The sequence below is a fragment of the Nicotiana tomentosiformis genome, chromosome 9 (genome assembly GCF_000390325.3).
Source record: "Nicotiana tomentosiformis chromosome 9, ASM39032v3, whole genome shotgun sequence".
Lineage (NCBI taxonomy): Eukaryota > Viridiplantae > Streptophyta > Magnoliopsida > Solanales > Solanaceae > Nicotiana > Nicotiana tomentosiformis.
Genome location: NC_090820.1, coordinates 73,560,486 through 73,626,954, shown reverse-complemented (window position 1 = coordinate 73,626,954; position 66,469 = coordinate 73,560,486). Strand labels below are relative to the sequence as shown.

The 66,469-nt window shown below is 37.9% G+C and overlaps 1 protein-coding gene and 1 long non-coding RNA gene across 5 annotated transcripts; one reads left to right on the top strand and one right to left on the bottom strand.

Annotated features, from left to right (window-relative positions):
• The first annotated feature begins 17,241 nt into the window (after positions 1 to 17,241).
• LOC138898979 (uncharacterized) lies at positions 17,242 to 20,629 on the top strand. The gene is made up of 3 exons (XM_070185089.1): positions 17,242 to 17,701; positions 18,164 to 18,595; positions 19,992 to 20,629. The coding sequence occupies exons 1-3, from the start codon at positions 17,242 to 17,244 to the stop codon at positions 20,627 to 20,629; spliced, it is 1,530 nt and encodes a 509-aa protein (XP_070041190.1).
• A 31,333-nt stretch (positions 20,630 to 51,962) lies between these two features.
• LOC104097399 (uncharacterized) lies at positions 51,963 to 55,219 on the bottom strand. Of its 4 annotated transcripts, none has more exons than XR_011410920.1 (5): positions 54,777 to 55,219; positions 54,537 to 54,641; positions 53,235 to 53,837; positions 52,717 to 52,938; positions 51,963 to 52,377 (listed from the first exon to the last, which is right to left on the bottom strand). It is a non-coding gene; the product is annotated as an uncharacterized lncRNA (long non-coding RNA). The 4 variants fall into 4 exon arrangements; XR_011410919.1 differs by having other exon boundaries at positions 51,963 to 52,938; positions 53,235 to 53,345; positions 53,783 to 53,837; XR_011410921.1 differs by having other exon boundaries at positions 51,963 to 52,938; positions 54,537 to 54,665.
• Positions 55,220 to 66,469: the final 11,250 nt, after the last annotated feature.

Below are 66,469 nucleotides of genomic sequence, written 5' to 3'. Positions count from 1 at the left end.
GGATGAACATAAAAACACGAAGTAGCGGAACATAAAAACAGTAATGGAAGATTTTTTATGGTAATTAGTTTCACTTTACAAGTATAGCTCTATATAAGTAGAAATGGCGTGGGATAGTCACTTTTTAACATGGTATTTAGTTTTTATCCAGTATTTTTAATGCTGAGCAAAAATAGTCACTAAAGACGTTTTTACCCTTTCTTCATGAGTGCTGTGTAAATATTTAGGACATAGTGTCCTTAACATTTACACTGTACACATGAAGTTAAGGACGCCATGTCCTTAACATTTATACTGAACATATGAAGTTAAGGACATGATGTCCTAAAGTTTAACAACAGAAGGTGCAAATACAAGACACTTTGTCCTTAATATTTACACAACATTCATGAAGTTAAGGATACCATGTCCTTAATATTTACACCACTCATAAAGTTAAGGACATTATGTCTTTAACATTTACACTGCACACATAAAGTTAAGGACACCATGTCCTTAACATTTACACTGAGACATGAGGTCCTAAAGTTTAATAACAGAAGGTGCAAATACAAGTTAAGGACATTATGTCCTTAACATTTACACTGCACATATGAAGTTAAGGACATGATGTCCTAAAGTTTAGCAACGGAAAGTGCAAATACAGGACACTTTTTCCTTAATATTTACACAGCATTCATGAAGTTAAGGACACCATGTCCTTAATATTAGCACAGGGGTATTTTCGTCCGGACGGGTAAAAAATTATTAAGTACTGGCTAAAAAGTAAATACATTTTAAACAGTAGCTAAAGAGTAAAGACATCTCTAATTAGTGATTAACCGTGCACTTCCCCCTCTATATCATCATAATTGGTGATCAACACACTGAAATTTAAGAAAAAAAAAGAAATATTTTTAAAATTTGTAACCTAAAATAGTTAACGGATACTTGCATGGTTATAAATTAAGGAAAATGAGAATTTTTAAAGTAAAATCGTTTTTAAATATAAAAAATTATCATTCTTTTTTGTATACCAAAAAAAGTAAAATAATTGAAATGGAATAACTGTTATTACATATTAAGTTACACTTATAATATAAATATTAATTTAATTTGTTTTAATAACATCATAGGAAGAATGGGCTCACAAGTCACAAGTGACAGCTCAGTCTTTCGTTGTCAAATAACTTTTGTGACTTAAAACACATATCATTCAAATGAATAGCTTTCCTGAGTAGTAGAGTATTTATATTTGATTAATAGTAAGATTTCTGTGGTCATCTTTTGCATTCTTTCACTTGCTTTATGATCAGTTTATAAGTATTTTAGCATCACAGTGTTTTTATGAGGTTGAAGGCATATTCATCGAACAATTGAACAAGTTACTCTAACGAAGAATCCGTTACCATCCCTGCACGACTGAGTTTTGACTTTTGACATACCCCTTTTTCAGTGAATAGCCCAGAAATGTTAGAGATCGATATTTAAAATGTTGAAATTGGTACTCCTTAATTAAATATCCCTGACAATTCTTTTGTATGTTAAATTCAGCTTTGCGATATGTTTACCCTTAAAATTGGATAACAATTAAACTTATAATGTGGTTCTTAGGACACGTGATTTCACTTAATACCAATTGATAAGTATGAAAATTAATAACAGAAATGAACTATAAAGTAAAGCAAACCAGTGTTAGAATGGAACTCAACCCTCGAGTTTGGATACCCTCGAACTGGTTGATGTAAGAACAATTAAAATAGAACAAGCTCATGAATATTAGTATAAACAAGAAAGAGAATTATATTGTTTTGATATCTGTGAACAATGTGTGTTACAAATGATTAGAACCCCCTTTAAATACTAGAAGAATTTCACTTATGGTATAATTCTAATTACAGTAGGAAATCTCTTGATTAGCTAATTAACCATTTCTAATTTGATCCGTTCCGAGATTTACGCCATGATCCTCGACCAGTTACGGATATCTCGCCTTTCTGTTATTGTGCTATCTTCGATCTTGCTCGATATCTGTCTCATTTGGCCTCGATCTCTACTAGCCTCGATCTCGACATGTACCTCGATTCTGAACTCGGTACCTTATTGTCGTGATTTAGTTTGTTCCGTTATGAGGCCATCCTTCGATGCAACCTCCCGGTCTCGGTCAAATAGTAAAATCGGGTGGGCCCGGTTTTAACCGTATACAGATAGTCCCCTCATTTTTTGGAGTGAAATGACAAGAAACGAATCGAGCCTTCGATTTTCTACCTCGACCTGTCATGACGTCATCCTCGTGACGTAAGCGACATGAGTGACCGAAACGTCCTGTCGGTACAACTCCCAAAGTCATTAATGAGTGTCAGTTGGTGGTCGGCCACTAGTGCCTTTGAACCGTCGCCGTGAATCCAATAAATAGACCCCTTCCTCATTGATTCAAACTTTACTTTCACTTCCTTCTAATCTCTAAAGCTTTTACATCTCTTAAGTTCTTCTCTTTTACAAATTTTCAGGTTTTGCTGTTAATCCTTTCTCAAGCGTCAAGTCCTATTATCTTCATTTTCTTCAAACTTACACAAAATGGCAAAAACATCGAAAACGGTACCACAAAAAGAAGTTGCTTCATCTTCTCAACCGGCCGGCGGAAAAACGCCGGTGGAACCCCGTCTTGAGGAATGCATTCCTAGGGTGCGCGCGCTAAACTCCGATTTCAAGAGCGATAAAGACTCGTCGATTCCTGGTCAATGCGAGCCAATGTCAAGGTATACATGCTCGATAACTGAGGGATACCTTAAGCAGGTAAAGAAAGACTGCAACTGGGAGGGAAAAGATGTGGTAATCCCGACCCCCGAAGAAGACATCACCACCCATATGGAAGGGTTTCTAAGTGTTTACACTTACCCTTTCACACTGGGCCCCCTCGACCCCGTCATCGTTGATTTTTGCCGTCAATATTAAATAACCCTAGGCCAAATCCATCCTTCCTTTTGGCGAATTGTTATTCTGCTCTGATTCTTCGTGAGCAAAGTCGAGGGGCTCCCTTTCACCCTTGATTACCTTATCAGATTGTATAGCCCCCGCCTCTATCGAGGCGGGTTAATAAAACCCCAACATCGGGCTACCAAAGTGCTTTTATCTAGCATAGACGAGGACAATGATCAAGGCTGGATGAGCCGGTTCGTTCGAGTGAGGACTTCCGCCCTAATCCCAGCCGAGAATATGCCATTTCCTGAGAAATGTAACATGAATCGTAAGTACCGTCTCATTGTTAGCTTCCATGTATTATTTGTTCCTTTGTCTTTTTTCATTGATGTCTTTTTCCATGATGTAGCAGTCGCTTGGATGCCCCGTGCGATTCCCGACCTCGAGAGCTGGGTTCGGAACCTGGCCTCAACCTTTACCTACGCCGAGCGCTCATGGCGCGATTTAGCAAAGGGCCGATGGGAGGCCAAGAATCATGGTAAGCCCACTTTTTGTGTATTTGATGATTTGATTAAGATGCCCTTCTTTTACTTATTCAATTTTCTCGTGTACATGCCTGGGCAAGGATGCGGTCATGAGGCCCCCGTATGGTGAGGAGGAGACTTTGACCCCGGTTCTGAAACCGGCGAAGGATAAGAAGAGGAAAAGGACCTCAACTTCCGAGGATCCAAAGCGTAAGAAGAATCCGGATCGTAAGCCGAATAAAGACACAGTTGCCCTGCTTGCGGATGTGATTCAACGGCTAAGGGAGGAAGAAGAAGAAGATGAAGACGATGGCTCGGAACTGGTGGCCCGAGTGAAGAAAACTATCGAGGCCCCAAAGGCCGTTGAGTCGGTGGTGGTTGAGGAGATTCCGCCTCGAGTCGAGGGGGTCTTGGAAAAGGACTCGGGAAAAGTCCCCGAGTCGTCGAAGATCGAAGATGTCTCCCGCCGAGATGAGCAAAAGGCGGGTATGTCTGAAGGGGCCGGCTCCGAGTCCCTTTGCATCGAGGAGAACGCCCCAAGTGGCTTTAGTAAAGACCGGTGATTACCAAGTTGATCTCTCATCTGATTTCTGAGTCGCATTAATTAATTTAATTCATATCCTTTCCTATTTTTAATTTATTAACTTCTGAGGCATTCAAAGAAGATAGAGTCCATTACTAATGAGATATCCTATGAAAGATACTGCCAATTAGATGTACCGCATTGAGTGAACCCATTCAAAAACAGGACCAACATAGAATGAAATCTGAAATCTCGTAAATAAAAGAGATAAGTTTTAGACCAGGCCAATAAGTACAAAGATCAACTTGCATCCTTATACAACAGTTTAAGAAATTATAGGAAGATAACAAAACTGGCAGACTAATTTGAAATTCCCTTGCTCACAATACTTGTCCCAAGCTCGAATAAAGATGAAGAATTCCGGTAGATTGAAAGCCAACATAACTTTAGTTCATTTATAATGAATTCTTACTCCCGACTAGTCTGGAATTGAGGTTTAGTAGTTGTTGTTGTTGATTCCCGACTTCTTGTCGAGAGAGTAGTCTCAAGTCTCGCGCGAGATACTGTTAATTCCTCCTTGACATTGAGTCTCGAAAAATATGAACTATCCAAACATATTGACGTCATGAGATACTTGGAATCTTTGGATATATCAGCTACTGTAACAAATTGTTTTCGTTTAGGATAATAGATGAAAAGTTGAAGATTCCACTGCCCATGAAAAGTTTATCCTGTACAAATTTTATACATATAACGGGCAAGTTGCAAATGTTCATTTGCCATTTCCAACCATCCTGTTCCATAATCCATATACCCAATTATTTACTGTGGTATATGCCACCATATAAACTAAGACGACTTTTCAAAGTAGTCAAACCAAAGAAATATGGCCAAATTTTCATGATATTTGTCATGACATAATATCCACTATAATAAAATTTGTGGATCATGACATTTGTCATGACATATGATCCACTATTAGGCCAAAGATTTCTTGCTATAAATAGAGGAACTTCTCCTCATTTGCAAACACACCAATTCAAGAGTTTTTCACTCTTGTCTTTCTTTCTCCTCCTTTATTTCATTATAGAGTATTTTGTAAGAGAGTGAATAACCCTTTCTTTGGAGTGATCTTGTGAGGTTATTCTCTTGGGGTATTTGGGACTAATTAGAGTATTTAATCTAATTTTGTACTCTCTTTTGTACCCTTGTTGGTATAGTAAAATTGCTCCTCTCCGCTTGTGGACGTAGGTCACCTTGACCGAACCACGTTAAATTTGTGTCTTTTTTATCTTCTTTAATTGCCGTTATTATCAACTTGCACTGTCTTTGTTATTTTCATTATAACATTGTTTGGCTAAATTCTGCACTACGGTAACCCGATCCTAATAAATTGGTATCAGAGCCAGATCTAACCGGGTTAGTTTAAATAGCCAAAATGACTCTAACAAAGTCTTATGTTGAGAAATTTGACCGAAGTGCAAACTTCGGAATGTGACAATTAAAGATGGAAGCTATCCTAATTCAGGATGGCTTAGATTTGGCACTGCAAGAAAATGAGAAGATACCGGATAAAATGACGGGCGAGGAGCTTGCCGTCATAGACAAAAAGGCAAAAACATGTATTATTTTAAATCTTTCAAATGAGGTTTTGCATGAAGTTGCAGCAGAAAGCTCAGCCAAAGGCATATGAAAAAAGCTTAAAACCCTATATATGAAAAGAACAATAGAAAACAGGCTTTACCTAAAGCAAAAACTCTACACTTTTCGTATGGCTGAAGGTACCTCTATACTTACACATCTTGATACTTTTGATTCTCTTCTTATAGATTTAAGTAACATAGATGCTGAAATCAAAGATGAGGATCAGGCTGTGTTATTGCTTGTTTTCTTACCCCAGTCGTTTAAACATATAAGAGATACTATGCTTTATGGAAAGGATAATATCTCTTATAAAGATATCAAATTTATTTTGAAATAAAAAGAACAAATAGATAGATATATTATTGGGAAAACTAGTGGGAACCAAGGGGAAGGCTTATTCATAAGAGGTAGATCCAATAAGAAAGATTCAAGTAGTGAGAAACCTAAATCAAGGTCAAAATCCAGATACAGAAATGTCATGTGCAAATATCGTCATAAGAAAGGTCACATTATTTCTGAATGCTTTAAATTGAAAAATAAAGAAAAGTATACAGAAAAGAAAAATGAGCACAAAAATACTGACACTGCCGAAGCAAGTGTAGCTGCTGATGAGACCGAGGGAACTATTTTTTTAGCAACTAATAATAGTTTCAAATCTAATAATGAGTGAATTTTAGAGTCGGGTTGTTCTTATCATATGTGTCCCAGTCAAGATTTATTTACCATATATGAATCTACTGGAGGTGGAGTTATCTTGATGGGCAACAATACTGCCTGCAAAGTTATTGGAAAAGGTACAGTCCGAATCAAAATGCACGATGATGTGGTGAGAACTCTCGCTGATGTTAGGCATGTTCCTGACTTGAAGAAAAATCTCATCTCTTTGGGCACTCTAGAATCTCTTGGGTGCAAGTACACAGGTGAAGGTGAAGTTCTGAAAATTTCTTATGGTGCTCTTGTGATCATGAAAGCACGCAGATCTGGTACGTTGTATACTCTTTTGGGATCTACTGTTACGGGTGTTGTTGCTGTTTCAATATCAGATAAATCAGATTCTAACATCACCAAATTGTGGCATATGCGATTGGGACATATGAGTGAAAAAGGTCTTTCCATCCTCAGCAAAAGAGGTCTCTTATGTGGCCAAAGTACCGAAAATATGGAGTTCTGTGAACATTGTGTATTCGGGAAGCAGAAAAGAGTCAGCTTCAAATCTCCAGCGATTCATAGAACAAAAGGTACTTTGGATTACATTCATTTAGATCTTTGGGGTCCTTCACGTACCCCATCAAAAAGTGGTGCCAGGTATATGTTAACTTTCATTGATGATTATTTAAGGAAAGTTTGGATTTATTTCCTGAAAAATAAAAGTGATGTTTTCTTAAATTTCAAACAATGGAAAGTTTTGATTGAGAAACAAACAGGAAAACAGGTTAAGCGGCTTAGAACAAATAATGGCTTGGAGTTTTGCAATGATGAATTCAACGAATTTTACAAGAATGAAGGAATTGCTGGACATCGTACTGTAAGAATGATACCTCAGCAAAATGGTGTGGCAGAAAGGATGAATAGAACTCTTTTGGAAAGGGCTCATTGCATGATTTCAAATGTTGGGTTGAAAAATGCCTTTTGGGCAGAAGCTATCTCTACAGCTTGTTATATTGTCAACCGAGCTCCTTCTGCACCTTTAAACTTTAAGACTCCAGAGGAAATGTGGTCAGGTACTCCTGCTAGTTATTCTGATTTAAAGATATTTGGTTGCCCTGTATACATGCATGTAAATGATGAAAAATTAGAGCCAAGGGCTAAAAAATACATTTTCCTTGGGTATGCATCTGGGGTGAAAGGATACCGACTATGGTATCCTGATCCCACGGCACCAAAATTTATAATTAGTAGAGATGTAACCTTTGATGAATCCTCTATGTTACATTCTAGAAAAGAGTCTCCTAGTTCTTGTAATACAGATAAAGGAAAGAGTACACAGAACCAGGTGGAGATTGAGATTGGCATTCCTTTTGAGCCAAGCTCATCAACTTTGGAGCAAAATATAGTTGAAACTCTTGAATTTGAGACAAAAGCTGAAATTCCTGAAGTTGAGACTCCTAAAGTTGAACCAGAAGAAGAGGAGTATTCTATAGACAAACATAGACCAAGAAGAGAAGGTAAACAACCTTTAAGGTTTAGAGATTATGTTGCATTTGCTTTTTCAGTTGCACAGAAAACTGAAGAAATTGGAGAACCATCAAAATATTCAGAAGCAGTTTCTAATGCTGACTCAGCCAAGTGGCTGATTGCAATGAATGAAGAAATTGAGTCTCTCTACAAGAATAGTATTTGATCTCTTGTGAAGCTGCCATCAGAAAAAAGAATTGTTGGTTACAAATGGGTCTTCAAGAAAAAGGATGACATTCCAGGGGTTGAAGATGCGAGGTATAAGGCACGATTAGTTGCAAAGGGCTATAGTCATGTACAAGGAGTTAATTTTAATGATATTTTCTCACCTGTTTTTAAACATAGCTCTATTTGTGTCTTACTTGCCTTTGTTGCCATGTATGATTTGGAATTAGAACAACTTGATGTTAAGACAACTTTCTTATATGGAGAACTTGAGGAACAAATATACATGCATCAATCCGAAGGATTTGAAATTGAAGGAAAAGAAGATCATGTTTGCTTGTTGAAGAAATCCTTGTACGGATTAAAGCAGACTTCAAGACAATGGTATAAAAGGTTTGATTCAAATATGTTGGGTCATTGTTATTCGAGGAGCATGTATGATAGTTGTGTTTACTTTCGGAAGTTAAATGATGGTTCATTTGTGTACCTATTATTATATGTTGATGACATACTTATTGCTGCTAAGGATTTAACAGAAATTCACAATTTGAAAAGTCAGCTGAAAAGTGAATTTGAGATGATGCTAAGAAAATCCTTGGCATGGAGATCAAAAGAGATCGAAAAGCCAACAGGCTATTTCTGACCCAGAAGAAATACTTGGAGAAAGTTTTGGAGAGGTTTGGCATTAAAGATGCTAAACCAGTTAGTACCCCTCTTGCTGCTCATTTTAAGTTATCAGCTACTCAATCCCCGCAGTTAGAGGAAGAAGAGAGGTGCATGGAACATGTTCCTTATTCCAGTGCAGTCAGCAGTATTATGTATGCAATGGTTTGTACACGTCTAGACATTTCACAAGCAATGAGCGTGGTAAGTCGGCATATGGCTTGCCCTGGTAAAGTACACTGGCATGCTGTGAAATGGATTCTCAGATACTTGCGAGGTACTTCAAACACATGTTTGGAGTTTGAGAGAAATACTAACACTTTGGTTGGTTTTGTAGACTCAGATTATGCAGGTGATCTTGACAAAAGAAGATCACTGACATGCAATGTATTTTGCATCGGTGGTTGCGCTATTAGTTGGAAAGATACATTACAACATGTAGTAGCTTTATCTACTATCGAAGCAGAATATATGACAGTGACCGAGGCGATCAAAGAAGCTTTATAGTTGAAGGGTCTATTTGCGAAACTCAGTTTACACCAAGTTGGTATTACCATTTTCTGTGATAGTCAAAGTACCATTCACTTGACTAAAGATCAAATGTATCATGAGAAGACGAAGCACATTGATATAAATTATCATTTCATCTGAGAAACCATTGCTGAAGGAAAAGTCTCTGTTCAGAAGATCAACACTAGAGACAATCCCGCTGACATGTTTACAAAACCTCTTCCAGTGTCCAAGTTCAAGCTTTGCCAGAACTTGATTTGCATTTATGAAGAATGATTTTTCCCATTGGGGTTTTTGCAAAGAAGGTGGAGTAAATTTACTATATATAAGTCGAAATTAGGCCAAGATGGAGATTTGTAATATGGCCAAATTTTCATGATATTTGCCATGACAATTAATATCCATTATAACAAAACATTTGTGGATCATAACATTTGTGGATCATGACATTTGCCATGACATAATATCCACTATTAGGCCAAGAATTTCTTGCTCTAAATAGAGGAGCTTCTCCTTATTTGCAAACACACCAATTCAAGAGCTTTTTACTCTTGTCTTTATTTCTCCTCCTTTATTTCATTATAGAGTATTTTGTAAGAGAGTGAGTGTTGGGAAACACTAGTGTGAACCCTTTCTTTGGAGTGATCTTGTAAGGTTATTCTCTTGGGGTATTTGGGACTAATTAGAGTATTTACTCTAATTTGGTACTCTCTTTTGTACTCTTGTTGGTATAGTAAAATTGCTCCTCTCCGCTTGTGGACGTAGGTCACCTTGACCGAACCACGTTAAATTTGTGTCTTCTTTATCTTCTTTAATTTCCATTATTATCAACTTGCATTGTCTTTGTTATTGTCATTATAACGTTGTTTGGCTAAATTCTGCACTACCCGATAACTCGATCCTAACAGAAACCATTCATGAGACCTACAAATTCTGGTATTGAAATCTTTTTCACTTCATCTTACTCCACGTCAACGTCATAGTATATGATTGCAAAAGTTGTGCTATCTACATATTGGTTGATTAAATTCGGATTTAGAGACCAAAATACACAACCTTCAGTGCTAATTCCCTGAGAACAACAATTATTATACAGTTGTACTGGACAAGGGAAACTTGTTTTCTTTGTCCAACAACTCTTATTCAAAGAGTAGACAACATAAAACAAGTCACATATCAATATAACCTTATAGTCATCAAGTTTGGAATCATAGAACAACCCACAAGCTTTCGGGCATTGGTTCAAATAAGGACATGATTCAAGAATTCAAGAGTCTCTGGTAGATGGATTCCACAAAACATACTCTTTGTAGGACTTAGAGACCTTTAAAAGTACCAAGCCATCACATGAGCACAAGATTTCAGCACGTTGGAATCTTTTAAGAGGAAATAATTGCTTTTCCATTAAAATTATTTGGGGACTTTTCAAGTATCTAAACGTGAAATGTCGAGTGGTTGTTTGTAGTAGGAGCTTTTCGCAGCCCAATACTTTGGATTGATCATGCTGAGCTTGAATTTTTTGTCAGATATTATAACATTCTATGATTTAGAAACAGATTGAAAACGTAACAACGATTTAACTGGAAGCCTGGTAAATATGGAAAATATGATCTCAAATGGAAGAGTATCACCTTCTTGTGCTTTCTTCTTTGACATTATAATGTCTGCTGCTATGGTTTGCTGCAGTTGGAGAAGAGCGGCTAGGTGGTAAGTAGTAGTAGAGGGCAAAGGACTTTATATATATTAGGGTTTACTGTCATCTCAATAAGTAGGTTTTTTTCTATTTCTATTTGGAAAAGGGAAAACTTTAAGACTTTGTCTTTGTGAAGAAAACAGATTCTTTTAAAGATTTGTCAAATAACCTCTTTGTTTTGTATTATCTTGTTTTCTGTCACAGGGGTGCTTTATGTCACTCGAATTATGCCCGAGGTTCACCATCGTGCGGCACTTAAGCCCAGCCTTGACTTTAGCCTTTCCAAAACTTAGAATTATTTTAAGGACGTTTTGGGACTTAGAAAAATTAAGGCAGCAAGAAAAGTAAAGGCACACACAAAATTTACAGAAATTTCTTCCCAACTCGTATTAATATGTGAATACAAGAACACAAAGAAGCTAACCTTATCGCCAAGAACAAAGAACTACCTAGTTCTCTGCCCCAAAACAAATTTCCCACCATTAGAAATTACACTTAGATGTTTTTGGCTAACAATTTGCCATAAGACTAAGTTTTCTGCCCCTTTGGGACAGCCTTATGCACATATTTATAGTGTAGACTGCCCAATTACACTTGGCAGCATTTAAAGCAATCAGTTGACAAACCCCATGGGCAAACATGAAGAACATGCTAAAAATGTGTATCACTAAGCCATGCTAAAAACGTGTATCAACTGATGAGAAAACATGGAGAACATGTTAAAAAATGTGTATCACTAAGCCACACAATCAGCCATGATCTAAAAACGTGCCTCCACTTAGCCCCATGATCAGTCATGTTTTGATGGGGCAGTTGTAACCGCCCAACTACCCCGTCATGTGCACTGCATGCACTTGTTTTGGCCAGTTGTTGCAGGCCCAAGGCTGGCATTGCGCCCAATCTTTCCCTTTGACACTGCTCCGCCCCTAATGTCATGACCACAGCTTGCCACCCATTGACTTAGCCGCACACGTCAGTTGCCTCAGCTACCCGCTTATGTCAAGTCGCCCCCAACTTGATCAAATCTGCTCATGCCCTTGTCATTGCTTGTCTTGCCTTGCCTTGTCATGTATTTGCCCCTGCTTTGATATGGTTTTGCCTTGCCATTGTCATGCCATCCCGTACGTCCATGTGAAATATGCCTTGCCTCTATCAAGGTGCGTTTGTCAACTCCGCACAGTCCGTCATGCCGAGCTGCCCGTCATGTTGTTGCCCCAATTTTCATGTTATGTGCCAAGGCCATCATGAAAATCCTTGTCACAACCCACATCTGTCACGAAAATTTGTCAAGGGGCTAACAAACAACCCCCACCCGAAGAATTCGTCATCCTCGACGAAGCAGTTTCCGCATTTTTCAGTACCATCATAGGCCCTGAATATGCCATCTCCTGCTTATTTTATTCCTCGTTCGGCTCATCTTCACCGTTTTCATCAGCAAACAAAGTTGTAAGTCGTTCATATTTCGGACAGTCCCTCACCAGGTGTGGTCCTTTGCAAATAAAGCAGCCATCAAACATGATGTTTTGTCCCTTGTTTGTCGAATGTCCAACACATTGCTTTTCTTTCCCATTGCCATTGCCCACAATAGTATTTCCCTTGTCATCCCCATTTTTCCTCCACTCTTTTGCCTTGTCCTTGTTCTTGTTTTTGGACTATGAAGTAGTAGAGAAATCAGAACTATCTTGTCCCAGCCGGAAATCACCCAAAGCATCCGCAACAACGATGGCACTAGGAAGGTCTTTCACGTTCTGCCTTCAGAGTTCCATCTGCGCCCACTACTGCAACCCATACAAGAAATTGTGCAGCTTGTCTTCCTCAGACATGTTGCTTATATCCAACATCAAAGAACTGAAATCTTTGACATAATCCCTGACTGTTCCAGTTTGTTTCAAGTTCTTCAAACGATCTCTAGCAATCCAGCCCGCATTGCTAGGAAAGAATTGATCCTTTAACTTTTTTTTTCAGCCCTTCCCAAGAGTCAATCTTAGGTCTACCAACACTTATATCGTCTTCCAAGCGCATCCGCCACTAAAGCTTTGCATCATCCACCAAGTACATGGTCGTAATGGTGACCTTGTCTTTATCTCATACATGGGCAGCCTGAAAGTATTGCTCCATATCCCACAGGAAATTTTCTAGTTTCTTGGCACTTCTTGCACTATTAAACTATTTACGCCTAGGTATTTTGACTTTGGTATGATCTTCCCCACATTGTGCATCATCATGCCAACAGCACGAAGCAACAACCCATTTTCCGCTTTCAGATCTGTGTACTCCTGGCTCAGCCTGTTCATCTCGGCCTCAAGATAGGCGAGACGAGTCACAATTGTCACAAATTGATCACCATTAATAGTTCCGATGAGTGCCTCCAATGCAGCAACCTTTTCTCTCAGCTATGCATTGCCACCAGCCATCTTTCACGAAATTCAACCACTGAACGTCGTGTCTTCATCCCAATCTAGCCACGCTCTGATACCAGTTGTCACATGGGTGATTTATGTCACTCGAATTATGCCCGAGGTTCATCACCGTGCGGCAGTCAAGCCCGGCCTTGACTTCAGCCTTTCCAACACTTAGAATTATTTTAGGGACGTTTGGGACTTAGAAAAACTAAAGCAGCAAGAAAAGTAAAGGCACACACGAAATTTATAGGAATTTCTTCCCAGCTCATATTAATATGTGAATACAAGAACACAAATAAGACAACCCTATGGCCAAGAACAAATAACTCCCTAGTTCCCTACCCCAAGACGAATTTCCCATCTATAGGAATTACACTTAGACGTTATTGGCTAACAAATTTCCACAAGACTAAGTTTTCTGCCCCTTTGGGACAGCCTTATACACATAGTTATAGTGCAGGCTGCCCAACTACACTTGGTAGCATTTAAAGCAGTCAGTTGACAAGCCCCAACTGATGGGCAAACATGGAGAACATGCTAAACAACGTGTATCACTAAGCCACACAATCAACCATGATCTAAAAATGTGCCTCCACTTAGCCCCATGATCAGTCATATTTGGATGGGGCAGTTGTAACCGCCCAACTGCCTTGTAATCTGCACTGCATGTTCTTGTTTTGGCCAGTTGATGCACGCTCAAGGCCGGCATTGCGCCCAACCTTTCCCTTTGACACTGATCCGCCCCAATGTCATGACCACAGCTTTTCGCCCATTGACTTAGTCGCACATGTACGTTGCCTCAGCTACCCACTTATGTCAAGTCGCCCCCAACTTGATCAAATTTGCCCTTGTCATTGCGTGTCTTGCCTTACCTTACCATGTCTTTGCCCCTGATTTGACATGGTTTTGCCTTGCCATTGTTATGCCAACTTGTACGTCCATGTGAGATGCGCCTTGCCTCCGTCAAGGTGCGTTTTTCAACTCCGCACAGTCCGTCATGCCGAGCTGCTGATTAGTGGGGATTTAGACTAATTATTAGATCCCTTTAGCTTTCATTTTTGTCCAAAAGTGCTTAATTGTATTTCTGAAAACTGATGAAATATGCTTAGTTGCAGGAATATTGGAAGATGAGCTCCCAAGATGAAATCCAACTCAAGAAGGAGTAATCTGAATGCAAGGACAAAAACAGGCACAAAAGCTTAGAAGTATGGACCGCAGAATATCATTTGCGGCCGCAAGTTATGAATAAATTGCCATCAGAGAAATGTGCAAAGTGCGGTCCGCACATGAAATGTGCGGACGCAGAAGTTGGGTCAGAGCAAAAGTTCAGAGAACCTGCATCTCAAGTCCAACAAAAGTGTGGACCGCACAACAATTGTGCGGACCGTAGTTACAATTGTGTGGACCGCAGAAGAGCAACACTTACAATTGTGTGGACCGCAGAATGAGAGCAATGTGGCCGCAGATCAGAATTATGCGGTCGCATATTTCCAATCATGTCGACCTGAAGAAAAGTGCGAACCGCATATGGAATTGTGCGAACGCAGAACCTCTGAAAGGGCATTTTTGTTCGAAAATTCTAGCCCTGTATAAATAGAAGAGTTTCACTTTTAGGTCAATTTTTGACATCAGCTAATACAGTAGATGATTTCTTTTAATCTTTTTATTAGTTTTAGCTATTTTGAGCTTTTTGAACATAGAGTTTATCAATTTAATTGGCAATATGGGTTTAATTATCATTTCTTCCCCTATTTCTTCCAGTTTAAGCATGAATAGGTAGATTTTTACTAGGGTTGTGACCCAACCCTAATGTGTAAACTTAATGGGTGTTTGATTTATTACTTGTTTATGGTTAGGTGTTTATTATTTAGCCTTGTTCTTGCTTTTATTTGAAGAATTAATGGTTGCAAACATTAGTTCATGCCTATTTGACTTGGTCTCTACTTGAGAAAGAAGGACTTAGTCTAGGAAAATTTGGCTAACAAGAAATTGGGTCAATCGAGAAATTGATAAGCCCAATTAAAGGGTTGAACCTGGAGATAGTAAAACCTGACTTGAGCTTTTATTCAACCGTTTTGTTCAACACCCATTTGGATTTTAGAAAGCCAAATTGGGCAAAATCGTTCTCTGACCGAGAGGTATTGAGTAGGTAACCGAGTGTTGATAGCTATAATGCACCCCGACCAATAAAACAAGCTTTAAAATTTACAACCTATTGGGAAAACACCTAGGTGAAGATCAAAGCCCTAGGCCTTTTATATCATTTGAAAAACAACAAAACAATTTCCCAGTTTCAGTCTTTAAATTGCAATCGTAGTGTAATTTAGATTTTTAAACAAACCAAATATTGTGGAAGTAAAAATTTAGATATACAAACTCACGCGCTAAGATATATACTACTAACTCTCATTCATATAGCTCCCTACGGAATGCGACCCCGACTCTTGTTGGATATTACTATTGCATCGACCGTTTTCATAACCTCAAATAGAGGAGTAAAATTGAACGAGATCAATTTTTGGCGCCGTTGCCGAGGAGCTAAAAAAACGGTGTTAGCTATATATTTAGGTGTATTTTTGGGATATCTTCTTTTCCTTCCTTGTTACTAACGTGTGAGTATTATAGATGCAATCATGGCAAATAACGAGCTCGGAAACATAGATGTGGGGGATGTAGATGTTGAGGATGATCAAATGGATAAGGTCCCTCTTGAACCTCAAGCCAATAGACTAGGCCGACCACCTCAAGACAATGTACCCGCTCTACCCCCACCTCCATCACGAGAGACTCCACACCGGGTGTTGCCGAATGAAGGGTATGCAAGTGCTATAGTCCCTCCCCGTATTAAGGCAGAAAACTTCCAAATAACTAACGTGATGCTCACTTTTCTCGAGCAACAAGGGTTATTCACCGGTGCACTGGGTCAAAATGCATATAAACACTTGAAGGGGTTTGTAGATACGTGTTGGGGGAGCAAACAAACAAATGTCTTAGAGGATGATTTGAGGCTAAGGAGTTTTCCCTTCTCTCTATGAGGGAAAGCTTTAGATTGGTTGGAACGCTTACCAAATCATTCCATTCATACTTGGGATGAACTAGCGGAGAAATGTATTTCAAAGTACTTCTCTCCCGGGCACATGGCTATTCTTCGCGATGAAATTCTAGCATTCAAGCAAGATCCTAATAAACCACTGCACGAGATATGGGAAAGGTAACAATGGTGAAAAAGTGGCCCAACAATGATATGACAGAGAATATGATTCAACAAACTTTCTATAGGGGGATCAATACCACCAACCAATGTGTAGTGAACCAACTTGCTAGTGGGAACTTTATGACTACGCTCTATGCGGAGGCGTGTGATATTTTGGATGAGATAGCGGATACTTCATCGGCATGGCAATCTAGAGCCAATGTTCCTCAAGGTGATCCAAATGTGATTCTTCTTCACAAAGAGTTGCATGACCATGGAAAAGCCATAGCCGAGTTAACAACCACCATGAACCAATTGGCAAAGGCTCAACTTCAACAAGTGCAAAACCCGAGGCAAGTCAATGTAATTGAGGGAGTCAATATGATGGTGAACAAGAAATCCACAAGTGCAACAAAGAGTGGTCAATTTTGTGCAAGATGATAATGGATTTGATCAAGATGTTTCTTATGATAACCAAGAGGAAGAGGTACAATATGTGAAAATTTTTCAAGGGCAAAGAAACAACGTCCAAGGTCCTAGTCAACAATAATGGAGACCTTCAAATAACCAAGGTAATTGGAATAGTGGAAACAATTAAGGAAATTGGAATAACAACAATCAATGCAATTGGAGTGGAAGAAATAACCAAGGGAATTGGCATCACAATAATAACCAAGGCAATTGGGGAGGCAATAACTAAGGCGGGTGGAACAACAATCAAGAAAATCGGGGGTCGTATTTTCAAAGGCCCCCGATGTATCAACAACCAAGCAACCCACCTCCTTATCCTTCCCATGGTGCTAGTTCGTCCAACAATAATGGGCCATATTGAGAACATGTTCAAATAAATGATGGAGAAGAATGCCGATTCTGATGCCCAACTTACTTCACACAACATATCGATCTGTAATCTAGAAGTGCAAATATGTCAAATCTCCCAAGCTTTAAATTCTCGTCCAAAGGGGGCACTACCAAGTGATACGGTGGTGAACCCGAAGGGTGGGAATAATACGGGGCATGCCATGGCCGTTACTACAAGAAGTGGAAGAGGTGGGAATGCACCTACCTCAAGTCAAAGGCAGTTTGTGGATGTTGAGCTAGTGGTAGAAGAAGAGGAGATCTCGACCAATGTTGAGCAAGAAAATGATAAAGTGCGGATTGATATCGATGACATGGTGGAAGAGACTCAAGAGGATGTGAACCCATCTAGGGATCATGTGATTGACATACCAGAACCGGTAGTGCAAAAAGCTAAGGCACCATTGCCTAAGCCACCTCCTCCCTATCCTCTAAGGCTTACCAAGAAAAATGGCGAGAATCAATTCAAAAGGTTCATTGATATGATGAATATTCTCTCGATAAATATGCCATTAGTTGAAGCTTTGGAGCAAATGCCCGGATATGCAAAGTTTATGAAGGACTTGGTGATGAAGAAGCGGTCGATGAATTTTGAAACTATCAAAGTCACTCACCAAGTAAGTGCAATTGTGCATTCGATGGCTCCTAAGTTGGAAGATCCCGGTGCTTTCACAATTCCTTGTACCATTGGAAGTGCCGAGTTTGTAAAAGCTCTTTATGATCTTGGGGCGAGTATCAATTTGATGCCCTATTCGGTTTTCAAGACATTGGGAATTGGGCAACCAATACCCACATCTATGAGATTATAAATGGCCGATCGTACAATGAAGAGATCGTTGGGGGTGATTGAGGATGTATTGGTTCGAGTTGACAAGTTCATTCTCACGGTGAATTTTGTTATTCTTGATTGTGAAGTGGACTATGAGGTCCTGATTATTCTTGGTAGACCTTTCCTTACTACGGGGAAGGCTCTTGTTGATGCGGAAGACGGTGAACTCACTTTTCGGGTGGGTGATGAAAACGTAGTGTTCCACGTGTGCAATTCTATGAGGCAACCGAATAGCAATGGAGTGTGTTCGTTCATGGACTTGGTGACCAATGTGATTATTGATGATACAAGTGCCACAATTAATAAGGGTGACATGTTGGAGGCCCTCTTTCTAAATTTTGATGATGATGAGATGGATGGCTTCATGGAATGTGTTAATTCTTTGCAAGGAATGGGGTCGTACAACTATGCACCCCAGAAACTTTCCTTGGATCTTGATAATAGGAAAACTCCTCCTACAAAGCCTTCAATTGAAGATCCTCTTATCTTGGAGCTGAAGCCATGCCTCCACATCTCAGGTATGAATTCCTTGGCCCTTGTTCTACTTTTTCGGTTATTCTTTCCTCTTGTTTGACTAATGTGCAGGTTGATTCTACATTGGGTGGACTTTGGTGGATATTCAGGGAATAAGCCCAGCATTTTGCATGCACAAGATTAACTTGGAGGAATATGCCAAACCCTTCATTGAACATCAAAGGAGACTCAATGAAGCCATGCAAGACGTGATAAAAAAGGAGATCATAAAGTGTTTAAATGACGGGGTTGTCTACCGCATTTCTGACAGCTCATGGACTTCTTCGATGCAATGTGTTCCGAAGAAGGGGGGCATAACTTTGGTCACTAATGATAAGAACGAGTTGATTCCCACAAGAACGGTGACCGGGTGGAGAGTGTGTATGGACTATCGGAAGCTAAACAAAGTCACAAGGAAAGACCATTTTCCACTCTCCTTTCTTTACCAAATGCTTGATAGGTTGGCCGGACGTGCTTACTATTGCTTTCTAGATGGATATTCGGGATACAATCAAATCCTTATTGCCCCAGAAGATCAAGAGAAAATAACTTTCACTTGTCCTTATGGCACTTTCGCTTTCAAGCGGATGCTATTTGGCTTATGCAATGCACCGACAACTTTTCAACAGTGTATGATGACGATCTTTACGGACATGGTAGAGGACTACCTTGAAGTCTACATGGATGACTTTTTGGTAGTCGGGGATTCCTTTGATGATTGCTTGGAAAATTTGGATAAAGTATTAGCAAGGTGTGAAGAAACGAACTTGGTGTTAAATTGAGAGAAATGCCATTTCATGGTCGAGGAGGGCATTGTCCTTGGCCACAAAATTTCAAAGAAGGACATTGAGGCCGACAAGGCAAAGATAGAGGTAATTTCTAAACTTTCACCTCCAACATCACTGAAAGGCGTAAGAAGTTTCTTGGGTCACGCGGGGTTCTACCGGCGCTTCATAAAGGATTTTTCCAAAGTGGTAAACCCCCTGTGCAAGCTTTTAGACAAAGATTCTAAATTTCACTTCAATGATGATTGCATGAGAGCCTTTGAATTGCTAAAGTTTAAGTTGACAACAACTCCCATTATCACCGCTCCTAATTGGAGTATTCCTTTTGAGCTCATGTGCGATGCTAGTGATGTAGCGGTTGGAGCAATTTTGGAGCAACGCATCAACAAGATTTTTCATCCGATCTACTATGCTAGTAAGACCATGAATGATGCCCACGTAAATTACACCGTTACTGGAAAAGAGCTTCTTGCCATTATGTTTTTAATTGAAAAATTCTGCCCATACTTGATGGGTGCAAAGGTTATTGTTCATACGGATCATGCGACACTTTGCTATCTTATGAGCAAGAAAGATTCAAAAGCTAGGTTGATGAGATGGGTGCTATTGTTGCAAGAGTTTGATATTGACATTCAAGATCGAAAAGGGAGTGAAAATCAAGTGGCGGACCACTTGTCTCGTTTGGAGGGGAAGGGGAGGCCGCTTGATGGCATTGAAATCAATGACTCCTTCCCCGATGAGCAACTCTTGGCCATTTCAATGAAAGAGGTTCCATGGTTCATCGATCTAGCAAACTTCCTTGTATATGGAATCATTCCAGATGAGTTCTCTTCAAATAAAAGGAAAAAGCTCAAACGGGATTATCAAGATTATTATTGGGACGAACCTTACCTCTTCCGGATTTGCACGGATGGGGTAACTAGAAGATGTGTATCAGATGAAGAGCAACATGTTATTCTTGACGCTTGCCATTCTTCGCCTTATGGTGGTCACCATGGCGGAGCAAGAACGGAGATTAAAGTGCTAAGTTATGGTTTCTATTGGCCCACTCTCTACAAAAATGCAAGTAATATGGTGAAAAGATGTGATGAATGCCAACGGGCCGATAGAATCTCGAAAAAGAATGAAATACCTCTCACTACCATTTTAGAGATTGATATCTTTGAAGTGTGGGGTATTGACTTCATGGGTCCTTTTGTGAGTTCTTGTGGTAACACCTACATCTTAGTCGCGGTTGATTATGTGTCTAAATAGGTTGAGGTCGTTGCTCTACCCAACAATGAAGCAAGAAGTGTGGTGGCATTCTTGAAGAAGAATATTTTCACAAGATTTGGTACTCTGCGGGCTATCATAAGCGATGGGGGTCGCATTTTTGCAACAAGGTTTTTGACACTTTTCTTATCAAGTATGGTGTCACTCATAAAGTTACGAATCCCTTTCATCCTCAAGCTAGCGGTCAAGTGGAAATCTCTAACCAGGAGATAAAGAGTATCTTGTCCAAATAGTGAATGTTAACCGGACGGATTGGTCAAAGAAGTTTTATGATGCACTATGGGCTTATCGGAATGCTTTTAAAACTCCTATCGGGATGTCTCTATACCGGTTGGTGTTTGGAAAAGCTTGTCATCTTCCGGTGGAACTTGAGCACAAAGCTATGTGGGCTTTAAAGAAGTTGAATCTTGATTGGGAGGCAGCCGCCAACTTGCGAGTTGCACATTTGAATGAATTGGATGAGTTCCGGTATCATGCATATGCAAGTTCGTCCTTGTACAAAGAGAGAATGAAGTACCTTCATGACAAATACATCCGAAATAAGGAGTTCAAGGTGGGTGATCTTGTTTTGTTGTTCAACTCACGATTGAAGATGTTTCCCAGAAAGCTAAAATCCAAATGGAGTGGTCCCTTTGAAATTGTGGGTGTGACACCTTTTGGCGCATTGGACTTGAAGAACAAAAATGATGAGGTATTCCGAGTCAATGGTCACCGGGTGAAGCATTATTTGGGACAAACTGATGATGGCCATGTGGTGGCATTTATTCATTTGAAGTGATGGTAATCTGCATCGTACCGCGACGTTAAATCAGGCACTTCTTAGGAGGCAACCTATGTCCTCTTTTTATTTTTATTTTCTTCTTTTGTAGATAGGTGTTATTTTGTGCTAACTGTATTTGAAGTTTGTTGCAGGAATGAGTGTGCTTTATAGGAATTGTGCTCAGAAAAATTGGCTAAGTGGGAAAAAGTACGGACCGCACAATTTTGAATGCTATAGCAGAAGGCAACTACGGCCGCACAATTCTTATGCGGACCGCACAAATTGAGATGGGAAATTACAAACTCTCTGAATTTTGGTATGTCAGAGAATTGGCCATTCTGCGGCCGCACAATTTGTGGGGGGTTAATCTGTGTTGGGTCAACTACTAATTGCTTTATGGGGACTGGGTAACTTGATTTGCAAGCGTAATTATTAATACCATGTTGAAACTGTGCAAAAACTTGAAAACCCTAGAGGTCTGATTGAGTTGATTTTGAAATCTGCGACAGCACAAGCAATTGTGCGGTCCGCAGAATTGAGATCTAGGGTCCTTGGTCAAGTAAGATTCTGCGGCCGCACTTGAAATTGTGCGGACCGTAAAAATTCCACTGCTGCCGCAGAAAGGTGTGTGCGGCCGCAGATCAGGGCAATCTCTATCATCAGAGAGTTGGCACTTTTGGAAAATCTAATATGTGGCCGCAATGAGAAATATGCGGACCACACTTCTATTATGCGGTCACACTTAAAATTATGCGGACCGCAGTTCTATCTCTGCGGCCGCAAGTCTAAATTTTGCGGTTCACACAACCTAGTTTGCGGCCGCACTTGTAATTTTGCGGACCGCACTTCCCCATCCTGCACTCATGTTCTACACTGTGGTGTGTTGTCTGTGTGCAATTGAATTATAACTGACTTTTGTTGTTCCTTGTTACAGAAAATGGTTAGATCTCATGGCCACGGTGACACTTCAAGGGGGAGGGGTGAACCTTCCAGAGGCCGAACCAAAAGCACTTTACCCCTTGCCCTCCAGAAGATAATCACCAAGAATGCTATAGTAGGTCGAGGACGACATCCGGAGCCCTCCGAATCTAGTTGATATGCCCCATCTCGGGAAGCATCGGAGGGCGACTCAGTGCAAGAGCAGCCTGTTGTCCAATCACAGCCACAACAGCCACAAGGAAGGTATCAACTCCGGGATGAGTCTTCCTCCTCACATAGCACCTCCGAGGGTTTGGAGAGTTCCAGTCAGGCTTTAGAGCCTTCTTCTACACCTTCCCCTGAGGCACCAGCAGCCGCTGTTGATGATATTCCAGACGATGGTCGAGGGAGTGATACTACAGTTGTCGCCCTTGAGAGGTCGAAGAAGAAAGAGGTCTGGTAGGATCATTTTGTGAGTCTCGCTGCCTTCACCGATTTCCGTGAGTGCTGGCCGGTGCGATCGCTCACTCTTGAGAAACAATTCCAACTCAAAGATCTTAACAAGTATAATCCATCCTTGTTGAGATAGTTCTGGGAGAGGAGGGGGTGGATATGGTTCATCTTGACTGTGGTTGATGCCAAGGAGTATTTGGTACGGGAATTATATGCCAATGTGGCACACATAAAGAAAGGGACCAAAGTTACAAAAGTGAGAAACCTGAAGGTGCGGTTCGACCAGCACACACAGAACTCCTACTTGGAGTTTGAGGACGTGGAGCCAATGCAGTACTTGGAGAAGCTCGCGATGGGTGATGCAGCTCGCCCATGGCTAGTTGAGATTCTTGCGGCCCTGGGGCCACCACCACCATGGATCACTGCAGGGATTCCTATTCAGCGAAACACCCTAAATTTAGAGGCAAAGGGATGGCAGACCTTTGTATGCAGTAGACTAGACCCGTGCTAGAACGAGACAAACTTACCTATTCCACGGGCTTTTCTAGTCGCATCTATTATGGCCGGGTACCCGATAAATGTAGGTGTTGTGATGTCGGCCAACATGTCAGTGGTTGCCAGGCAGGCTGATACGTCCTACCCGTATCCCAACAAGCTCACTGAGTACCTTACAGATGCACGAGTAGAGCCCAGGGATTTTGACACAAAGGTTCGGGAAAATAAGCCCTTCTCTTGGTATTCTCTGATGGATACGAAGAATAAGCCGACTACTACCGTAGGCCAGTTGGATGAGCCTTCGGTGGTAGCTGCAGAGTCAGCAGATATACCCTCCACCTCAGCAGAGCCTTCTGCCAGTGCAGCTGCCATGCCTCCACCTTCAGCCTTAGTTCCTCCCTTCTCGGCTTTGAAGCTGGTGCCTATGCCTTCTGCCCCACTATCTGCGCTACGGGTCTCCCAAACTTTGGCGATCCTCAACAACTTGATGTAGACAGCAACTGCAAAGTTGTCTGACATATCCGGTCATATTGTAGCACAGTCATTTATGTTGGCACCCCAGATTCCTCCCACAGTCGAAGAAACTTTGAAGAAGTTCCTGGACAACCAGAACACTATCATGGCCACTCTGGTACAGCATGGGTCCATGATTGAATAATTGGCCAAAGAAGTAAAGAAGATGCGGAAGTCACAGGCTTCGAAGAAATCAGTGGATAAGCTCCGATGACAGGTCACCAAGCTTGCAGCAGCTGGAGATATTCCATTTGACATATTGATAGACTTGCACCACCCACGCCCAGATCCCACAGAGCCCACCTCAGCAGTTAGCCAATCTAAGGAGCCAGACCTTGCTGCTGACACTACTGAGGCAGTCCGTCAGATGTTCACCAACCCAACTACTCCCGGACTTGAGGATGATGAGATATAATTAGAGACTGAGGTCGGTGCCACTGTTGGGGACACAGAGATGGCCACAGAGTCATAGGGAGTTTTCTTCACTCTCACCATTCTTATACTATTATTTTGTTAAGCATTGGGGATAATGCTTATTTTTATTCGGGGGAGTGAAGTTTCTTTGATATTTTGATGATTCTGATTCTGTATTTTGATAACTATGACACATTTGGCCTGTAATTAACTTATTACTAGTTTCTTCTTCTTTCTCATTATGTATATATTCTCTCTATTCCCTCATTATGTATATTCATCTAGCTTTCAATAGTTTTTTATTTTATAGCTTCTTTATCTTTATGTTTGTCTTCTTTATTACTTAGTAGCTTATTTTTGCTTTAATAACTTCTTTTTAGGTTTTAGTGGATAATAAGCCTTTGGTTTTCTTAATGCCACGGTTCTTTCCAAAGGTGATTTTTTTTGTGTGAACCGGGTGACTCTTCCCAACGATGGATGGCATGACAACCTCCTTAAGGGATTGAGTCCGTGTTTGGTAGTTAGGTAATAATAGTAGTAATAATGAATAAAAAGACCTAATTGAGTCATGCTCGAAGAGTCAAACATACTTCACTTGGTACCAACACACTTACCTACGTGCTTATGGTTAAAAACAAGGTTTTTGGAAATAAATAGGTCTAGTTAGTGACCTTTTGACTCTTGTGTTGACTTAGGCAATCATCGAGTGGTTTCGTCGAACCATAGTAATTTTTAATCTTGAATATGGTCGTTGTGGGCCCTCAACTCTATCCTTTTTAACAATCCAGCTCCGTGAGGGGTGAGATGTTGTTGTTGCAAGTCCAAGTACCCATGCGGAAGGTCTAGAACTTGCCCCGAATGTGTTTCTATACAAAATTTTAAGTTTTGCTTGGCTTGATAAATGATTGTAGGCTCTCCTTGTCCCGCTTGAAATTTTTCATGGACCACCAATGTTGTTATCCCTAGTCAACCCATTTGAGCCTAAAACCTTTCTCATTTGATAACCATGTTACAAGCCTTTACCCGTTTTGTCGTGATCATATCTTGGCACCCTAACTTTCCTTAACACTCTTGTGAAATAATTGGCTAAAAATGTAAGTTTGGGGGAGAGACGAGGAGTTTGAAAAAGGTATCAAGACAGAAAAGAGAAAAGAAATAATGAGAAGGAAAGAGCAAGAGAAAGAAAAATGCAAAAAAAGAAAGAAAGTGAGTAAGTTGAAAAGTTGAAGGGATTCAAAGAAAAGTAATGATGCGAAACATGGAGAAATCAAAGAAGGAGAAAATGAATAACATGACCAAGAAAGAGTGATGTTAAGTCTCTCTAGTTCCCCTACGGAAAAGAAAATGCCTCAAAGAATTGGCAAAGCATGAGCCTAGAAAAAGAAATGGAGTGCTTAAGGAAATATGATCTCGTTCTCTCATAGCATATCCAACCTTAGTCCAAAAGCATTCATTGCATTATGAAAAAGCCCTACGTGACTTCAAGCCGAGTAAGCTTACATTAGTGGTGATTTACATGAGGGGCAAGCCTATGGTACTTAAAGCCGTACTTGCGACATTGTTTTGAGAGAGTTGAGCAAACCTTTCACAAATCTTTGGCTGAGTGCTATATTCTTAAGTGAGATAGGCAAACTGAGAGTAGATGAGAAGGAGTTTGGGATCCACAAAGACATACATGAAAGAGCGAGTTTCCTTGATGAACAAAGTTAACTCTTGATGCTCAAGTGTCACACTAGAACTATATGTGCTTAAAGGTTTAACTTGTTGCCTTGTTGATAATTCATAAGTGGTGTGGGCAATTGTTGGTCCCAATTGATGTGTGAATGACTCACATTTGATTACCTAGAATAGCTCTTAGCTTGTGGAGGTGGAAATTATTTTATTTCCTTGAGGACAAGCAAAAGCTTAAGTTTGGGGAGTTGATAAGTGGGGATTTTGACTACTTATTAGCGCCCTTTAGCTTTCATTTTAGTACAAAATCGCTTAATTATGTTCTCGAAAACTGATAAAATATGCTTAATTGTAGAAATATTGGATGATGAGCTCCCAATATGAAATCCAACACAAGAAGGAGTAATCTGAACGCAAGGACAAAAATATGCACAAAAGCTTAAAAGTGCGGACCGTAGAATATCATTTGCGGACGCCTGTTGTGAAGAAATTGCCATCAAAGAAAGAAGTTGGGTCAGAGCAAAAGTTCAGAGAACCTGCATCTCAAGTCCAACAAAAGTGCGGACCGCACAATTATTATGCGGCCGCAGAAGAAGAGTTACGCGGCCACACTTACAATTGTGCGGACCGCAGAAGTGCAAGGTGCGGCCGCACTTACAATTGTGCGGACTGAAGAAAGAGAGCAGTGCGGCCGCAGATTTCCAATCCTGTCGAGCTGAAGAAAAGTGCGGACCGCACATGCAATTGTGCGGCCGCAGAACCTCTGAAAGGGCATTTTTGTCCGAAAATTTCAGCCATGTATAAATAGAAGAGTTTCACTTTTTTAGGTCAATTTTTTACATCAGCTACTACAGTAGACGGCTTCTTTTACTCTTTTTAGTAGTTTTAGCTATTTTGAGCTTTTTGAACATAGAGTTTATCAATTTAATTAGCAATATAAGTTTAATTATCATTTCTTCTCCTATTTCTTCTAGTTTAAGCATGAGTAGCTAGATTTTTACTAGGGTTGTGACCCAACCCTAGTGTGTAAACTTAATGAGTGTTTGATTTATTGCTTGTTTATGGTTGGGTGTTTATTATTTAGCTTTGTTCTTGCTTTTATTTGAAGAATTAATGGTTGCAAACATTAGTTCATGCCTATTTGACTTGGTCTCAACTTGAGAAAGAGAGGCTTAGTCTAGAAAAACTTGACTAACAAGAAATTGGGTCAATCAAAAGATTGATAAGCCCAATTAAATGGTTGAACCTAGAGATAGTAAAACCCGACTTGAGATTTTATTCAACCGTTTTGTTCAATACCCAATTGGATTTGTTAAAGCCAATTTAGGCAAAATCATTCTCTGACCGAGAGATATTGAGTGGGTAACCGAGTGTTGATAGCTATAATACACCCCGACCAATAAAACAAGCTTTAAAGTTTACAACCCATTAGGCAAACACCTAGGTGAAGATTATAGCCCTAGGACTTTTATATCATTTGAAAAAAAACAAAAATAATTTCCCAGTTACAGTCTTTAAATTGCAATCGTAGTGTAATTTAGATTTTTAAACAAACCAAATATTGTGTAAGTGCAAATTTAGATATACAAACTCACGCGCTAAGATATATATTACTATCTCTCATTCATATAGCTCCTTGCGGAATTCGACCCCGACTCTTATTGGGTATTACTATTGCATCGACCATTTTCATAACCTCAAATAGAGGAGTGAAATTGGACGAGATCAGCTGCCCGTCATGATGTTACCCTAATTTTCAGGTTGTGTACCAAGGCCATTACGAAAATTCTTGTCACAACCCACATCTGCCGAGGAACTTTGTCGCGAAGGTTCAACTCCTTCTGTGTCATCAAGTACCTCTTTTGTTTTTCTCCTCTTCGTGTTCTATTGATCAGAAGCTTTATTGTTGATGGATCCCCTCGCAGGGTTAAGAACCCTATTTAGGGAGTACAATAGAGAACCTGAGATCCGATGCGAACAATTAGTTGAAGGAGCGGAAAGGGGCTAACATATACTGTGATAGACAACATTATATATTATTATATTAATGGCGGAGAAGTGGGTAGCTTCCAAAGGATGGAAGTTTAAGCCCAGCGATAGTGATATACTTAATATTCTGGAAGATTATGTGACGGACGGGGCAAGCCAACCCGCCCCAATCTACCATCAACTTTGCAGATCATATAAACCTCTGGGTTATCTTTGCCCGTGCCAATCACGGAATTGCCAGCAGACGGCACATGGCAAATACTGCTGGAGTTCAACAACATATAGAAAATGAAGTCCTCTGCCGAGTAACGAGAATTCCAGTAAACAACAATCCCGAGGTACGAATTTAAAGTTGTTTAATTTTTACAATTTGATATTCTGTCTAGAAATAACAATTGACCTCCGATAATAGATAGATAGGGTGGGCTATAATGAAATTATTGCAAAACATATTAACTTTTTACATTGTTCTAATAGATTATTATAAAATACAAAAAGAAGGATATTTTCATTTATTAAAAGTCAATACTCGAAATAAACTACTCAAAAATATTTTAAGGTGCTCATGGCATATTTGACACCAACAAATCATCTTTATCAAACACATTTTGAATTTTCTTGTGAAATAAAAGTCTTAAAATCTTTATTTTCATCTAAATCTATAATTATATACAATGTTAATTAGTTAAAAATAACTAAAATTTTAAGAACAAAAAATATTAAAATTTACATAAAAAATATTATCAGTTTCAGATTGGACTACTCTTCTTGATATTTTTAGTTCCCTATATTTTTAATTACATACATTTATTAAGTCTCACGGGCCGGCCCAGTCTAACCTCAGTCAAACCTCGTGGGCCACGGACTTACTTGGGCCGGGCGTAAAAATAATTATTTTTAAATGGGATCCAAAAATCTTAGCTAATCTTATTAAATCACGAGTTGAGTTGGGTCAACCCAGCGGACCAAACCCATATTGACTGCTTTACTTTTCAAGTTAGTGTGTCTCGTTGTTAGTACCTTCCATTAGATTCTTGAAAGTAGGAAGAATTATTTAAAGGTGCTAAAATGGATCTTACTTATAAATTATTGATTATTGGACGGCTAGTCACATTAACTTTTCGATTGGTCTGTTTTCGTGTATAGTTACGATTTTACCTAAAGAAATTTTGATCGTACAGAGTTCAAATACTGAAAATGTCAGATGTAGTCTACAACTAGCACTCTCTTAACTTTTATTCCACCAAACGAAATGGTTAAGAAATGAAATGTTTTGTCATCTTTTCAATTTTTATATATAAGAACAGTGCCTTCTCTTCATCTGAACGAAATTATGGTTTTAGCTTATTGATTTGTTTGAAAAATTAATCTTAATTGTTGAAGTGTCGTAATTATGTAACTGGAGGGAGGAGAGGTGCAAAATGGGAGGGGATTGGAGTCTATCCTAACACTTTTGGCAAAACAAGCGGAACCTCTTTCTGGAAGCTGGGGGCTGAAGTTGTATTATTTCCTCTCCTAATTTAACTGTGAGATGGGACCTTGAACTTGTAATACATGTGCATGTATGTATGCCCATAATCCCAACTCCATGTTAAGTTAATTTCTAGTCGTTCTATGGTTTCACTATTATAAATACACGAATTTCTGAGTTCTGACAAACGCCCAGAAATTGACTTGTTTCCGTCAAGAAACTAGTTTTTTCTTTTAGCCGGACGAATAGAATTAATTAGAGGATTTAAAGCTCTGAGATTTTGTTCAATTATTCTTTTTTGGAAATTTTACCTCCTATATCAAAGGTATACACCCTATTTATTATAAATCAAAATTATTTTAAAATATTATTTTTTTATAGCTATCTTTTATATTTTATCGCAAAATAAGTATTTATGGTATATACTATTATTGAGGCATGAAATACGCTATTTATGTTTTTTCCTCTTTCTTAGACAACTGGACATACCTATTTTTAAGGTGAATATCGTTACTGTATTCATGAATACATGACGCGAATACATGTGAATACGTGCGCATACATCTGGACTGCCTTGATTTTAGGCGCTTTTACTGTTGTATTTATGAATACAGCAGCATGAATACATGTGAATACATGCGCGTATAACTGGACTACCCTGATTTTAGGCTTTTTTTACTTTTGTATTCATGAATACATGGCGTGAATACATGTGAATACAAGCGCGTACATCTGGACTACTCTAATTTTTAGGCGCTTTTTGCTGTTGTATTCATGAATACAGCAACGCGAATACAGCGAATACACTACTGTAATAACTGAATAGTAACTATAAGAAGTAATTATATATATGATAGTTATAGAAAATTAATAGTTACTAAATAATAGTGATTTCTGAAAATTCCTTTCTTTTTTCGGGCCCAGAAACATGAAGAGCAAGAAGCCCAGGCCAGGAACCGCCTCAAGAAGAAGAGCTGACCCTTGATCTTCTGTCCAACATCAACTTACTGGTGGCACAACAACAAGAGGAAGATGAAGCTGACACTGACGTACAAGATACAGCTAAACTGATTTTTGCAGCACACCAAACGATTTTCTGATTTTACATACTCCAATAGCAAAGATATCATTAATTATTCGGACTGGGAGATATTGTAAAGGTAGTATACTACTAATAGAATAGGCCAGGATAGAACCAATATTGTAAGAGACTATATATTAAAAGGCATGCACCTATTTCCCTTTTTGACACCGAGGTTTATGCCTACTCTCAAGCAGGGGCGGCTAATCGGTTTTGTGGCATAAAGCCAAAAAATATTATTAAAAGACCCTTAAATTTCTTTTACAGAATCCATGTAATAATGAGATAAAAAGTAAACTCTTAATACTTTGACCTAGTGGTAAGTGTACAATACGTGATGTGTGAATTAGGTGCACATCACAGTTTGAAACTCCGTCATAAATGAAAATATGTCATTAATTAAGTGAAAAAAGGTAGAGGGGTAGAGGGAGGCACGTCGATAATCTGTTCACTTTCGAACCTTGCTCTCTTAAAAGGATGAACAAAAAAAAAAATTACCGAATCAATAATATATGGTGAAAAAAAATAGCCAATACATGAGTTTCCTTTTAGGAGAAAAAATTAGATTTGATAACAAAGGTAAATACATCATTTTATTAAATGAGAAAAATTTATCCTTATTTATCACTCAACCGTATAAATTTAATTAAAAATTTTAAAATATTTTATTAATAATAATTACATAAAATATATATGTAACACACAGTAGTATTTAAAATTGGGACCCTTAATATTTTGGGGCCTAAGGCAATGGCTTCATTTGCCTTACCCTTGCCACCCCTGCTCTCAAGGTATATTAGTAAGAACTGGCTCCAATGCCTTAGCTTTTAGCGTTTGATTTGAAATGATAGTGTTAATTCACCCACAAACATTATTGACTTTAGAGTATCACCCTTATTAGGATAGCTGCTTAATTATATGGTTTGATTTGTATGTCTAACATAGTAACATATCAAGTACTTGGCTCCCTGCTTAGAGCCAATGTGATTTTGAACGAATAATAAGCATTTGGGAAAATAGCAAAATCACAGCCTGCCTTGGAAAAATTTCTTCTCTCTTCCATATGTGGAATGATTGTACAATCTAAAGTTCTTCAAAATTTTCATTTGCTTGATCGAAACCTTCTTGAATCATTAACTATTTCCCACTGGCTGTAGTTTACAATTTGAATTTTGAACCTCTAACATCTGAAGCTCTTTGGATCTTTGTCTATTGTATCAAAATCCCAATTGCCCCATATTCAAGGTGAACCTCCTTAACATAATTTCCATTACTTTCTTTTTGACTATTGACATTTCACAAAATGGTGGTTTATACTTGAGAGAATTATATAAAAAAGTACAGCCCACACAACATTTGCAACATAATAGTCCAATCACAACTTTGTAAATTTATAACCCAAAAATAATAGGGCAAGGTTAAATAAATAAAAAAAGAGCATTTAGTTCATGGTATAAACCTACCACTCATAATTTATATGTGGCATCGTATTGTGCCCTTGTTGGTGGTTCGTGGATGTACCAGCACGATCGGTCCCTTCAAAATTAGAAAAAGTCTCAATGTTGTACGTTTGTTCATTACTTATAAAGGCTTTATTTGAAAAATCAATGTCAGGCCGACACACCCCTATAATTAAGAAACAAACACAATACTAATAAAAGTATATAAAAAACAAATACTACAAATAATGAATAAGTCTTTACCACTCGGACTGTGAAGTATGGCAATTTGTCGTCCTTCTTTAATTAGATTGTTCATGCATGCTTGAAAGATTTTATTTTTGCTCCTCCTTTGGTGGAGAATAATTCAGATAGAGTCAGACTCTTTGGTATAGTATTTATTTTGATAAAACAGCTCTGAAAACACCCTCAGATGAATGAGTATTTATCAAAGTAGGCAGAACTTCATTACGGTTCACAATTTTTGAGCTAAAATATATTTCTAGTATGCTTATCGCGATTAAACCCCTAAATTCATCTGATGTTCTTAAAAAATCTTGCAAACTTTTACTGTTATGAATATTGAACTCCGTATGACTAGACACACCATATAAAGTAATTGAATATGGAAATCTTACAGTTATCTTTAGTTCACCAAACGCCCATTACCACTCATTTTTTACATAATAGAGAGACCAATGTGTGGTACTCCATATTGAAGGTGGAACTTAACACTAGCTAGTTGCATGAGAACAACTATAGTACGCTAAGTTATTCTCCAACATAATCTCATTACCCCGTCATAACACAACTCTAATTCATCGGTCATTTGTTTTTTGTTGAAAGATTCAAAAAAAAAAGAATTATTGATGAAGATGAAGAACAAAAGCAAATTTGTATCACATTAATAAGAAATAATTTCTTCATGAGTAAAGTCCGATATAAGTAGCGAATGCATGAACAATTGAACGTAAAATAAGTACCATATAGCACATTGTGGCCATGCGTTATATGAGTGAAAGAATAGGGGAATCATTTCAGGAAGTCAGATAAGTCTGACTGAAAAATAGACAAGTATAGCGCATGTTGGGCATGCATTATATGCAGTCAAACTTGATCAAATGTCTGTTAGCCTAAGACATTTAGCCATGCTGGTATAGCGCATGCATATCTAGAATGGTTCTTTGTTTTTTTTTTCACGTTACTTTGATTCTTCGAGTTGAATTCTTGTTACTCTAGTTCCGGACTCCATGCTTTATTCCTACTTATGCATGTACATAATATGTATTATTTTTATTTTTTTGTTTACTCATAGTTAAGTAAAGTTATGTTATGAAGCTAAATAAAAACATAAGAAAATTAAATACGTTTTATATATGGTTCTTCCCTTATGTATATTCTTTTCTTCGACAGAGTATCACCTTTCGTATATGTACACATAAAAGAGTTTAACTTTAATTTATAGATAGTTTATTTTTGTTTTAACAACTATCAGATAATGTAGTTATTTAGAAAGTACAAGTATTAGAAAATGTGGACAATGGATGAATTGAATTGTACAGATAGTGTAATTATTATTTCAACTATCAGTATATATAAACTAAATGTGAAAACAATAAACTTCAAATATTAGGATAAAACAATTTAAAATTCATAACAAAAATGAGAATAAAAAACAAGCTTAACGTGCATCGGGTTTGTGACAAATGCTAATAATAGAGTCACAAAATTAGTTGTCACATAAAAGCAACATAACGTTAACCACTACAATACTTAAGTCACAAAATTTTGCGAACTATAGCAATAAAATCACCTCAATGGATAGGTTTTATTGTTATAATAGGCAAAATTTAATGACTTAATTGTTATAATAAAAAAATTATTACTTTAATGGGACAATAATAATTTTATGACTTTACTATTATAGTCAATATAATTTATTGACTTTTACTTTTATAAGAGTTTAAGACTTGATAGTGAGAGCATTTTAAGAGGGGAAAAAGTTACAACTCGCAAAGCCACAGGCTGCACATTTTAGTACTGAGGAATACATCTTTCTTCTAGTGGCCTAACCAAACTGCGAGATTATTCATTTTCTTTCTTGAACCAAAAATAAATAAAAGTTTTGGGGAATTAAATTGGAGACGGGAAAATGAAAAGGGTGGAAATACCTCGTAAACTTCCTTGCGGAATTACTACATTTTCGCCACGATATTTCCACTTTAAGCTAAAGCGCTCAATATTCATTATTCCTTTGGAGATCGTTATCCACCAAATGATTCTGTATTGGCCAAAATCTACCTTTAAAGACGGTCATGAAGGATACGCAAATCATCATCTAAAACCATGAAGTCACATTAGCCGAGGTCAAGGAGTCTAAGAAAGTCGTGGTCAGAATACCGACGAGAAGTCGAGGAGAGTCACGGTCAAGTCATCAACGAGGATCATGGTCGAAGAGTCGAGGAGGGTCGTAGTCGAATACTAACGATAGAGCTGTAACGGCTAGTCTTCAAAATGAAATCAGGAAGGGAATATTCTAGTAAATATTCCTTACATTTGTACTATTAGGATTTTTCGAGAAAGGATCTCATACAAATAGAAGGAAGAGAGAGAGGAAAGGCACGTGAAATTCATTCTTGTAAGAACAACTCTTTGAAAAATATTTATTCTTTACTCAATTCAAGACTTTACTTTTCATTAAGATTCTTGCTAGATCTGAGGAATCCTCGACTGTTTGAGGACCTGTCATCCAATCATTGACAGGTGAAAGTTTCCTTTGTTTCACTTTTTGTTGCTTAAATTATTCCTCTTAATTACGTAACTGTCACCAGATTGATATTTGTTGAATATCTTACATATTGTTATTACTCTCGGTAGTTATAAGGCATCTATTGCAAGGAATCATTATAGTCTTCATAAATGCTTTTGAACTACCTCTTTGATATCAAGATTTGAGAAAATTATTCTAAACTAAGATTAACCTATATTTGATTAAAATTAATTATTTGAACCGAGATTTACGTTTTTGGGTCAAACAATCAGGCGCTGTCTGTGGGGATTTCCTAGTTAAATTTTTAGTTTCTTCTAGATCTACAAATAACACGGATAACTAACGTAAAAAAAAGACCAGGAACAAGATCTCCTTTCTTTGTGTATACAAATCCCAATATGGCAGGTAATAGAGAAGAAATGACGACAATAATAAGCGACCTCCCAACCAAGCTCATGAACACCATCAATGAAAGATGTGAAACAGCAGACGAAGACGCAACGCCCAATGCTTCCCCTAGACGAGATGGGTTACCTCCTCCTCACTGCAGCATCACAAAATCCCTTGGTAAGAGAGCCTCCACATCCGTGGCGGAGGAGACGCCCCCAGCTGTAAAAACACTCCTTAAGGCATGGCTAACTCACACGATAACCAGCGTCCTCCGCAAGATCGGTCGAGACACGGCTACCGAAAACGCAAGGACTTGCGTCATACAACCATCAGATGAGCAACACAACCAACTCCCTCCTCCTCCAACGACAGGTATTACTCACAATGTCATTAACGGTGAAGGTGACAACACTCTCGCAGCCATTCTGAAAATGATGGAGGAAATGGAGAATGAGAAAAAAGCATTCCAGGACCAAATGAAAAAATTACCAAGAAAGGGTCGATAAAATACTGGGCACCCCTAAGCTCTTGCAGAAAAGAGATGCCAGCCGGTTCGTCGAGCAGCCGTATAGTGATGATGCCACCCCATATGCCATACCAAAAATCTTTAAAATGCCGCCTTACCTCAGGATATATGATGGCACGATCAACCCTGAAGATCACGTGACTCACTACATCACCGTCGTGAAAGGAAGTGACCTCGCCAAAGAACAAGTATATTCCATTTGATTGAAAATATTCGGTGAAACCCTCACAGGAGGAGCGTTAACATGATATTCACAACTATCTGTGCATTCCATAGAAACTTTTGAAGAGATAGAAGACAAGTTTGTAATGGCCCATGTTGGGGTCAAGAAGGCCAAGGCGAGAGTGAATGACATATTTGCTATTAAGCAGTCTCCGAGAGAGGGATTGAGGGACTTCCTCACCCGATTCAACCGAGTAAGGATGACCTTGGTGAATGTATCGGTAGGGATGGCGGTCGCAACCTTTCAGAAAGGGCTGAGCAGAGATGGTTCGAGGGCGACCAGAAAGTTATTAAGTCGACTGATGAAGTACCCTCCAACCATGTTGGACGAAATACACAATGCATATTGTGCCGAGTTCCGAGCAGATGAGGAAGACCTCAATGGACCATCTCATCAATTAACCTCGGTACAGGCTGAATCAAGAAAAGATTGAAGAAATGATACCAGAAGAGATCTCGCAGCTCCGCGATCTAACAAGGAATGACACCAACCGTACGTCAGAACGGTCGTCACGCCCTCCGCCTGCTATGAAGAAGGCCCATCTAAACCAAGAATAGGGACTCACCATAACAAAAGAGGTATATCCTATTTACTATCAACTCACAATTTTTATGTGTCACCTGCAGAAATAGTCTATGCTTTGGAAAAACTCGGACCGAAAGTAAAGTGGCCTCAGAAGATGAGGTCAGATCCGAGTACCAGAAAATCTGATGCCCTTTGCAAGTTCCATCAAGAACGAGTCACAAAATCAAGGACTGCATCGCCCTAAGGCAGGAGGTTGTAAATATGTTGCGACAAGGACACCTCAAAGAGTTACTAAGCAACCGGGGAAGGACCAACTTCGCCAGAAGACACGAGCAACGCCAAGGACCACCAAAACCACTCTCACTAGCCCGTACCATCCACATGATCATCAGCGACAATGATGACTCATCCATCAACAACGTAAAATTCACCACTACCCATAAGCTCACGCGATCAATCACCCGCGAACGGTATGACAGACTCGAAGAAATTATCGTCTTAGATAAGTCAGATACCAACGGTTTGACCTTTCCTCATAATTATGCCCTCGTTATTACCTTACAAATTTTAGATACCGATGTGAGACGCATTATGGTAGATGACGGGAGCGACACGTGCATTATCCATCCTTGAGTACTTGCACAAATGAAACTCGAAGATAAGATAGTGTCGCGTTGCATCACGCTAATTGGTTTTAACAATGCAGTTGAGCGAACATCTGTAGAAATCACACTCATTGTTCTGGCCGGTGGCGTCACTCTAGAAATCACATTCCACATCATGGATCAAGACACAACGTACAACGCCATAGTAGGGCAACCATGGATACACACCATAAGAGTCGTCCCCTCCAGCTTATACCAGGTCATCAAGTTCCCAACCCCGTGGGGAATATTCAGTATACGAGGGGAACAACGCACATATCGATAATGCTATCACATCGCCCTAGACAGCTCGGCCACCCAACAAAAGAAAGATAAATAAAAGGAGGCATAGCAATCAGCAAGGTCGAGGTCGGCACATGCCGGCAGCGGGGATGACATCAAAGACCCGGATGTGGTCGAAGCTGCAGAATCAACCATAGTATACCTCGATCACGCTTAATTAGACCCCAACGACCACATCAAGAAGGCTTACATCGGCTGCAAGCTTCAGGAACTAGGTAAATTCCATCAATTCTTAACAGCTAACGCAGATTTGTTTGCTTTTAGTCATGAAGATATGCCAGGTATCCCAAAGGAAATCGCCACGCACAAACTGAACGTTGACTAATTCCACCCCACGATAAGACAAGTCAGGCATAAGTTCAACTCCATAATTAATGACGCGGTACGTGAAGAGGTGGAAAAACTATTGGAAAATGGCTCCATCAGGGAGTCGAAGTACCCCCAGTGGGTCGCCAACGTGGTCATGGTGAAAAAGAAGAATGGAAAATGGTGTATGTGCGTGGATTTTACATATTTGAACAAAGAATTCCCAAAGTATTCATTTCCATTGCCCCAAATCGACCAACTCATCAACGTAACGGCCGGGCATAAATTACTGAGCTTTTTGGATGCTTATTCAGGTTATAATCAAATCCTCATGGAAGAAGAGGATCAGGATAAAACCACATTCATCATCCATCAGGGGACGTACTGCTATAGGGTCATGCCCTTCAGGCTAAAGAACGCATGGGCAACATGCCAAAGGTTTGTGACGAGGATGTTCAAAGATCATCTCAGCAAAATGATAGAAGTCTATATAGATGACTTGTTGGTCAAGTCCAAAAGGAAAGAATATCGCATCGACCATATGAGATAAACCTTCGACATACTCAGACGGTACAAAATGAAACCGAACCCCGGAAAGTGTGCATTCGGCGTGGCCTCAAGAAAAGTTTTATGTTTCCTGGTATCACAATGAGGAATCGATGTCAATCCAGATCAAATCAAAGCCATCGAGGGGATACCGGAACATTTGACCACCAAAAGCAGGTTCAAAGGTTGACTGGCCGTATCGCCGCCCTATCAAGGTTCATTTCACGATCATCGGATAAGTGTCACAGATTCTTTGGCGTACTTAAGAAGGATAACAACCTCCAATGGACTTCTGAGTGCGTTCAAGCCCTGAAGCAATTAAAGGCGTACTTGTCGCCACCACCATTGCTTTCAAAATCGGAGCCAGGGGAACATCTCCTTGTTTACCTTGCTGTATCCGAAGTAGCTGTGAGCGCGGTCCTGGTTCGAGAAAATAAAAGTACGCAATCCCACATCTATTATATTAGCAAAACACTAGTCGATGCCGAGAGGTACCCTCACCTCAAAAAACTGGCCCTGGCCTTAGTCGTAGCTTCGTGAAAGCTTAGACCGTATTTCCAATGCCACCTCATCTTGGTCGTCACGACTTTACCCCTAAGAAGCATTTTACATAAAACCGATTTATCGGGAAGGTTGGCCAAATGGGCTTTCGAACTAAGCAAGCACGATATCACATACCAGCCGCGAACAGTGATAAAGTCAGAAGTGCTCGCTGACTTCAATGCAAAAGTAATGCCCGAAGTTGAAAGAGAAGATGCCCACACTTCCCCTCAAACACAAGACCTCTAGGTCTTGCACACTGATGGCGCATCCAACGCGTGAGGGTCTGGACTAGGACTAGGAATCGAAGTCCCAACTGGCAAAGTAATTCGCTAGTCGACAAAGTGCCCGGATATAACTAACAACAAGGCCGAGTATGAGGCCATAATTGTAGGTTTGAGGCTAGTACTCAAGTATGGGGCAAAACGGTTAAAACTATGCTGTGATTCCCAACTTTCCAAATTAAGGAACAAAGGTTACAAAAATATCAGACCAAAATTTGCAAGTTGCTGCCCGAGTTTGACGAATGCCAACTCGACCAAATTCCACAAGCACAGAACGCTAAGGCAGATGGCCTCGCTAAACTAGCCACATCTAGTAAAAACATTACAACCGGAGACAGAAGCATGATCCACCTCCTCAACTCATCGCTAGACCAAGTCGAGGTAAGAACCATAAACTTAACTTGGGACTGGCGCAATCGTATTATTATATACTTGCAGGACGACATACTCCCAGATGATAAAAAAGAGGCCAAGAAATTGAGAATGCAAGCGGCCAGGTACAGTATCATCCACAACGACTTGTATAAGAGAACTTACGGTGGCTCTCTGGAGAAATGCTTGGGCCCAAACCAAACTCGACGCGTCCTTGAAAAGGTCCACGAGGGCCATTGTGGAGCTCACTCCGGCAATCAGGCCCTAGTCAGATGCCTCATACGGGCAGGATACTACTGGCCCACCATGAAAAAAGAAGGCCGCGGACTTCGTAAAAAGATGCGAGCAATGCCAAAAGTACGCCCCAATGATTCACCATGCGAGTGATCACCTATATTCGGTCACCTCACCCTGGCCATTCATCAAATGGGGAATGAACATCGTGGGCCCCCTCCCGGCAGGACGAGGTAACGCACGATTTATTTTGGTTTTAACTGACTACTTTTCTAAGTGGGTGGAAGCAGGAGCATTCGCCCAAATACGGGAAACAGGAAGTGATCACCTTTATATGGAGGAACATCATATGCTGGTTCGGCCTCCCCAAAGAGATCAACTACGACAACAGACCTCAATTCACGGGAAAGAAAATCGTCGAGTTCTTAGAGAAAATGGCATATCAAAAGGATACTCTCGACATCATATCACCCCGCAGCCAACGGGCAAGCAGAGTCCTCCAACAAATCGATAGTGAACATCTTGAAGAAAAAGCTGGAGGACGCCAAGGGGCTATGGCTGGAAGTGTTACCAGAAGTACTGTGGGCTTATCGAACAACTTCAAAAATGAGTACAGGAGAGACATCTTACTCATTGGTCTATGGGACTGATATAGTAATACCAGTCGAGGTCGGAGAACCCAGTCTAAGGTACTCCCATGCAAGCGGTGCGAGCAACGAAGAAATCAGAAGGCAGGAGCTCAACGAAGTCGAAGAGCAAAGATATATGGCCTATATAAGAATGATCGCACAGAAACAACAAGCAAAATGCTATTATAACAAGAAAGCAAAGGTCAGGCCACTCAAAGTCGGGGACTACGTGCTTAAAGCTAAAACACAAGCGAGCAAAGACCCACGGGTAGGAAAACTAGGAACAAATTGGGACGGTTCATACAAGATCACGGCAAAGGCAAATAAAGGATCATTCCAACTAGAAACAATGGAAGGAAAGTTACTACCAAACAACTAGAATATCAACCATCTCAACTACTTCAACTTCTAAAAGATAAAGCGTCCTCCCAAGTCGTACTCTTTTTTTTTCTCACTTGAGTTTTGTCCCAATTGGGTTTTATCAAGGAGGTTTTTAACGAAGCGACGAAGGGAACACTTGAAGTCAAAGTACGCGAGAACGACGCCATGACTACTAATTCATTGCTCGACCTCTCAAGTGCTCTTCAGGTCAACCAATGAAGGGACTAGATAGACGGGGACTGGAACGCCAGCCAACGCCTAAAAAAACTTAAAACTTTCTCCAAATATGTAACCAAAGCAACAATGCCAAGGCAATAAACTTCACTATTATCAGCACATCTTTCTAAAATATAGGTTATGTTCGACCTTGTTCGAATTAACACCTACTGACCCTGTTCCATAATTAAATGTAGGTTATGTTCGACCTTGTTCGAATTAATACCTACTGGACCTCGTCATAATTAAACGTAGGTTATGTTCGACCTTGTTCGAATTAACACCTACTGGCCCTCGACCGTAATTAAACATACGTTATGTTAGACCTTGTTCGAATTAACACATACTGGCCCTCGGCCATAATTAAACATAGGTTATGTTCCACCTCGTTCGAACTAACACCTACTGGCCCTCAGCCATAATATAGATTATGTTCAACCTTGTTCGAACTAATACCTACTGGCCCTTGTCCATAACTAAATTCAGGCTATAGCCGACCTAGCTCGAACTAGCATGTACCGACCCTCAGCCACAGTCTTAAAAAAAGACCATGTTCGATCTCGCTCGAATAAATGCATATTACCTTTGGCTGCAACTCGCCATTAAGTGATCACGGCTAATAAAAGAAACGGGGTCGATCAAGCGACAAAATTAAAAAAACACACAAACATAAAAACAAACCACAGAAAGAGGTGCAGATGCAAAAATCGAAGTTGGCATTTCATACTCGAAACATTCTTTACAAAGGCTCATGAAGACGCCACCAACTACACAGCAAAAGTTAACAAAAAAGAGAAGAGAAGAAAAACTACTGGTCACCATCATCAGGGCCTTCCATACCTCCACCGTCCTGACTACCGATGTCCTCGCCACCTTGATTACCCCTACTTACACCGCCCACACCGACGGGATAAGCGGTATTATACCAAGCATCATCTTCAAGACGGTCCACGATTCCATCATCTCCCTCTTCATCGCCCTCAGGAGTAGCGGGATCATACCTGCAAGCAACTCGAGCTTCACGGGCTTTAACACGGACATCCTTGAGAGCGACCTTAGTAACGGATCCCGCCTTGTAAAAATCTTGATATATATCCAATTGAGCTTCGGCGTGAATCCATTCCTCATACGATGCCTGAGGAACGTTGGGAAATTCCGAAGTATGGGAAGAAGAGAGTTGTTCAAGAAGTTGAGCCTTCTCATCTTCCAATGCGACCGCCTGAGCACAAATGGAGGCATTATCTTTCTCCAGCTCTCCGACCCTCCCCTCTAATTTCTCCTCTATAACTTTCGTCGTGGACCGGTCATTCTCCCCTACCCCGAAGGGTGTTGTTCGCTAGCTCAAGCACCTCCAATCTCCTCTGAGCGTTCACACGGAGAGATTCTGCCTTCTCGAGCTCACTTTATTTTCCAGCAACTTCACCCATAAGGCTCTACAATTGAAGACGAAAATCTTCCAATTGCCTATGCAGCTCAACAACTTGTGCTTGAAGATTGCTACACTGGGCCTCCACACCCTTGCTCATTTCAAGCTCCTCCTCCTTACTTCGCAACGTCCCCTCAAGGAAATTGCACTTCTCGATGTCTCTCACTAACTCATCATCCTTCTCCTTCAGTTCATCGTGAAGGGTCTGCAAATTTCCTCTCTCACCAAACCGCTTGCAAAACTCCCAGTACTTATCGCAGTCCTCGAAATATTTGTGTTGCAACCTCGCAAATATTTCCATGTGCCTCTCCTCCCTTTGAGCACTCTCAATCTCCAATATCATCATTTGCGACCAGAAAAAGAAATGAAATGAGTCAGAAACAAAAACAAGTATAAAAAAAAAAGAGAAAAAAGAACGCTAGAAACTCACTTTAAGGGCGAGACCAACAATACTCCTCGACAAAGTATCGTCGTTCAACTCTTTTCGGGTCTTACCCTCCGTCTCGGAACAAAAGGGGCCAAGGATGGGGAACACGTCCTTCGTGTTTTTTTACATGTCAAGATCCATAAGGATCGCGATGTTTCTCGTGGACCCCTCCAACCTTACCTTAAGTTGGGAGAAACCTTCCTCCATCATTCGCACATCGCTGGCATCAATATCCGAGTCAGACTCATAGCCTCCATCAGCAACACCTTTGCCTTTTTCAATGGTAGGCAAAGAAGTACCATCGACCGGTTGTGAAGTCGACGGCTCGTCTTGCCGCAAAGTGTCTGAGACCTTAGTGTTCGGCCTTTTTGTATCCATCTTCATGGGGGAAGGCGCATTGCCTTCGTCCTCCCCCAACCCCGGAATATCCGACACCAGTTCATCCTCGTCTCCAATAACTATAGTCGTTGTCTCGCGCAAAGAGAAATCACCTCCCTCCACGTCGACGGCGCGGGCGACCCCGTCGTTAGTATCCATGTGCCTCCTCTTGCGGGGCATCAAGTCTTCCTCGCCGGTTGCCATCTCATATTTATCTTCATGTATGAGACGGTATAATGAGGCAGTCGAAGGAGGAGTAGACCGAGATGTACCAACAAGAAGAGTTGAGGCACGGACAACGACAATAATAACCGAAGGGGGAACCGGGGCACGAGTCGAAGATGACACTGTCGAACAAGGGGCAGAATCAGAGTCCTTAGCGTTCTTCCTCTTTCTGAATGCGTGGGTGAGGGCTCTCGATCTCGTCGAAGACCTCCTAGCTAAAGTTAAGGAAAATATAGAAAAGAGCGAAAGTCAGCCGAAGAGAACCCAAAGAGAAAACTAATAAAGAAGCTGATAATAAAGATAACTTACCAGTCGGGGGAGAATGAGGGCTAAACCTTTTGACGAAGACCGACCACTTGCGTATCCCCGCAATGTAAGGAATAAGCCGACCCACCCAGTCTGAAATATAGTCGACCAGAGGAAGAGGTGAGCGTGTAGCTGCACAAAAACGGGCAGAAGGTTAGAGTCACAGACAGACACGGTAAGAAATCAGATGGTCAGAAATAAAGAAGTCACGGACTTACGAGTATGATTCCAAGCCTCAGGAAAACCATCGACATCAGCCACCACATCCTCAGTTTTCACAAAGAAGTAGTTGAGCCAGAACTGGCGATTAGCCTTATCGTCAATCTTCCCCACCAAACATTTACCTCAGCGGTGGTTAAGATTCAACATCGTTCCCCTGTAAAAGCTGGGGGCGAATAGGTGCGCCACATGGTGAAGCCTGAGCTTGACCCCCCGCCAGCTACGTGAACTTGGTAAGTATCCTTAGGAGTTTGTAAACATACGGCGCGATCTGAGCCGGGAAAATGCCGTAGTGGCAGTAAAACTCCTCCGCCAGCGGAAGGATAGGAAAAGTATAGCCAACATGAAAGGAGTAGGCATAGAAAGTGCAGTACCCAGGGCGATGAAACTTTACCTCATCCCACCCAGCAGGGATTAACTCGACGTGATTAGGAATTCCGTATTTAGCCCTGAGCTCTGTCAAATCATCCTCTTTCATCAATGACTTGAAGGTTCCTGGGTCGGCTTCGGGCAACTTCGAGAAGTCAGACCTAACATCGGGATTTCGAGGAACTATCTCCTCCACCGTTGGGAAGCCTTCATCCTCGGCGGCGGTGGTAGAGAAGTTCCCCGCATCAGGAGGAAAAACTATCGATAAAGGACCCGTATCGCTTCCTTCGCTGGATTCAGAAGGTACGTTAGACATATTTCCACAAAAAATAAGAAGGTGTTGAACAAAGAAGAATTAGAAACGGCGAGGATCACTAGAACAGGAAAGAAAGTTCCAAAGCAATGAGGGAAAGGGGAGAATATAGGGTTTCGATACGGGAATTCTGTAAACTTTGAAATCACATCCTCATACCTCTATTTATAAGGATTCGAGCATCAGAACCGAAAAGCCGCCTCATCATTATTTGGCACCGAAATTGAAGCGACAATTCCAATCAGGAGTCACACATCAAAAAAAAGCAACGCCTCGGGAACACTCGTCATAATGATGCAAGATATCGTGACATCATCCTGAATCATGGGTAGTATGGTATCAAAAATATATGGCATGCAAAGGGCCACGTTGGCCACTCCGCCTCATTGATTACGACTTACTAGCTTGCCAAATAATTTTGACCGTAATGAATATAATTCGCTAATCAAGCCCGCCCAAAGCCGGTATCAATAAGCGGAGGGACTAACTGTATGGGTCAAAAACTGCCTTTAAAGACGGTCATGAAGGATCTGCAAATCATCATTTAAGGAAGGTCATGAAGTCACATTAGCTGAGATCGAGGAGTCTAAGAAAGTCGTGGTCAGAATACCGATGAGGACCAAGGTCGAGAAGTCGAGGAGAGACACGGTCAAGTCATCAACGAGGATCATGGGCGAAGAGTCGAGGAGGGTCGTGGTCGAATATTGACGATAGAGTTGTAACGCCTAGTTTTCAAAATGGAATCAGGAAGGGAATATTCTAGTGAACATTCCTTACATTTGTACTATTAGGGTTTTTCGGGAAAGGATCCCATAAAAATAGAAGGAAGAGAGAGAGGAAAGGCACGTGAAATTCATTCTTGTAAGAACAACACTTTGAAAAAGATTTATTCTTTACTCAATACAAGACTTAACTTTTCATTAAGATTCTTGCCAGATCCGAGGAATCCTCGACTGTTTGAGGATCTGTCATCCAATCATTGACAGGTGGAAGTTTCCTTTGTTCCACTTTTTGTTACTTAAATTATTTCTCTTAATTAGTAACTACCACCAGATTGACATTTGTTGAATATCTTACATATTATTATTGCTCTCGGTAGTTATAAGGCATCTATTGCAAGGAATCATTATAGTCTTCATAAATGCTTTTCAACTACCTCTTTGATATCAAGATTTGAGAAAATTATTCTTAACTAAGATTAACCTATGTTTGATTAGAATTAATTATTTGAACCGAGAATTACGTTTTTGTGTCGAACAGATTCCTTTCTTATTCCTCTAAAAGTTATATTGAAATTAATTTTTCCTCATATGGCAAAGGTATACACCATATTTGTTATAAACTAAAATTATTTTAAAATATTATTTTCTATATCTACCTTTTATATTTTATAGCAAAATAGGTATTTATGGTATATACTACCATTGTGGCATGAAATACACTATTTATGTTTTTTCTCTCGCTTTCTTTCAGTTAAAACACGATTCTCTCTCAAAATCTCAACAATTTTTTTCTTCTTTCTCTCTCTCTCTTCGAGAAAAATACCTGCTTCTAATCGTGAATTCTCTGGCCGAATCCTTTAGGGTTACTGCAATTGAAAATACTTCTAAACTGTTGGGAGAAAGAGGGGAAAGAAGGACCTTTTCTTTAAAATCAGATTCCTCCATAGCAAGGAGGAGCTCGTCGCACTGAGGCTAGGGCCACTGCGCGGGAATCCGAGTAGAGCATGGGTACTGTAACATGAACGACGGACACTGTAATATTTTTTACGCCGGAGAAGATTTGAGGACCGGGTTTTTATTCGTCTCCATTTTTAGTTTTAATACAATGTATACAGTAATTTGCTTGGCCGGAAAACGCCATCTCCAACGAACTTTCTTCTCTTCTCTGCTATTTAGTCACATACAATGATACAAATACATTATATTTTATACAAATTCACTCAAATACATTATATTTTTGTATAAATACATTATTTTTTTGCATGTATTTATGTATTCCGAAGGTCTGTATTTTTTGAATACAGCCTAATATCACTGTGCTTTTGTGATTTTTTGTTATTTGAATACAGTCGAATTGAATACGATGAATTGAATACAATGTAAATAGTGAATATATGTGAATTGAATAAAATGTATACAGTCGAATTGAATTGAACGGTATACACCATATTTTTAAAATTTTTTGTTCTTTGAATTCAACTGAATTCAATATAGTGAAATTGAATACAATTCAATATTGCATTTTCCGTTATTATTAAACACCCGTAATCACTATTTTTTAGGAGACTGTATTTATAAATACATTCGCGCGAATACATGGAATATGTAATTAAACATCTGTAATCTCTGTTTTTACCTCAATGTATTTATAAATACAGTCGCGCGAATACATGGAATACAACACAGTAGCAGCGAAAATTTTCTAGAATTAATTTTGTTGAGTTAAATTAGGAATGATACACGCTAATTGATCCTCTTTCAGTTATTAAACACCTGGATTTTCCTATTTTTAGGCGATTTCTACTACTGTATTCATGAATATAATAGCGTGAATACAGTTGTGCACAACTGGACTCCCCTGTTTTTAGGTGACTTCTGCTATTGTATTCATGAATACAGTAGCGCGAATACAACAAATACAGTCGCGCAACAACTGAATAATAACTATAGAAAGGAATTATGTATATGGTAGGTATAAAAAGTTAATAGCCACTAAACGATAGTGCTTTCTGAAAATTCCTCTAGAAATTATGAGTTTACTTTTAGATCGTGATAATGTTTTTTATATTATTACATTATTTTAAAAATAATCACATATAACTATTTTTTTTTAAAAAGTAAAATTAGTAATATGAACATAAGATAATTAACTTTTTATATCACGTTAAATTGCACATATAATATAAGCATTTATTATACATGTCGATGACTATAAGTTAAACCCAAAAATTCAATGCAAACAACTTGTCGCTTCTTCTTCAATCCTTTTTAATGGTAGTCTAAAATCTACATCCAAGGCTTAATGTAATTCTTTGTACTTTCTTTTTCAGCTGTGTTTTCTTATTTGTTGTCCTTATATGTATTTCACTGGATATAATAAAAAAATTGTCAAAGGAAACATAATCTCAAGATGTTTCCCTTTACTGTTTCTCTTCATTACTCTTATTGATAGTAATATCACTCTTAAATCATTTAATAATTGCTTGAATATATCGATAAGGTGAAGAAAAAAGGTGAATAATCTATTAGATTCCGTTAATGAATACATAATTGTTTTTTATAGTTCAAAGATAAAAACTTCAAAACTATATCTCTTTAATAACACATAATATGAAATAATATAAGTAGAAATATAAATAACCGTATGAAATTCTCCCATTGTTTTAATTTATGTGTCTTATTTTTCTTTTCATTCTGTTTAAAAGAGAATGTCTCTTTTAATATTTAGCAACTCTTTAACTCTAATATCCAACATAATAAATTTAAGACCATAAAATTTAAAGGGATTTTGTATATTACCTATATTTTTAGTTTAAGACAATAAAATTTAAAAATCTTTTTTACTTCCCTTTAATTAATGCATAATTGAATTAAAACACATAAACTGAAACCGAAATAGTCTATTATAGCGAGCATACATCTGAAGTAAGGCTGTCCAACCCGTCCCGTCCCACTTAATTTTAAACGGGATGGGCCCATGTTAAATGGGACACGGGATGGTCATTTCGTCCCGTTTATCCCGTCCCATTTCCTCTCGTCCCGTCCCGCGTCCCTTTTTTTTGAATTATAGCTGTTGGGTAACGTCTATAATTACAAAAATAGTCATTTTCAATGGCCAAAAACGCCCATATTTGGCCCCCACCCCCCAAAACATCCCCCCCCCAAAAACTTTTAATATAATCCCTAAATTTATTAAATTACACTTTGACCCTATTTTCTACTATAAATACCCCAATCCTTCTTCATTGTTTCCCACAAAAATAAATTATTCTCTCTTAAATCTCTTACATTCTATCTATATTATTCTCTCAATTTTCTCGCAATCAAGTGATAAGTTTCAAGTATTTGGATAAATTTTTGGAGCAACTTTCAAGCTTCAAATTAATTCTTCAAATATTTGGAGCAATATTTTGGGCAATTTCTTCAAGTTTCAATATTTAATCACGGTGCACACATTTCATCTCCTAATTTTAATATATATATTTTTTGCGCATTATTTTAGTGCTTAATTTTTGTGTTTACTTTACGTGTTCTATTTTCGTATTTTATTTGTGTTTTTAATTTTTGTGTTAACTTTTAAATTTAATTTCGTATTTAAATTATGGCACCTAAAAATGTATTTGGCGTATTTAAAAAAACTAGTAAAAAAAGTAGTAAATGTGAAAGTAGTAGTAATCCTAATCCTAGTCCTAATCCTAGCCCTTCTCCTATAATTAGAAAACATATAGATGAAATGACTCATGTTGATGAAACTTCATTTTTCCAACCCCCCGCATGTTATAATATTAATTTCAGAGAACAACTAGATCATGAAACTTTACAAAGACAATTTGGCAATGATATTTTTATTGAGGACGAAGAAAATGAGGATGAAAAAAATGAGGAAGAAGAATTAAATGAAACACCCACTAGTCCCGCAACACAATCTCCAACTCAGACTCTCAGAGTCAATCTCGGTCTGAAGCTTTACCCCATCTACCTCCTGTAAGGGGTAAGCCTAAGGGTGAACGTCCCAAAACATCACTTGTATGGAAATTTTTTAAACATGATAAAGTCAATCAACGTGCTACATGTGAAATATGTAAGCAACGATTTGCGCACACCAAAAGTGGTGGGACAGGGGGTTTATCTAGGCACTTAGGTAGGGACCTCAAAGCTTTATGGATACAAGCTAAAATAGAAGCCGGACAAATACCGGATCCTAGCACCGGTACTAGCACTCCTAGTGAATCTGGCGGGGGTTCTAATTTTTTACAACAACAGCTTGACCCTGCTTCTGGTACTATTTTACGCCGCTATAACAAAGATAGAGATCGTAAGAACTTAGCAAAAATGGTGGCTGTCTGTGGCTTACCTTTTACTTTTCCTTCTCACCCTGCTTTTGTGCATTATATACAAGGAACTTATAATCCTGCTTTTCAAGGTTTTCCTAAGACTACAGTTAGAAATGATATTTTTAAATTTCAAACCGAATATTTTCAGTATATTCGTTGTGTATTTTTTCACTTAGATTGTAAAGTGTCTATCACATCTGATATAGGTCGTAGTCCTAATGGTTGTGATTATTTAACTGTTACATGTCATTGGGTTGATCATCACTTGAACATGCAAAAACGTATTATTGGTTATAAATATGTTGATTCAAAACACACTGGAGCATATATTGCAACTACTGTTCTACAAATATTTGATTTTTATGGACTCATTGATAAAGTTTTAACTATCACCTTAAATAATGTTTCTGCTAACACAACTGCAACAACTAGCTTAAGAACTAGACTTTGTTCAATTAATACGGTAATTTTTTATATTAGATGTGCATGCCATATTTTTAACTTAGTTGTAAAAGATGGTATTAATTTATTTTCTGATACTTGTAGTAAAGTACAACATGCTTGCGGCTATATTTTTCGTGCTAATAAAGCTAGTAAAATTCGTGAATTTGCTCAACAATGTGCTAGTGCTAACCTTCCATATAGAAAAGTTCCAAAAGATGTTTGTACTAGGTGGAATTCTACTTATGAAATGGTTAAAGTTGCTTATGATTATCGGGTGCCTATACAAATGGTATTTAATATGCATAATGGTATCTCCGCTAATCAAATTGTTGATTCTGATTGGGATCAGATCAAAGAGCTTACTAAATTTTTAGAAAATTTTATTATGCTACAAAACAATTTTCTGGTATATATTATCCTACTATTACACAAATATTATGGTATATTTGTGGAATTTCTGTTATATTTGGTAAGTATAAAACTAATCCAACTTATGCACCGTCTATTAATAAAATGATTACAAAATTTAAAAAGTATTTTTTTCCTATTCCCCAAGTTTATTTAATTTCTACTATATTTAACCCATCTTTAAAATTAAGAGGTGCAAAGGGACTTGTTCGTAAAATTTATGAGATTTTAGCAATTCAAGAAAATGAAAAACTATCTCTCGAAGAATGCCAAGCTAACATATATTCTTATGTTAGATCAATGTTTGATAAATATAAATCTATGGAAACAACAGGTGGTGAAACTGCTCCTTCTACTTCTAAGTCTAGAGTAGAAGTTCTATGGGAAGATATGGATGATATAACAGGTTTTGATTCCTCTATTGATGATGAACTTGATTCTTATCTTAATCAAGGATTGGAAAGTATTAAAGACGAAGAAGGCAACGAATAACTTTTGGCATGGTGGAGGGAGCGTGGCAAGGCTTTTCCAATACTTTCAATAATGGCCCGAGATATTTTTGCTATTCAAGCATCATCAGTAGCATCGGAGAGTACTTTTAGCGCGGAAAGATTTCAAATCGAAGATCAAGACATTCATTAGCGAAGGACAACCTAGAGATTTCCGTATTATTCAGAGATTGGATTAATTCAGAAAGAAGAAATCTTGGTTTTGAAAAATTAACCACTAGGGAAGAAGAAGAATACAATGAGATACTTAGCACTGGGAGCGATGACGACATGGAACTCATGGAACATCAATCAACATTGCCAATTCCAGAACAATGTCCGATAGAAATTATAGATAAGTTACAACGAAGTTATATAGGAGCTTACAAATATTAGTATGATAATTTGTAATTGGCTACTAAGAGGCCTAGTTCAAACAGAACCCTTCCTAGAAGGTGTCTGCGTAGATTAGGTGCTTTTCAAAAAAATTATATTTGTATGTGAGATTTGAAAGTTCTATTAATAAAATAAAAGACTCTAAGCGTTGAATTTATTTTATGAATTGTCTTACACTCTTACTTAGTTACTTAATGGATTAAAATTATATTAAATAAATTATAACTCTATTATATATTTATAACTAGAAAATTTGATCGCGCTTCGTGCAGTGATTGACCGACCTCATTAAGCTTACTCATGGTCTTTTTTCTAATATACAAAAAATAAAAATAATGGCAAGTCAATACTTATAAAATAATTGGTCTTCAAATCCCAATATATTAGATTTCAATTTTTAATCCATTTTATTATCGATACTTAATTTTAAATTTTTCTCTAGTTTTCACTACTTGAGAATTTTTTTGTCTTAATATAGGTACTTGACCCTTCTTGTATTAACATATATAGGTGAAAAGGTACCTTTTCCCTCTTTTTCTTAGAAATAATTTTTATGTTTTTTTACTTCCTTTCCTCTCTATTTTTTTAAATGCCAGGTTTCCCTTTTCTTTCTGCCTCACTAACTTAGCTTCTACGTAATACAAAAGAAGGTAACTCAAAAAATTCAAGGGCATAACAAAGATAGGTGAGCAAAGAGATTTAAAGTATTATTGTGCCTATACGTATAAAAAAAATTAGGGATTGGTTGGTTTTATGCTTTCTCTAAATAAGGTAATGGTAATATTATTGTCAGTACCAAGATGTTATGAAATCTAGTATAAAGGAGTACAATGACAACAATAGACTCAAAAATCCAAAAACTACATCATACTATCTAATATGTTTCCTTTGCTACAAAAGTACAATTTTGCAAGCATTTAAACTTTTAAAAAAGAATTGTGCTCAGCTTTCTCTTCAAAATACCTCTTGTTTCTTTCAAGCCATGTATTAAAAATGATGCACACAGAAATAAATTTCATATCAATCTGCCTCTGTTGTCCACTTTCTCTCCAAACCTGCATAATAATAATTGCTGATATCTTGTGGCAATACTCAGCTTACGCCAAACAGATTGAAAACTTTAGGAGGAACATTTGACTTCCAAATCAATTTTCATGGCCCTTCATCCTACCAACCCTTAACCTACTTCAAAAATAATACATAAGCAGATACTAACAAAGAAAGTTCAGATTTATGTGCTAACTAAATCTGAAAATCTGTCTTGTTTTCATCTAGCGCCACATATTGTAAATTTTCTAGCAAAATACTAATATTCTCCAGCTCCCAATCATTAAAGTTCCGTCTAAACTGAAGATGAAACTCAGAGTTAGAAATACAATCAGCTACTATTATAATTCAAGAAATTGGTCTTTGAATACCCCAACTTCCTGCCAATGATCTAACCAAACTATGTTATGCTTCATATCCCCCGATTTTAATCTTGTTAGTTATTGGAATTCAACACAAAGATTACATATTTACCTTCATAAAGTTGTCCTATTAGGCATGGATATAGAACATTATTGAGAGTCCAATGATTCTCCTTTCCGTACTTTGCGACAATGACTATGTTCCGATGCAAAACTTTCATTGCCTTTCGTCCCCGCCTCAACTATATCATATATTCCGGCAATCACCATAAGCGTAGGCTTTAGACATGTACCAGAAAAAGAAGCCATTGATGTCTCTCCATCTATCAATCAACTTATACACAAATGTATGAATTGAAAATTAATGCACATTACAATTACATAAGGAAATTTTTTGAGGTTATCATTATTACTGAATACACCTGGAGGCCATTAGCTTCTCTCTTTGTTAAGTTATGTAATCATGATTGAAGGAAAGATATGGTATTCTTATCAACATAACACATACCTTAACTCCTAATTTTGATAACCTCAAAACTTCTCACACCCAATACAATCAGACAAAGAAATATTATTCAGGTAAATAATATAGCCAAATAATAAATTTTGGAGTGTTAGAACGGCACCTACCTTATTTAAGTTGGAGCAGTACTCCAAGCCTTGTCCAGAAATCTCTCGTGGACTTGTTGAAGTAAAACTCCTGCAGCCTTTTCCCAGAGCAAAGCTGTCGCATCCTTTTTTCTAGTCATGATTCATACCATACGCGAGAAGCAATTAAAGCAGAAGGGCCAAAAAAATAAAAGAAAAGCTTAAAAGAAAATCAAAGGATCAAGATTTCTCTTGCTTTATGCCAAAACTCATTCAAAATGCAAACATTATATAATATTCACTAAATACTCCAAAAATGTTAAGCTATTGACATTGCCGAATGTCAATGTGTGTTCAATCTCGTAAGAGAGCAGGAAAAACTCTTGAATTTTTGGTTTGCCTGCCATAGTTGTACATTACCTAAGTACTATGCTTTTGTGCACAAAAATTATAAACAACATTAAACTGCTAAAAGATTAAAAAATTAAGAAGGTTAACAATGGAGTACTCAATTTATATGATCGAGAAAAATAAGTAAATTCAAATGAAGCATGAAAGCCGGGAATGAAGGATGGTATGAACAGACATACCTTACAAATGAGAAGAAGAACAATTAACTTAAAGGCTCAGTTGCAAGCAATGAAACTGCAGTACATATGGTTTGAAGCATTAAAAGAGATATAATAACAAACCAAAGAGAAGGAAAAAAGCACAAGAAAATGTTATAAAGCTGTAACTACATGAAGAAATTCCAGTAGCAGTATATATATGCCATATATACTATGGTGATACTGGCACTATGATTTAGTTGAGAAACTTTCTAAGAAAGTGGTTAGAGGTGAAAACCTCTATTGATTTCTTCTTTGTCTGTAAACCTCAATAAGTTGAGCATCTATAGTCCTCACCAGCACATTTCATGTCTGTTTATATCATCTTATTTGCACTTGCTTGCTTCTCAAATTCAATACTATATTTTGATGAATTTAACATTTGGTTATACATACGTCAAAGTTTTTAGAGATTAAATAGCAAAGATACATTATAGGCGATTATTTTACATATCCCCTTCATTTGATGATCATATTTTGGTGGGTTTTTTTTTCATGATCACTACATTGTTGAACCAATGTTATATGCATATGTCTCTTCAAATAGAAAACAATAACGTAGAGAAGATTGAAAATTATGACCTAAACTATAACATTAATTGAAAGACATTGTTGTCGAATCCTAACACCCTAGTGATACAATAGGGGAATATATGATAATAGTAGTTCAAAATATTTAGACCAGTGTATCTGAACTGCGCGAAAATCTGAGTGGCGAAGAATATTAGAAAAGTACCACAATCTCGTAATGGCATTTTCTGTTCGTATTCCTTGTACGTCAACACCTATATTTGTTGAGCGGACAAGTTTATTTGTCCTCGTATTCCTTGTGCATCCATACCTATATTAATTGAGCGCACAAACTCTAGGTGCATCAAACATAATTTTTTTTAAAATACAATTAGATTAATCAAATAAACCATGAGAATAACTGGTAAGCATAATCGGAAAAAATTCTTTGAAAAGGATTACATACCGAAATTTGTTGGGTGCATCGAAGCAGTTTGTGATTCCTGATTTTGTTTTTTGTCGAATAGTTATTGATTTGTAAAGTAAGTATGCTGTGGGTAAATAATGAATACATTATCAGGGAATTAGAGATATTGTTTCAAATAAAAATTATAGAACAAAGAAGGTAGAGAGGGCGATTGAAAAGATGGAGAAGCACAGGAAAATTGGAAGATATAGAAAGGGAGTAATTAGGGGAAAAGGGAGTAGCAAATCGTTGCCATACAACCGTTATGAGAGAATGTTGAGTAGATGGGGAAGTACTGATAATTTGCAAGAGATTACAGAATCGGTGTTCATGTGAAACGATTTGGTGTATTTTGAGGTGAAAATTGCGTTTTAAAAAGGGCAAGAAATCATAGAGGCAGGAAAGAGGATTTTCTTGTAGATGGGAGAGCCACGTCACCGACGTTAGGCCCCTCAATTTTATATATATATATATATATATATATATATATATATATTGTACTGGTTTTAACATACGAGTGGAATAAATATTGATACCTGTTATGCAATTTACCTCCTTTCCTCCCTAGTCCAAGAAAAAGAAATAAACTACACATAAAATCACAAGGATAAATAACAAAAATACTACTCGCTTTCTATTATTCTGAAATTACATATCTCGTGGAGTTTAATATTAAAGGCTTTGCTCCAGCAGTTAGAAATACTGGTTGTATGAGGCGAAGCATATAACAAATGCAAATTGAATGTATCTCTTTTCAGACTTTGGTCGCACACTCGCACTACTTCAAAGATTATAATTTTTGTCTCAAACTTGCCTGCACAACCGATGATGACGAATCAGAAAGAACCGGTGAATTAATTTTTCAGGTAATTTGACAAAAATCGTTTTGATAATGAATTTTCAACCTACTATTTTGAGGTATCAGCTCTTTATTCTCACTATTTGATGTCTATTCTATATCCAATCCTTCATCTCTTGTGAGTGTGGATCCTGGCTTTCATTATCTCATGGTTTTGGTCTTAACTTTGCGATATGCGGCAACAAAGAGGTTAATGTTATTGACTTGATAAGGCTGATAATTAAGCAATTTATTTTACTCATCACAATTTGTGGTGATTTCCTGCATTAGTAAGGAAGTATTAGGAGTGTAATTCACAAAATAAAACTTGAGTTTCTAAAGAAATATTTTTGATGTAATCGTACAACACATGGGTAAAAAGGAAAAAGAAACAAAAGATGAGGAAAATACATTCATATATTTAGCATTTGAAACTCTTGCTTTCTCATTCAGGATAGAATCCCAAAGCCATAAATCTCTTTGTTTTGTTGTCGTAAATGAGATCAGTGAAGAATAGGCATAGAGCCATCAGTTAACGAAACAGTGGGTTAGATAATCACTTCATGAATCGGTACTTCCGTTACATGAAACGTTTGAAGTAATAATTATTACTTTAATTCTTATAGAGTAACGTTGTTTATCTAATAGTGACTTTTAGGATTTTAGTAGTCTGAACAAGTGCAATTATATAGAGAATTAATGAGGTGACTTTTGGACTTTTAAAATATCACATTAAAATTAAATTAAAATAAAAAATAAAGGGGGAAAAGCCAAAAAAATGGAGGTAAAAGATAAATACGAATTCTAGCCTAATAAAGTGCCACATCACCTCTCTTATGGCCTTCAATTATATATATATATTTGATAAATGCATATAAGGTTGTGGTAAAGGGATATAGATTGCTAGAATATTTCATTACAAGTCTTTTGTTTTAATATTTTATAATTCTTTATTTAGTTTTCTAATTTTCGTTTAATTTTTAAGTTTATTAAATAAGTCAAAAAACTAGATGTTGCAAACTTTAAAAACTTAGTCATTGTCAAAAGAATATCCGTTGCCAAACTCAATGCTTAAATATTTTTTTTTTAAAAGCGGCACTTAAGGCCCGCGAACCCGTCCCGTCTCGTCCCGTCCCATCCCGTTTGTTAGCGGGACGGGATGGGCCTACCGTTTCGTCCCGTTTGTCTCGTCCCATTTCGTTCCGTCCCGGCTAAATATCGTCTCGTCCCGTCCCGTTGGACAGCCATATTCTGAAGTAAAAGAAAAAGAAGAGAAAATGGGATGGCCCCGCAAGGTTAGGTGGCATATCTTATGAATAAAGAAGAAAAGAATGTCGATATGTTGCAAATTACAATACGAAAGCCCCGCCAACGACCAAAAGTGCGGGAGAAACTTTTTCCCTATAAAATAAAGCACAGTACCAAGTAACAAGTGCACAACTTTTATACACTTATTATCGTTTGATTTATCGCATTAGAATTCCTAATATTTTATTGGTCATATAAAAAATTATTTGTGACATAACTTAATACAATTTTAGGTTGGCATCATTAGAATCAACATTGTTAGTATCGGCATAGGTTATGTGATGTCGTCAAGGGCGGCTCAAACACATACAGAGCCTAAAATTAAAGTTTAATATGAGGCCTAAATTTTTAAAAGAAAGTTATATGATATGTTTTTATTTGAAGTCTATTTTTTTAACTTTTTGAGATATATAGTATTTAATAATCTTTTTTATAATTGATTTTCTCTAATAATTCTTGCTCGATTGATAATATAGCCAACTTATTTAATCTTGCTTGAGATATTCTTGATCTTAGATAAGATTTTTCAAAGCAATAGAAGTATAGAACTATTGGAAGCTTAAAAGTATTGCTAAATACTTAAACTAGTGAAATCTTGGAGAAAGGAGGCATGAGTAATGAAATCTTGGAGAAAGAAGTGAGTAAGAATATCAAAGAGAAACACAAAATATATGTAGAGTTTTTTGAAATATGAAGTGATTGGACACAAAAAAGATTGATTTGGACAAATTAAGGAAGAGAAAGCAAATTTTTTAATGAAGGAGTAAAAAATTAAAAACTAAAAGTTATTAAAACTATTCATCTACCCATTTTTAAGTAAGTCAAATTATTATTTTATTTATATATCTAAAAAAATTTCTTTCCTTCATATTAAAAACTTTAGTTTTGTATTAAAAATATTAAATATTATTTTTTAAGTACCAATGAACCTATGGGGTCCCCTAAATTTGGGGGCCTAAGACACAAGCCTTACTCCATGTAAGGTTGGAGCGGGGCCTGGATGTAGTAATTTATGAGAGATACAATGTGGAAAAAAATTACACATTAGCAACACATGCATGAGAGTAACAAGCTCTTAAAGCAAGCAACCCTCACATGACAATACTTATATTAATTATTATCCACCGCATAAAAATCCTCATATTATTATTCAGCCTAATAAAAATTCCTACATTATAATGTCTGTATAACTAGTCGTGAATCAAACTGTAACGATCTGATCGGTCGTTTTGAGTATTATAGCCTTGTTTTTCCATTTACTGTTTAATTTATGCTTTACATTTGTTATGTGACTTGCTGGGGGTAATTGGTTTGGGTTCGGTGAGTTTTTGAAATGATTTAGAGCGCTTAGTTCCAAGGTTTAGAATTTAAGTTGAAAAGGTTGATCGGATGTTAACTTATGTGTAACGACCCCAGAGAAATTTTGCTAAGAAAATTAAGGTTTGGTGGTGCCGCGGCTCGAACTGTTTGGGTTGAATAATGCACCAATGTGTAAAGGAAAATTTTATCGGAAAATGGTCATTTCTGCAACCACTATGCGGTCGCAGAATCACTTTGCGGACCGCATAATGGTCGCAAAGTGGATCAGGAGAGGGGCAAGATTTGAGAAAAATCTGCGGTGCACTATGCGACCGCAGACCTATTTTGCGGTGCATTATGCGGCCGCAAAACAAGTATACAGGCCGCATAATGACCGCAGACCGGGTCAGTAATACCCAGTTTTGGAGGCCAATTTATGCGGCGGATATATGGACCGCATACCTGTTATGCGATCCCATAACTGCGTCGGAGCTTCCATTTTTTTTAATTTTTGACCCGACCCAACTTCGATTTATAGCTCTTGAAGCTCATTTTTGAGCCAAAAGCTGATATTTTAGAGAGAGAAAGTGAATACTTAGTCATTTATCCATCAATTCTTGTTCAAGGTTTGAAAATTTCACAAGGATCTTGCTAGGGCTTCAAAGAGGTAAGAATTTCTTTCCTCAATTCTTCAATTTCGGGTTTGGAATAAAGATGGATGATTAATAGTATGATTCTTGGGTGTAAGAGTATTATGTATACATACGAATAAGGTTGTGGAAGGATTTGTTAAGTTCAAATGGGTAAGGATTGAGTTGAAAATGGTAGAAATCTTCATAGACATTAATTGACGATTTAAGGGTCGAGTTGATGTCGGATTTTGGTGAAAATTATATGGTTGGACTCGTGGTTGGATGGGCGTTCATATTCTATAACTTTTGTTGGGTTCCGAGATGTGAGCTCTACGGGCGATTTCTGTGTTAAATTCGGATTTTATTGGAAAAAATAGTATTTCCTTATGGAATTAATTACAATAATTTGTATTGACTGATTTGAATTGATTGTGGCTAGATACGAGGCTTTCAGAGGCCAATTCTTGTGGCAAGGGCATAGCGGAATAAATAATTACACGGGTTGAGGTAAGTAACAATTATAAATCTGGTCCTGAGGGTATGAAATCCCGAATTTTGATATCATGTGATTATTTTGGAGGTGACGCACATGCTAGGTGACGGGTGTGTAGGCGTGCACCGAAGGGATTGCGACTTGGTTCGTACCGGAAAACTGTAAAGTTAAATAATTTGTTGTTAGTTATATGCTCTCTATGTGTTGATAAAATTTGACTGTAAATCATGTTAGAAATCATGCTTAGGCTATGTTATAGTACTGTTGAGACCCGTAGAGGTCGCGTACTTGTTGAATTATTTGTTAATTGCTGTCTTGTAATCAGTCATGATTTTTCTTGCGTATTATACCTCAGTCTTTTTGGATATTTGTTGATATACTATGATTATCTTTGTTTGGGCTGATCTTGTGATTTCTGAGAGCCCGAGAGACTTGAGAGGGAGTACTGAGTAAGGCCGATGGCCTGTCGGTGAGGTAAGAATATTATGGCACGTGAGTTGTCCGTGCAGGATATTATAGCACGTGAGTTGTTCGTGCAGCACGTGAGTTGTCTGTGCAGATTATGGCGCTTGGGCTGTAGGAGCCTCCCTGGAGTCTGTACACACCTCCACTGAACACGCGTACCCATTGAGTGTGAGTGCTGAGGGCTGAGAGCCGAGTGGTTGAGCTGTTGTGATGAGCTGAGTGACTGTTACCTGAGAGGCTGTACTTGCTTTGCATTTGTTGTTGCACTTGGTTGCCATATGTCTTTGTTTGTGAAATCTCTGAAAGAATTTATATCCGGATTACTTGAAATTGAACTGTATAAATTGATTTGACTTAAACTGCCGGATTTGAAGGCATGTCTATTCTTTGCTGGAACTACTAAAAGTGAACTATGACTGTGTAACTCGACATTATCTTCAGTTCCTTAGTTATTATTGTTACTTGCTGAGTTGGTTGTACTCATACTACACCCTGCACTTCGTGTGCACATCCAGGTGTTCCTGAATATAGCGGGTGCTGATCATTTTGTGCAGTTGATTTTTAGGAAATTTTGAGGTAGGTGCCGAGTTCCACAGGCCTTGTCTCTCCTTCTCTACCTCCTTGTTTACTGTATTTGGTCTCAGACTATTATAGACCGTATTTTTCAGACTTGTACTTATATTAGATACTCATGTACTCAGTGACACCAGGTTTTGGGAGTGGTTGCATCAGTAATTGTAGGATTTAAGAATTTTATTGAAATATTATATTTTCAAACTTAAGAGAAATTGTGGTTCATTAAAATTTTCGGCTTGTCTAGTATTGAGATAGTCGTCATCACGACAAGTGAGATTTTGGGTCGTGACACAAATAACCCTTCGGACTTGAGCAGAGCTACATACGAGACGTGTAAGACAGCATCTCACAATTATAAGAGAGAGCAAGCAGTCCTGTTGATAATTAAAGTGATCTCTCTCATCTTTCTTTACTTTACTATTTGTGCGATTTTAATGATACATATATATTTGTACGGAGACAGTAACCCTAATGAAAAAGAGAGAACCAATTTGTAACATCCATTAAGACAAACTTTGTTTATTACAATTATTAAATATAAGTCATATATAGACTTAACACTAGGAAAAAAGAAAGGAACGTCGATCTGTTGCAAATTACAGTACGAAATCTCCACCAAATCCAAGTGACAAGTGCGCCATTTTTATTCACTTGCTATCTTGCCCCGAAACAATCAACCATCCACTCTGAACAAACTTCATAGGCTAAAATCATCTATCATCTGTTCTCTTTGAAATTACTTCAGAAAGAAAATGACTGCCTTGTAAACACCATGCCATATATATAATCTGCAGAGTGAGTTCCTATAGTACCTTTACACTTTTCTTCTTCTCACGGTTGTTAAATTCTCATCTGTAGTTCCTAGGTGAGTCTATATTTGTCCTTTTATATTAATTCTGCTAAAATCTTGCTTATATGCCTTCATGTATGATGTTCATCTCATCAATAATTCTCGATTTGTTCGCGTCATCCTCATAACTTCTTACCGATTCACTTAGGGGTCGTTAGGTTCGAAGACAAGTTATGATGGGATTAGTTATGTTAGAATTAGTTATAGTGGGATTAGTTATGCTGAGATTAGTTATCTTGGTATTACTTCTTATTGATTATTTGGTGTGTTGTATTAATCTTGAAATTGTCAATTTCACTATTTTATCCTGGATAACTTATCCTGTGATTACTATTCTACCTTCTGGTAGTTATAAGTTATTCTAGTACCATTTTTAATTTTTTAATCTTGGGATAACTTATCCCAGGATTAGTAACCACACAAAGGATATCCCATAATTACTTTTACTTATCCATCGTACCAAAAGTAAAAATGTGGAATATAAGGGGCCATGCTGATTTTCTTTGTGTCGTTCCAATTTTATTGAATGTCCTTATGAGATAAATCTTCTTGATGTACCTACGTAGCGGAATATTAATAGGAATGTACCTTCAGCCACGGTTGTTCAAGTGATGTGGGGAATTGCCTTGGAAGAACCTTGACAGAAAACCTAGAGCTTTCTAGCTGTGCCTATCGTAGGATGCCAGGACTCTTAGGCAAATACTTTAGCTCTAAGAACTTCTCCATAAATTACGGTTGCCCTAGGGACTCCTAAAATTATTTTTTTCCATAAAAAAAACTATCATATATGCATAACTTTAGAATATTATCTGATATATTATTTACTTAGAAGACAAAGTAAATAATTTATTACCTAATATGTGGTCCACCGGCCACACTAGAAGTCTCGGTAAATTTCTAACAATTGATCTTGCATTGTTGGATACCTATGTATTAGGATTGTATATATGAAGAGTAAGGCATGTATTTATCTTCTTTTGATACATTGTATGTCAATACAAATTATCAAATTAATCAATTATCTTCTACTACGTATATATATAATTAGGTGACAGAAGGGGTAGTAATGGCGGATAAAGATGAACTTCTGGAGGCTCTGAAAAAGGAGGCTGTAGATTTGGTAAGTACTCTCACTATGAAAAGAATATACATAAGGCTGTAGATGAACATGAATGTGTCTAGAGTAATTCTAAGATCATTGCGATTAAAGTTCAAATTAAAATCTAAATCTAGAAGAACAGACACAGACATTAAGTTTCATCGAATCTTTGGAACATATAGGACATCATGCAACATCAAAGATCGGCCACCACGCATGTCCATTCTGCAAGTGTCTATCCCTTTGACTTCAAGCTTTACATTATTTCCCACATATACATGCCTTGATTTAGGTGCAACTCGACGAAACTCTATAAACGTTTCTCTATCACGGCTCACATGGTCGGTGTCCCCTGAGTCTACAATCCACACATGAAAAGATTAAGTTAGTAAAACAGTGCTAGAAACATATATCACCACTGGTTTAAGTCGAAAATCACGAATTTCCGACTACTTTCTGACCGAAATTGGTCGGTCGGAAAACAGTTGCTCGGAAAATAATTTTTGATTGAATCCATCGGTGATTTCCGACCAAAGTAGTCGGAACGTTCAAAAAGGCCAGACGACCAAATATTTTCAAATTTCCGACCAAAGTGGTCGGAATTTTACCGACCAAATCGGTCGTAACAATATAAATAAAAATAATTATTTATTTAAAATTAAATAATAAAAATATATAATTTCCGACCGAATCGGTCGGAAATTAATAATTAAAAAAAATGTATTTACTTTCCGATGGAATCCGTCGAAAACTGTTAAATATTAAAAAAAAATTTAAATTACCGACCGAATCGGTCGGAAATCTGGGAGTTTTTGGTAAAATCTGGGCAGGTGTCCGACTGTTTCCATCGAAAATCAGTCAAAATTTTCTGTAAAACTAGGCAGAAGTCTGCCCAATTTTGAGCTGCACCACCTGTCAAACTATTACAATACAAGAACGCCAACAACCAATCAACAAATATAACATCTAAACCAACAATACCAACCATTAATACAATCTAAACCAATAATATCAACCATTAACACAATCTAAACCAACAATTCCAACCATTAACACAATCTAAACCAACAATACCAACTATTAAACCTAACAATTTTGGGCATAAAAACATCCAAATAGTAGCCCACATTCAAGTTTAAAAAGAAAACATAAAGTTGTCTCTCACAATCAAATTGACCAATAAACCAAAACACCACACCTAAACTACTACACATCAGATTCAGTTTGTTCATCCTCATCATCAGATAGATCATGCCTATATTTCTCACGAATTTTTGCATCTTAACAAATGTTCTGAATTGGGAGTCCAATTGTTGCTTCAAATCACAAATTTCCTTTCTCATATCTTCCATCTGTTCTTGATTTTAAGAAGAAGTAGAATTGGCTAAGAGTGGGTTTGGATGACTTGTAGGTCGACGTACGCCAAGTTTGTAGAAGAATTTTGCCTTTTTTTACTCTACTCGCTGCCTCTGTCCACAATGAAGCTATATCATCAGGTGTTGGTTGAGTTGAAGGAGGTTGAGTTTGTTGCCATTCTTCCACCCATTTATGATAATCTTCCTGAAATGAACAAACTGAACACCCTATCAAAATGTTTCCACGCTTCTCCATGTGACGAATGGCAGAGAATACTGGGCGGCCTTCTATGTTCGTAGTTCCATCTCATATGAGGAGCAAAGCTCATTGATGCATACAACCTCTTTAACCTAGGTATAAGAGGTAAGTAATGCATCGCTTTAACTGGAACTTTCTTTTTTGTATTGGCATTTGTGACTTCCTTAAAATGAGGTTGATTACAAAATTTACAGTTCTCTAGAGATATGTCATACTTATAGAATAACATGCATCCTTTCTCACAACAATCAATTCTCTCTAATAAGAGACCCAACTTAGAAACTAATTTCTTAGCAGTGTAGAAATCTTTTGGTAAGTCAATGTTACTCGGATTAAGTTCATTCATAAGCCCAATAATATAATCCATGCCCGCTTGAAAAATTAAACTATCCGATTTAATACTTAATAATCTAACCGCAACAGACAACTTGGAATGCACCGAGCCTTCAAATAATGGACGACTAGCTTCCTCTAACTATTTATAGAAACACTTAGCCTCATCAGTTAGTTCGGATTGAACCCCAGAAAACCTCCCAAAAGCATCCCTCATCATTTCATTGTATCGAGAATTTTCAACATTATGCTTCGCAATGGGGCTATCCTCACCACCAAAAGAATTATGAAAGTTAACATCATTTAAACTAGCATGATTCTCCCCGTGAACAGTCCATATATAATAATTTTCTACAAACCCTTTCTTGTAGAGATGAACTTTAACTTCGTTTGTTTTCAATAACTTAACACACTTATATTTCACACAATGGCACTTAATTCTTCCTCCAATAAGAAAATCATCAAGTGTTTGAGCCTTAGTAATAAATTCAGCAACCCCTTCAATAAATTCATCCCTCAACCCCGCACGATTAAGATGATTCCTATTATACATCCATCTATAATGTACAAATTCCATCTACACAATTAGAAATCTAGAAATGAGATATTTAAAATAATTTAATTTATTTAAACTGGTTACAAAGCTATACTCTTTCAAAGGTGGTTTTAGATATATACATATCATTGTGTCAAAGCACTTTAATTGATATATTTTATTTTTTAAATTAATATTTTTTAACACTCGAAATCTCACATTAATCCCTATTCTAAATAATATAAGTCTTTAAATATAATAATTAAATTTGAATAGCATCTTAAATGTTCATATAATCCAAATTAACTAATGATTTCTCAAATTTACAAATTAATCTTAGTGTTGAAATTGAAAAAATTTAAATTTAATATCATTCTAAAAAGTGAATATAGAAATATTATTATATTATTTTATATGTTTCTTTGATTATAACTTTTGAAAACATTCCAGATACTTTTGGAAGTATAGTATAGTTTTGTTATACAAAACTATGATTTATACTTTATAATATTGTAGGTGAGTTTTAAATATTTAAATCTTATTTTAAAATATTAAAGAATTAATGTTTGATTTCACACGACTAGTTAAATAATTTGATCAAAGTATTTTGAAATTTGCAAATCGTTTTGGGATGAAGTGATTAATAGGTGCATAATTAATTTTTTTAAGGATATTATAATGTTTAGTTTTTTTTTTTTTTTGCCAAAGTAGAGAGAATAAGCTAAAATGAAGAATCCAAACAACTATGATGAATCTGATTAGAAGTATAGTATAGATAAAGAGAAATGAACAAAAACAATGTCTTGCATCTTACATAGTTTTTCCTTATCAGAAAACGTTCATGTCTTCATCAGTCATTTTCTCACTTTAAACAAATCATTATTTGTCTTGTGAAGTTGTAGGATTAAATAATTTTCTAATCTTTATGATAGGATTAAGCTAGTTTAATTAGCTTATAAGCTTAGCGAATCACTTATATAACATAAAATTTAAATTCGGGCTTATGAGTGGACATGTATTATTAACATATTCTTGTTTAACCCAAAATTTCTTCTCTCTTTTTTGTTTTATATTAAGTACCATTAAAAAACTAAAATCCCTAAAATTTTAACCATACCTACTTCAACTAGCTAGGATGTTCATAAATAGAAAATTACTACTAATTTAACAATGAAAATAAGATATATATGTCAACGAAATACTTACCTCGACGGAAAAAATGCCGGAGAAGTCGACTGAGGAGATACTGCCGCCGCTACCGCCAACCATTGCTGCAAAACAGATAAAAAAATTAATAAATTAAGGGGAGAATGGGGAGGACGGAGAGGGATAAGGGAGGAGGAAACGAGAGAGAGCAAACATACATTGTTCGTGGGGATGGGGGAGAAGGACGAGAGGAGAGAGGAGCTTCTGTGTTTTGGGGACGGGAGGGAGAGATGAGAGAAGAAGGAGAAAGAAAAGTGAGCTTCTCGTTTTTGGGGACAGGGTGTAGGGTGTTTTTTAAAAATTCTGACCGATTCGGTCGGAATTATTCTTTTAATTTTTTTTTTAAAAACTACCGACCAAATCGGTTAGAAATGAAGTCAAACAAGTCAAAATAAATTTTTCGCCAAAGGTTACGACGGATTTGGTAGGAAATGTGGTCGAAAGT

Bases quoted from the DNA above. Each gene is read 5' to 3' on its own strand.
- LOC138898979 (XM_070185089.1), top strand. From the start codon at position 17,242: ATGGAGAAGAATGCCGATTCTGATGCCCAACTTACTTCACACAACATA. The intron at 17,702-18,163 runs GCGAGAATCAAT...TTGATTGTGAAG, and splicing joins AAGGCTTACCAAGAAAAATG to TGGACTATGAGGTCCTGATT. The intron at 18,596-19,991 runs GTATGAATTCCT...TATTGTTGCAAG, and splicing joins GCCATGCCTCCACATCTCAG to AGTTTGATATTGACATTCAA.